The sequence below is a fragment of the Onychostoma macrolepis genome, chromosome 10 (assembly GCF_012432095.1).
Source record: "Onychostoma macrolepis isolate SWU-2019 chromosome 10, ASM1243209v1, whole genome shotgun sequence".
Classification (NCBI taxonomy): Eukaryota; Metazoa; Chordata; class Actinopteri; order Cypriniformes; family Cyprinidae; genus Onychostoma; species Onychostoma macrolepis.
In genome coordinates this window covers 18,314,688-18,386,776 of record NC_081164.1, presented here as the reverse complement: position 1 = coordinate 18,386,776, position 72,089 = coordinate 18,314,688, and the positions used below count along the sequence as shown (strand labels likewise).

At 38.8% G+C, this 72,089-nt stretch overlaps 6 protein-coding genes, 1 long non-coding RNA gene and 2 pseudogenes across 8 annotated transcripts; 8 read left to right on the top strand and 1 right to left on the bottom strand.

Moving 5' to 3' along the window:
* Window positions 1–12,649: 12,649 nt before the first annotated feature.
* Window positions 12,650–13,623, top strand: LOC131547922 (olfactory receptor 52B2-like; annotated as a pseudogene).
* Window positions 13,624–14,629: 1,006 nt separating this feature from the next.
* On the top strand, window positions 14,630–15,727 carry LOC131547921 (olfactory receptor 51E2-like). Its single transcript, XM_058788709.1, has 2 exons — window positions 14,630–15,614; window positions 15,720–15,727. The coding sequence occupies exons 1-2, from the start codon at window positions 14,630–14,632 to the stop codon at window positions 15,725–15,727; spliced, it is 993 nt and encodes a 330-aa protein (XP_058644692.1).
* A 2,983-nt stretch (window positions 15,728–18,710) lies between these two features.
* LOC131547920 (olfactory receptor 1500-like) lies at window positions 18,711–19,310 on the top strand (annotated as a pseudogene).
* A 2,856-nt stretch (window positions 19,311–22,166) lies between these two features.
* Window positions 22,167–24,369, bottom strand: LOC131548578 (uncharacterized). Of its 2 annotated transcripts, XR_009273194.1 has the most exons (5): window positions 23,958–24,369; window positions 23,789–23,857; window positions 23,423–23,506; window positions 23,095–23,157; window positions 22,167–22,481 (listed from the first exon to the last, which is right to left on the bottom strand). It is a non-coding gene; the product is annotated as an uncharacterized LOC131548578 (long non-coding RNA). The 2 variants fall into 2 exon arrangements; XR_009273193.1 differs by having other exon boundaries at window positions 23,789–24,369.
* Window positions 24,370–27,160: 2,791 nt separating this feature from the next.
* On the top strand, window positions 27,161–28,174 carry LOC131547919 (olfactory receptor 51E2-like). The gene has a single exon (XM_058788708.1). The coding sequence runs from the start codon at window positions 27,161–27,163 to the stop codon at window positions 28,172–28,174; it is 1,014 nt and encodes a 337-aa protein (XP_058644691.1).
* A 9,044-nt stretch (window positions 28,175–37,218) lies between these two features.
* On the top strand, window positions 37,219–40,003 carry LOC131548220 (olfactory receptor Olfr180-like). The gene is made up of 2 exons (XM_058789348.1): window positions 37,219–38,130; window positions 39,965–40,003. Exons 1-2 carry the CDS (start codon window positions 37,219–37,221, stop codon window positions 40,001–40,003), a joined length of 951 nt encoding a protein of 316 aa, XP_058645331.1.
* A 3,567-nt stretch (window positions 40,004–43,570) lies between these two features.
* Window positions 43,571–44,572, top strand: LOC131547918 (olfactory receptor 1M1-like). The gene has a single exon (XM_058788707.1). The coding sequence runs from the start codon at window positions 43,571–43,573 to the stop codon at window positions 44,570–44,572; it is 1,002 nt and encodes a 333-aa protein (XP_058644690.1).
* A 2,224-nt stretch (window positions 44,573–46,796) lies between these two features.
* On the top strand, window positions 46,797–47,796 carry LOC131548268 (olfactory receptor 1E16-like). The gene is given in 2 exon segments (XM_058789436.1): window positions 46,797–47,642; window positions 47,644–47,796. Coding segments are annotated over 2 exon segments (999 nt in total).
* An 18,157-nt stretch (window positions 47,797–65,953) lies between these two features.
* Window positions 65,954–66,952, top strand: LOC131547714 (olfactory receptor 1M1-like). The gene has a single exon (XM_058788326.1). The coding sequence runs from the start codon at window positions 65,954–65,956 to the stop codon at window positions 66,950–66,952; it is 999 nt and encodes a 332-aa protein (XP_058644309.1).
* Window positions 66,953–72,089: the final 5,137 nt, after the last annotated feature.

Below are 72,089 nucleotides of genomic sequence, written 5' to 3'. Positions count from 1 at the left end.
AGAATTCCCTGCATGACATTATATGTAAATATTTAAAAGCTGCTTGTGATAGGCTTTGGTTCATCATGTGACTTTCTCATCATCACCTGCTTTTGGTGGTTATCAGTATATTACAAAGGTACAAAACAGATTTCAGTACGGTATTTAACTGTAAATTTAAGTTAAAACTGTAAAACCTAAAACATTGCTTTAGGTTTGCCAAACATTGCCATATTTTTACGGTAAAATTCTGGCAACCACAGCTGCCATTTCTTTTACCGTAAATTTTACGGAATTATTTTTACAGTGCATCTGGGCATCTCAGGACAGTGCCAGAGTCTGCTGGGCCAAACTCTAGGCATGATTTGCTAACAGGGCTTGTAGTTCCCCCAGCCTCTTGATGGAGATGAGCCCAATCAGGAGGGCCATCTTCATCCATCTTCACCTTTATGAAACCTAATAATTAGGTTGTACTTTCCAAAAGACCTGACGCCCACAGTGCTGTGGTTTGCTGCTATTGCGTCCAAGTAGAAGTCTGCGTGGGACTGTTTTTATTCCTACTCCCACCCGCTTAGAATAATTTTCCTCCCGACCCCGATTTAGATCTGGTTGCCGAAATAACACTCTCCCCAGAACACGAAGAGAGAGGGACACAGTTATTATAACACAGTTAAGTTATCTGAATTGCAATAAAGATGCTAAAGAACGCTTTTGGGGTGACGCGGATTTTCCTTCAATTTGCGGGAGTGAGAATGGGTTTCACCTATGAATGGTATATAGTCCCATAAGTATTATGCAATATACAATGCTTGGTAAAACTGGTGGCTTGTTGAAAGGGGAACTATTGCTAATATTACCTGGAGGAAAACACATAATACAACTCATCAAAATGAGTTTCTGTAGTTATTTGTCTTTATCAATGTGTAGCAGAGTTGGGCAATCGAGTTAGTGACTCGGACTCGAGTCGCACTTGAGTTGCATTTTTATAGACTTCAGACTTGACTCAGACTCGACCTGAAATGACTCCAGGCTTGACTCCAATTGAGGAAAAGGACTTGAGCAACTTGAGTCTTTTATCCTTAAATACTTGTATAACTGATATTCAAAAGGCGGACTGCATCCGCACTCCGGCATCCATCCGGACCGATAAGTTAAACACAGTGAACTACCATTTTCATCGGTAACACTTTAGAATACTGTTCTGTCGTTAATGAATAACTACACAGGAACAAATGACTAATGCACTATTAACATTGTAGTAACTAATATTAACTAACAAGAAACTCTTATTAACGATTTATAAAGTAATAGCTCTACGTTGAAACTGGTAGTTCACTATTAGCTAACCAATAACTACTATTTTATTTTTTTTTCATATATCCTGAGAACTCCTAAGAACTACTTTATACAGGTTCATAATTAATGTGAATTATGCATAATGAATAATTAATTCTAAAATGAAGATCATGGTAACCCACTAGTAATGACTCAAGTATAACCAAATCCTTCTAAATGAACTACTAATTACTTGGATCAGTATTCTAAAGTGAAGATCACGGTAACCCACTAGTAATGATTTAAGTGTTACCAAATCTAGCTAAATGAATTACTAAGAGAACCTTACAAAAACCTCAAAAGTTTACAAGGACTTCAGTAATTACTAAGGAGATATCACGATCTTCACTTTAGAATACTGATCCAAAAAATTACTAATTCCTTTAGAAGGATGTAGTAACACCTGAATAATTACTATTCAATACTTTACAAAAACCTCAAAAGCTTACAATGATTTCAGTTATTACTAGGGAGTTATCATGATCTTCACTTTAGAATAATTCCTTCTGAAGAATTTGGTGATACTTGAGTCATTGCTAGTGGGTTACCATGACCTTTACATTAGAATTAATTATACATTATGTATTATTCATATTAATTATCAACCTGTATACAGTAGTTCGGTAACACTTTACAATAACAGTACATGAATTATCATGTACTAATACCTTAATTAATAATTACTTGACTATGAACTAATGAAGAGTTAAGACATGTATTAATCAAGAACTAATGAAGAACTAACTTAACTACGACATGAGTCATATGAATTACCGCATGAATAACACCACCTTAATTACATTTTAGTTAATGTATTAATTAACACTTTGGGGTAAACTAAATCAAACGTGCTCTAGAAGAAAGATTCATGAAAATGGCACACTGCAAAATTGTTTATAAATTTTCCACCTGCAGCTATGTCACAAACATCAGTGAATGACAGTGGATTTCTTGCAATATTTACGTTTAACCTAACTCATCCAACGCACAATGATGCATTCATAATTAAAAACAACTTAATCTCATCCTGTTTTGAGTGATTCCACTGCTGCCCTCCTACAATAATGTATTCATTAAGCAGATGCAATTTTCCAAATTAAAATCAGTGTTAGCAGAGTTTATGGTTATGTTATGGATTGGTTTACTGTCTTTATATCATAATAATGCACTGAAATCAGACGTTTGTCTTGTGTTCTTGCTCTTCTTTTGGGCCACTATTGCCCCTTCAAAATGTTAACCTTCCTCCTACCGTTCAGTTCCTTCTCCATCCAAATGCAGCCACAGGACCTCTGCTCTTCCACTTTTTTACAAACCACCAAAGAACACCAAATATCTGATTTAGATGAGCTGAATATGTATAAAACGTGTAATTGATAACTTTTTAAAGATGTGCCTCTCCAAGACAAGTCATGACATGATACATTGACAACTCATGAATTCATGTTAAGCTATAAGTAATTAATGATGAGTTAATAATATTGTGCCCCCCCAAGTAAAGTCATGACATTATGATACATTAACAAGTCATGAATTAATGTTAAGTTAATGATGAGTTAATAATATTGTGTCCCCCCAAGTAAAGTCATGGCATAATGATACATTAACAAGGCATGAGTTTGTTAGTTAATCTATGAGTTGTTAATGATTTATTAATAATGTGTACAGTCAAGTAGTCCAATGTGATCTCATGATAATTCATATGTATTTTACGTAAAATGTGGTTCTATATAACGTATTTACTTACGTTTTTACAGGCACTAAAACGTACAATACTAACGTATTTTCAGCATCTAAATGTACAAATACTTACATATTGACAAAAATGAATCCTTATGAATATTGAAATCGCGGAATTAATTTTATTATTAGTTGTCATATCAATTACCTTTTCAATTGCATCATTAAATTGTTTACTCGTTTACTTAATATGAAATAATAACATTTCGTTTTATTGTGTGATTTCTGCTGCCGGCTCGTTTCCAATAATAGGCCTACAAGTTAAACAAGACTTAACTTTAAACCTTAAAATAAATAACATTTGAAATCGTTTAACCTTTACTTGCCATGAAATGTTTACTTTGTTTGCCATGGGCCACAAAAGGCGTTTTCTCACATGCTGTTACTGACAATAGAACTATAAAAACAAAAAAACCCCACCAAAACCGCAACATAATTACGAAATGAAACAATTTTATTCGTGCGCTGTAATCCAGATCTTCAGAATCCACACGACTGCGAGGAACAGACCCAAATCCAAGCCTTTATTCGACGATCTTCATCCCGAGCAGCGAGTCCAGCGACCGTAAACAGCAAAGCCCGCGCTGACTGACGCGTTCGTTACAAATTCAAATGTTGCCGTTTCAAACGTCAGGTTTTACAGCAGGATAATCGAACACTCATTGGCTCTCGCCTGCCTTCGTCACAGATTGCGACATGCCGTGTTTCTGGTGAGGTGTGTATTTATCAGGAACGAGACCGGGATCCAATGGCAGGTGAATAAAACGAGTTTATTGAAACAACAAAAAAACAAAACAAAAAAGCTCAGTCCCAAAAATAAGCCGAATGGCTTAACCCGCAAGTAAATAGTCCAATTGAACAGCGCGAAGATCCTACCGGCTTCACCAAATCCAGCAGGGCAGAGCGGCGGGGAGGTCATAGACAGCGGCCGCTGAAATCCAGAGGAGGCGCCGAGCGCGAGCAAAGGAGGATCGGAAGGGGTGATCGTGAAGGTGCATGGGCAGAGAAAAGCCACGGCGGAGAGCCAACCAGAGTCCTAGAGCAGCCGGCAACAAAAACAAAACAAACGGAGGAGCAAAACAGGAGCGCCAGACCGACAGGACTAGAAAAATAAACAGAACGAGAACGGGTCAGAAAACACAACTGGCAGCGAGATAAACTGAACATCAGTATAATGCTTACGGACTGACACCAGACAGCAAACATGAGGGGTTTATAAAGGGGAGAAAATGAGGACAAAATAGGGTGCAGGTGAGGAGGGAGAATTCGAACCCGGATAACAAGAGGGGCGGAGAAAACACCATATGACAGCGGAGCACATGGCCAGCTGTCAAAACAAAAGGCCATGTGCTCCAGGACAACAAAAGCAAGGCAGCCCCCACCGAAATCGTGACAGTATTTGAATGATGCTAGCAGCACGCACGCGCCTTCACGGAGAGCGAGAGGATCAGGAAAATAATCTGGATAATATTTTCAGCGATTAACAACATAAATTCTGCTCAAATTAAGATATCAATCTTTCATTTGAAAGCCATGTTTCTAGCATCTGTAAAACTGCGTTTTTCCATCTCAAAAACATATCTAAATTGCGACCTATGCTCTCAACGTCAAATGCAGAAATACTAATTCATGCGTTTATGACCTCAAGGTTAGACTATTGTAAATAAATGATTGTAATTGCATTTATCTGTCTGTCATGTTTTTCTTCTACTGTACAGAAATAGCTATGTTTAGGTGTAGATGTAGGAGTGGGATTAGCGATTATAAAAACTTTTTTAATGCTTATTGTTACTAAAATGGTTATTTGCTTGCATGTTTATAAAATGGGTAGGTTTAGGTTTGGAGGTAGGTTAAGAGGTCTAAATGTCTTTCCTGTAGCTCAAATAGTAGAGCATGGCGCTAGCAACGCCAAGCTCATGGGTTCGATTCCCAGGGAAAGCAAGAGCTGATAAAATGTAAAAACTGTAACTTGAATGCAATGTAAGTCGCTTTGGATAAAAGCGTCTGCTAAATGCATAAATGTCTAAATCACTTATTGATAAAATGATAAAAATGCATTGATAAGAATATCTTGATATAAAAGATACGTAAATATTTTAAGTTTTGTCATGACTTTACTTGGGGGGGGGGGGGCACAATATTACTAACTCATCATTAACTTAACATTAATTCATGACTTGTTAATGTGTCATAATGTCATGACTTTACTTGGGGGGGGGGGGGCACAATATTACTAACTCATCATTAACTTAACATTAATTTATGACTTGTCAATGTATCATGTCATGACTTGTCTTGGAGGGGCACATCTTTAAAAAGTTATCAATTACACGTTTTATACATATTCAGCTCATCTAAATCAGATATTTGGTGTTCTTTGGTGGTTTGTAAAAAAGTGGAAGAGCAGAGGTCCTGTGGCTGCATTTGGATGGAGAAGGAACTGAACGGTAGAGGAAGGTTAACATTTTGAAGGGGCAATAGTGGCCCAAAAGAAGAGCAAGAACACAAGACAAACATCTGATTTCAGTGCATTATTATGATATAAAGACAGTAAACCAATCCATAACATAACCATCAACTCTGCTAACACTGATTTTAATTTGGAAAATTGCATCTGCTTAATGAATACATTATTGTAGGAGGGCAGCAGTGGAATCACTCAAAACAGGATGAGATGAAGTTGTTTTTAATTATGAATACATCATTGTGCGTTGGATGAGTTAGGTTAAACGTAAATATTGCAAGAAATCCACTGTCATTCACTGATGTTTGTGACATAGCTGCAGGTGGAAAATTTATAAACAATTTTGCAGTGTGCCATTTTCATGAATCTTTCTTCTAGAGCATGTTTGATTTAGTTTACCCCAAAGTGTTAATTAATACATTAAGGTATTAGTACATGATAATTCATGTACTGTTATTGTATAGTGTTACCAGTAGTTCTTAGTAGTTTTTGGGGAGGTATGAAAAAAATAATAGTAAAAGATTAGCTAATAGTGAACTACCACATTTGACTAAGCACTATTACTTACTAATTCATTAATCAGAGTTGCTTGTTAGTTACTAGTATACTATACTATTATACTAGTATAGTATATTATACTAAACTATATTTACTAGTGCTAATATTGCATTACTCATGTGTTCTTGTGTAGTTATTCATTAATGATGAAACAGTATTCTAAAGTGTTACCAATTAAATCAATATCGTTCTGCCGTTAAGTGATTCACGCAATCTACATTATGCAGCGGCAGGTGTCAGTCACTACCGAAGGTGCGACACGCACCGCGACGTCAGTGACACAAGACGCAGTCCATTGACATGTGGCACAGGTTTTAGCGACACATGCCACTGAAAACCGGTAGTGTCACTGAGCATAGCGGCATGTGCCAGTGGCATCCGTGCGTCAGATGTCATGTCACTTAATGTTAAAACGGCCTCTCCTCATTTGTTAACATGCATGCCGAAAAAAATACGCGCTGCTCACGCGCCGCTCGAGCGTGCTGAAACGGGCGTTTCTCTCTCTCTCTCCGGACTCCAAGTTTAGAGCTGCGGATGAAGCGGTTACTTTAACAACAACAGAAACAGCAGAAAACAACAATGCTGCTAATATAGTCATTCTACAGAAACGTCCACTTTTCTGTCCCTAGACTTTACAGAAATATTACAGTTGAAATACACATTAGCGTTATAATTTTTTACAAATATTTTAAAACAATATGTTATTTGAACAATTACACCTACCTGAGCCATCAATGTGGCATTTTTATTTGTATTTTTATTAATTATATAGTACCACAAAACTGCTTGTCCCCACAGCCATGTACAGAGGCAAAGTACTTTATTTTGAGGTCAAAGACAGGATTTTCTACCATTTAAAATACAAAATTCTATTCATAACTATCAAATGATGTAAATGGCATAAAAAAAAAAAAAAAAGAAGCCAAATAAATATTATAAAATATATAATGAAAATAGTGGTCTCCTGGAGTTGTGTCACTGGTGTTATCGCTTAACAAAAGTCTTTTATTTTGGGATAAAAAAAATCACACTGATGACACTCGACTTGCTCCTTCCTATTTTCTAAAGATCTAGGGAAAAGGGCCCATGTTTAATCCACTGTTTCTATCCAGTTATCAGAAATTTTCTCATTTATCTCTTGATTTCATATGAAGCTTTTAGTTGACGTCACTGGTGTGACCTATTTATTGTTAGGGAAATGTAAAAAAAAACAATGGTTTAAACTAATTAATTTAGTGAGTATACCATGATTGACAACATGTGGTTTGATACCTTGCAGCAGACATTTTGTAAAATGCATTTTTCATGAAAATTGTCACTGGTGTTACTGTCACTGGTGTGTGCTGTGTTACTGTGTTACTGTACTGTTTTTGTCTGTCACACTAAATAAATAAAACACAGTCTACTTATTTCTTGCATTTTCATTATTTTTCTGTAACTCTGACTACATGTGCTGAAAAAAAAACAAAAACGAGAAATAATATTTCATAAAAACTTTTAATATTGCTAAAGAAGGTAACACCAGTGACAAAAAAATGATACAATGTGGTCTTGAAATAATTGCACAAAAAAGCTATAAAAAATAAAATAAAAAATTACGCTGTCATTTATATGTATTCATAAAGTCAAAAGGTAATCTAATAATGTGGTCTAAGTTTAAATGTTAAAAAAAGAAATACATTTTAAGACATCTTGCCATACCAAAAATGTACCAAGACGTTTCTGTAGAATGACCCCTTATGACTCTGACTGTTCAAACCAGATGTGACGTTTCTGATTTACATTTAGCATTATTAATCTGTAGGCTAAGAACATTTCAAAAGAATAATTTAATTATAATTGGGAAAATTGTTGTTAGATGGCTAGGATAGAACTTAAACTTTGAAATTGCTATTTATCTTTCTTTTCTGCTCAAGATGAGAATGTTCTGATTATTGTAGCTACATTGTTTTTAGATAATGCTTTTAAGTAGGCTATAATATGAAAATAGTATGGGTTTCAGAAGGAAAACTCTAAACAGAAACAGTATTTTTTCTGTCACATGGCCTCGCGTGTATCTAAATGTAAAAATGCAATAGGCCTATATGTTTGTTTTTTTCCCCCTTGGACTTCTGCTTGGAAGAACTTAGACTTATATAATAAAGAAATACTTTGTTTGTATGGTTTGGAAGAAAATATAGAGGCCGTGCCTCTTGGAATTTTAATTGAATACCCCTGACTTATTTAATAAATAAATATTTGTATGGTTTTGTAATATCTGTGTCACATATTTCCTTTTGTGTCATGGTAGATCGGACTCTTTTTTATTGAATTTCATTACAGAAAACATTTTGAACATTGTAATGGATTAAAACATAGCCTAAATAACATAAATAACAGGCTGGATGTACATTAACCTTACATCTCAACACCTTTTTTTTTTTACAAAGCAGATCATAGAATATATATTTTGTCTATAGCCTATAAAACAGCTTCGTAAATAGGAAGATTTAAATTAATGAGGATTCTGAATGAAATTTTTTTAGGAAGCCATTAAATGACTTGAGACTCGATTCGGACTCGTGACCAAAGACTCGAGACTAGACTCAGACTCCAACGATAAAGACTTCAGACTTGACTCGGACTCCAGGTTAAAGACGTCAGACTTGACTCGGACTCCAGGTTAAAGACTTGTGAACATCTCTGATGTGTAGTCTATGTAAATATAACTTTATAAACTTAACAATTTTTCCACTCTATAGTTGCAGAGTCCAAAGATTTTGTAACATTTTCGTAGATTCATAACTTGCTTAGATTTACACCTGTCCCCTCATCTTCAAGTCTATAGGGAGAAGGGTTGATCCATGAATTAAAGTCCGAAGATCAAGAGAATGATCTAATATAAATATGCCATTCTGGCAGCCTTGGAGAAGGCAAAGTATGAACCATGTATTTCCTCTGTTTTCTGCTAATGATTTCACTACAATGATTATAAACCATTTTATTATTAGTTTCATATTAATGTCAAAGAACATCTAAGAATTTTTATTTAACCCTTGTGCACTGTTCGTTTGGGAGTTACACTCATTCTGTTTGGAGTCTCCAGAGACCCCAGGCAACAAAATGTAATTTTGTAACAGAATTTTTTATTATTATTATTTTTTAACAAATGTATTTTTACTCAGTTTATTAATGTTTTTACTCCACATTTGTGCAGTTTTTGGAGAATTTATCATATATTATTTTTTAAAAATTATGTAAATAAATTAAAAAGATTTTTATGTAAAATTCACTTTATAAAAGACCCACATTCCTAATTTTAATTCATGAGGATAACATGGCCAACGTGCCATAGTTTAATGTCAAATTTTTCTGTACTTGTAGATTTGGTGAATAGAATCTTTTTTTGTAGGTCTAATGTACTTAATAGTTATTTTTGTGATTATGTCCCAATCTGTGGACTAGCTTGAAATGATATTCCCATAAATATTTATGGATATTGCACAGATATTGCAAGATATATTAGAGTGGTAACGTTATTGTTTTTTTGTTTTTTTTGGCTAAATCACGTTTAATTGAATAATTATGTATGTAAATATGTATGTTACAATTATGAAAACGTTTTTATAAATTGATAACAGAACAATACTGGAGAATTATGTAATCTGCAGAATTTACACTTCAATTATGAGACTACAGTGTTTCCCATACATAGCTAATTTTTACCTTTCATTACAACTGTGAGGGGGGTACATTTTTTTTTATAACTCATCCGTTTAAATTATATTAAGCCTTAAAGTTCTGCATAATTAAGGGTGTGGCCACTTAAGTGACAATTGGATTACTGCTGCTGTCGCCACCGTCGCGCTAGGTGGGCGTGGTTTCAGCAACCAGCTCCACCCACATCCCGCCTTTTTGCCCATTTTCGATTATCCGGGAGTAGTGACGCGCAGCCAAGATGGCGACGGCTGTTTCCGCATACTTTGGTCACTTGAAAGAACATTTACATTAGCTGTCAATATAACAAATGTTTTAAAAATGCTTCTGCATCATTACTGTTATCCTTATCAACAGACATCTTGAATGAATCAGTAGCTGGTATTTGTTTGAGTTCCGCTGATTCTCAGACAGTTTGTGAATTTTATACTGACTTCCAGGCTGTCATTTTTTCTTTCTTTCTTGGGACCCTGGATCATGTAATGCAGAAATATGTTTCTGTGAACGAATGCCATATAACAGCTTTCTGCATCTATAAACCCACACAGTACGGCAAGACAGTGTTTTAGAACTGAAACAACTAATCCACAAAACAGATAAAAAAAATTGGCATGTAAATACTCTATGAATTACTATGAATTCCATTATAAACTACCCTGGTCTGTTTGACAACACTGCTCAAAAAGTGCACGGCCTAAGCTGTCAACAAAATTAAAGATATTTATTTAAAACTTCAGAGACGCTTACATGGTTTTATATGGGTTAGCCTGCTTTTCCTGAGCCCATAACTTACATTTGACTGTGATATAATTATTTTTGAATAATATACATTCACAGAAGTATTTATATTTTACAACCTTCACAAAGTAAGCATGTGCACATGCACCTTAGTTTGCACGTGACAAGGAAAAGAGCGCAGTAATGTTGACTGAAATATAGTTTTTATGAAATATTTGTTGTTGAATGTTAGAGTTAGTTTTGAGTCACATTTAATTAAGACATGTAACACTATTTTATGACATATTTGTGAGAAGTGGGAACAGCAATGAAACTTTTTTTTTGCTAGAGCTCAAGCTTTAATTGGAAACATCAGACCTGGTTAATCCCCCTAAATGAACAACCATACGTTGCTGCTTGGTAAGAAGCAAAATAAAAAAAATCATTTAAAAAAACCTTGACACAGTAGCATTTCTCATGCTTGCACTTATTTACTTCATCCATTCATCCGCCTGTCCATCTATCTATCTATATCTGTATTATAGATAGAATATATATATTAAAAAAATTATAGATTATATTTATATAAATTATATATAATGGTGAGTTTTGAGTTTTTGCCTTCCAGACCCCTCCTTTTTTTTTTTTTTTTTTACCACTGAATGAGTTTGCATCCTGACCCTTAACCTAAGCACTTCTTAGATGACTGACAATTAGCATACAGCTTGGATTGTGTTTATATGTGCAGACATATAAAACTCCCTGCTCAAAAACTCCCTGCCCATCCATGCAGCCAGCATGGGAGAGCAGTGATAACCCCCTTAGGGTAAATAGAACAGAACCAAATGAAGCAGATATAATTAATTTGGTTACAATGGCATGATACCGTAGAGGTAAAGAAATAGCAACCAGTCTGTCATGAGCCAAGGCGAGTAGTGTCAAAGACTGCAGATTCATGAAATGATATACAAAAAACGTATTTGTTAAACACACTTCATAAGAAATGTCTTGGTGATCTAATAAAAACATGTGATTCAATGAGAAATATCAAGTCCTGACTGTGGAAGAGAGGAGCTGGGGATGGAGAAGGGTAATTAGCTCCTAAGCAAAGTGATAAAGCTGCTGAATAATACTGAATAGACCTTATGTGGGGATGCTGTGTCATATTCCTATAGGTAGATGTGGATCAGCTGAGAGTCAGCTGATGCAAGCTTGACTGGCATAAACTGTGAGAAATAATGCTACGCTTGATTAGTCTAGCTACTGTTAACTACTTGGCTAATGTTTTAATTCTTCAAGTGATCAAAAATATCTACATAATATGGTGTAACTACAAAATTTTTGTTGCTGTTCAATTAAAAATCCTACCCCAACATAATCATGCATTGGTTGTCTATATACTTTCACGACAATAAAATCCCCTTGCCCTTTGCATCTGTCTTTTGACGCCGGATGTTTCTCTTTGACAGCAATGGGGTAGCCTACTAGCCGTGTCACAATAAAGATGTTAAAAGGTGCTTTTGGTGCGACACAAATCTTGGATTTGGGACATTATTGGGTGCCCAGTGAGAACAGGTGTTTCACAATATTACACAACTACACAAAACATTAATGCTTGCTAAAGCTGGTGATTTGTGGAAACGGGGACTATTGCTAATATTAACTAGAGCAATACTCACAAACCAACTCATCAAAATGAGTTTCTCTGGTTATGTGTCTGTATCAATGTATTGCCTATGTAAAAAATTCAAAGCTTAAATTTTCTATTCTAAAACTGCAGAGTCCAGAGATTTTGCTATGTTTTCATATGCATGCCCCTGCTTCTTCATGTCTATAGGGAGAAGGGTTGATCCATGAACTAAAGTCCCAAAGCTCATGATTTAATATAAATATGTCTGATGACTGTTAGCATAATGTCATTCTGGCAGCTTTGGAGAAGGTAAAGTATAAACTATGTGTTCTCTCTGTTTATCTCTAATGATTTTACTGCAATTACTGTAAAAATATGATTAGTTTAATGTTAATGTAAAAGAACTTCTAAGACTTTTTATTTATTAATCTTTGAGATTGGAATCGAAATCAGTGTAGGAATATTCTGTTATTTTGTGTGTTTGTATAACAGTTCTTTATCACAGGTGAAACAAAAGCCAGACAACAGGTATCATGAGCTCCATGGAGGCAGACTCCTCTACAAATGTGACCTTTGTTCGTCCTGCTACATTTTTTATCAGTGACTTTTCAAATATCCCACATGCAAAATACTACTATGTGTTCTTGTCTTTAGTGTATGTTGTGACTGTTTTAGGGAATTCATTTATCATGTGTATCATTTATTTGGCCCGCAGGCTTCACACAGCCAAATACATTGCTGTTTTTCATCTGGCCCTTTCTGATCTGTGTGGAAGCTCGGCTTTGATTCCAAAAATCATAGACATGTTTTTATTTGATCATCAAGACATTTCTTATGAAGCGTGTTTAACAAATATGTTTTTTGTATATCATTTCATGAATCTGCAGTCTTTGACACTACTCGCTTTGGCTTATGACAGACTGGTTGCTATTTGTTTTCCTCTACAGTATCATGCCATTGTAACCAAACCAGCCATGTTTCTGATCATAGGGGTGATGTGGATTGTGTCTGTGACATTTTTTCTGTACTTGTAGGTTTCGTGAATAGAATGTCTTTTGTAGGTCTAATGTACTTAATAGTTATTTTTGTGATTATGCCCCAATCTGTAGACTAGCCTGTAATGATATTTCCATAAATATTTTGATGGGTAAAATTTCCTACGGTCTCCTGATTTGCACACCACTCATACTGATAATCATCACATATTTCTGCATTGCTCTGGCTCTGCTTAAGATTGCTCATGGTGCTGACCGGATCAAGGCCATAAAACCTGCACTTCACATCTCATATTGGTGGCAATTTTTATCTCCCAGTTTTATGCAATGTCCTTGCATCTGCAACAACACCTTTGCATCCAAATGCCCAGATAATTAACAATTCCCTGACACAGACAATACCACCTATGCTGAATCCCATCATATACACTCTAAAGACAGAGGAGGTCATGCAATCCATAAAAGAACTGTACAAACGCAGCAGGATGAATACAACGAGAGAAATAAAATGAAATGCAGTAGGATAAAGTGAAAATAATTATAGGTTTAATCTCATGTCTTCTGATCAGTGTGTTATTGGTGTGACTTTCATTACCTGCTTGAAAGAAACTCTTTGACTACAGATATGTGATTAGTTGTTTCTTCAACTGTGATCATTAAACATATATCTTATTTAAAATATTTATTTTGTACAGTATGTAGATGTTCAATTAAAAATCCTACCCCAACATAATCATGCATTGGTTGTCTATATACTTTCACGACAATAAAATCCCCTTGCCCTTTGCATCTGTCTTTTGACGCCGGATGTTTCTCTTTGACAGCAATGGGGTAGCCTACTAGCCGTGTCACAATAAAGATGTTAAAAGGTGCTTTTGGTGCGACACAAATCTTGGATTTGGGACATTATTGGGTGCCCAGTGAGAACAGGTGTTTCACAATATTACACAACTACACAAAACATTAATGCTTGCTAAAGCTGGTGATTTGTGGAAACGGGGACTATTGCTAATATTAACTAGAGCAATACTCACAAACCAACTCATCAAAATGAGTTTCTCTGGTTATGTGTCTGTATCAATGTATTGCCTATGTAAAAAATTCAAAGCTTAAATTTTCTATTCTAAAACTGCAGAGTCCAGAGATTTTGCTATGTTTTCATATGCATGCCCCTGCTTCTTCATGTCTATAGGGAGAAGGGTTGATCCATGAACTAAAGTCCCAAAGCTCATGATTTAATATAAATATGTCTGATGACTGTTAGCATAATGTCATTCTGGCAGCTTTGGAGAAGGTAAAGTATAAACTATGTGTTCTCTCTGTTTATCTCTAATGATTTTACTGCAATTACTGTAAAAATATGATTAGTTTAATGTTAATGTAAAAGAACTTCTAAGACTTTTTATTTATTAATCTTTGAGATTGGAATCGAAATCAGTGTAGGAATATTCTGTTATTTTGTGTGTTTGTATAACAGTTCTTTATCACAGGTGAAACAAAAGCCAGACAACAGGTATCATGAGCTCCATGGAGGCAGACTCCTCTACAAATGTGACCTTTGTTCGTCCTGCTACATTTTTTATCAGTGACTTTTCAAATATCCCACATGCAAAATACTACTATGTGTTCTTGTCTTTAGTGTATGTTGTGACTGTTTTAGGGAATTCATTTATCATGTGTATCATTTATTTGGCCCGCAGGCTTCACACAGCCAAATACATTGCTGTTTTTCATCTGGCCCTTTCTGATCTGTGTGGAAGCTCGGCTTTGATTCCAAAAATCATAGACATGTTTTTATTTGATCATCAAGACATTTCTTATGAAGCGTGTTTAACAAATATGTTTTTTGTATATCATTTCATGAATCTGCAGTCTTTGACACTACTCGCTTTGGCTTATGACAGACTGGTTGCTATTTGTTTTCCTCTACAGTATCATGCCATTGTAACCAAACCAGCCATGTTTCTGATCATAGGGGTGATGTGGATTGTGTCTGTGACATTTTTTTCTGTACTTGTAGGTTTCGTGAATAGAATGTCTTTTTGTAGGTCTAATGTACTTAATAGTTATTTTTGTGATTATGCCCCAATCTGTAGACTAGCCTGTAATGATATTTCCATAAATATTTTGATGGGTAAAATTTCCTACGGTCTCCTGATTTGCACACCACTAATACTGATAATCATCACATATTTCTGCATTGCTCTGGCTCTGCTCAAGATTGCTCATGGTGCTGACCGGATCAAGGCCATAAAAACCTGCACTTCACATCTCATATTGGTGGCAATTTTTTATCTCCCAGTTTTATGCAATGTCCTTGCATCTGCAACAACACCTTTGCATCCAAATGCCCAGATAATTAACAATTCCCTGACACAGACAATACCACCTATGCTGAATCCCATCATATACACTCTAAAGACAGAGGAGGTCATGCAATCCATAAAAGAACTGTACAAACGCAGCAGGATGAATACAACGAGAGAAATAAAAATGAAATGCAGTAGGATAAAGTGAAAATAATTATAGGTTTAATCTCATGTCTTCTGATCAGTGTGTTATTGGTGTGACTTTCATTACCTGCTTGAAAGAAACTCTTTGACTACAGATATGTGATTAGTTGTTTCTTCAACTGTGATCATTAAACATATATCTTATTTAAAATATTTATTTTGTACAGTATGTAGATGTTGTAGCAGCAATGGTATTATAAATAGACAAAAAACTGTATGTTTAAAAATGAAATGTAGTAAAGTTTCTTTGTTATTGCTTGTTTTATTCAAAACAGTGTACATAAAAACAATTTAAGTCCAGAGCCTAATAAATAAATAAAAATAAAGCTTTTAAAATAGTCACATTCTCTGTCATTGCTTTAAGTTTAACAAGTCAATTGAAACAACATTTACGTTTGCTGCCAACAGAGGTGGGTAGAGTACCCGAAAACTGTACTCAAGTAAAAGTAAAAGTACTTGAAGAAATATTTACTCAAGTAAAAGTAAAAGTAATAGTCTGAATAGTTACTTGAGTAAGAGTAAAAAAGTATCGGATAAAAAAACTACTCAAGTAGTTAGTTACTAGTTACTTTGGATATACTGAATATAGTCTATTTTTATTTAGATATATAGATATTTAGATACATTGTTTTATATACACACACACTGCTGTTCAAAATACGTTTTTAAATTTTTTTTATTTAATGTAATTTATTTCAGTGATGCAAATCAAAATTTTTATCAGCCTGATTTATTATCAATGCTGTTTTGTTTTTTTAATAGCTTTCTATTCATAAAAGAATCCTGAACAAACTGTCACAGGTTCCAAAAAATATTAAGCACCAAAACTGTTCCCTGTTGAAAAAACCAGCATATGCTGGTATGGTATGTTTTGAAGCATGGGATGCTGGTTTGAGCACCAGCTCAAGACCAGCACATGACCAGCACAAACCAGCATTCCAGCTTCAAAACATACCATACCAGCATATGCTGTTTTTTTCTTTCCTCAACAACACTGGTAATAAATCAGTATATTAGAATGATTTCTGAAGGATAATATTACTCTGAAAACTGGAGTAACAGCTGATACAAATTCTGATTTGCATCACGGAGTTAAATTAAATTATATTTTAAAGTTTAATTATGTATTAGAAATGTATATAACCTCTGACACAGAGAAGAGTGAAAACTCTACAGAACATCTGAACATAACGAAACAAATGCACATTGACGGATCTTCTTCCGTCTGTTCTGCAAAATGTAAACAAATGTAGCCTTTATTTCTGCAAGCCTAAATATTGTGAAAATATCAATATTAATTGTGTCATGGCAAGGCATTCCTCCTGGAACTAACGCGGGTTTGGCGGGTGTTTATTTCATACTCTGTGACAGCTTATTTAATGAATAAATTATACAATGCATTTAATGTGTAAGGTACATGTACAACAAACTGGTAATGTCATGGTATCGTGTACTGTAATCGGATCTATACCTGTGGAACCGACAGCACACGCGGTGCTCATCTAATAAAGATCAGATCTTCATAGCTAGCAATAGCCTTTGCAGATTTGCTTTCAGCTGACTGTAGATCCAAAGCCACGTCTTCAACGCTCCTGATGTTACAACTCTGAGTGAGAACTGCTTCAGACGACTCAGCGCGTGCGGCAGGGAACTGAACGAATCATTCAAACTGATTCGCGAACCGATTCACTGGTCTGCCAACTGATTTGATCAAGCCTTCGAACAGAATTGACTCAAAAGAATGAATCATTCGCGAACGGGCATCGCTCATTGCCCAGAAAAAAAAAAAGTAGACGGCGCGCTTGGAATAAATTTAAGGATTTTTAATGCATTAAGATAAAGTAACGAGAGGAGCGTCGCCCACAGTAACGAAGTAAAAGTACCGTTTTTTCCACTAAAAATGTACTTGAGTAAGAGTAAAAGTACCCATTTTTAAATATACTCTAAAAGTATTAGTTACACAAAAAATGTACTCGAGTAAATGTAACGAAGTAAATGTAACTCGTTACTACCCACCTCTGGCTGCCAATATAACACATGTTTTAAAAAATGCTTCTGCATCATTACTGTTATCCTTATCGACAGAGATCTTGAAAGAATCATTAGCTGGTATTTGTTTGAGTTTGGTTGACCGTGACCCTCAGACAGTTTGTGAATTCAATAGCAACTTCCAGGGTATCACTTTTTTTTCTTGAGACCCCAGATCATGTAATGCAGCAGGCATATGCTTCTGCAAACTAATGCCATATAACAACGTTCTGCATCTATAAACTCACACAGTGAACAACACAAGACGGCAAGACAATATTTTAGTACTGCAACAACTAATCCATAAAACTAATCCATAAAACTTCAGAGACTCACATGATTCTATATGGGTTAGTCTGCTTTTCCTGAGCCCATAACTTACATTTGACTGAGATATCATTGTTTTTGAATAATATACATTCACAGAAATAAGTATAATTAGCATAAAGGCCCTTCCTGAAAGTGAGGTAATCTCCACACAACCTTCACAACCTTCACAAAGTAAACATGTGCACATGCACCTTAGTTTGCACTTGACAAGGAAAAGAGTGCTATATGACTGAAATATAGTTTTTATGAAATTGTTGTTGTTGAATGTTTAAATTAGTTTAGGGTCACATTTAATTAAAACATTTAACACTATTTTATGACATTTTATGATGTTTTATTAACGTTCAAATAATTAACCTAATTAACATGAGAGGAGCACAATCAGTAATGGGCTCGGGAGTAAGTACCGAGCTCGGAGCCCTCTCCCTGGACAGCACGCCAAATACGCATAACCTTTACTCAGTTTATTATATGTAAGTGTGAACTCTTGAATTGCACTGTGGCATCTTTGGAGAAGGTAGAGTTTAAGCCGTATGTTTCTTTTCTTTCTCTTATCCTTTTACTGCAATGACTTATTTTATTACTTTAGTATCATTGTAATTTGCATTCATAAATGCACTGTGAGTGGAAATGAAATGAGATCATTTTTTTTATATACTCTGTAATTAAGTGTATTTCTACAATAGTTCTTCATCACAGGTGACACCAAAAGCCAGACAACAGGTATCATGAGCTCCAAGCAGTCAAACTCCTCTGCAAATGTGACCTTTGTTTGTCCTGCAACATTTTTTATCAATGGTTTATTTAATATCCCACATACAAAATATTACTATGTGTTCTTGTCTTTAGTGCATGTTTTGATTGTTTTAGGGAATTCATTTATCATGTCTATCATTTATTTGGTCTGCAGACTTCACACAGCCAAATGCATTGCTGTTTTTCCATCTGGCCCTTTCTGATATGTGTGGAAGCTTGGCTTTGATTCCAAACGTCATTAACACATTTTTATTCGAGCACTAGGATATTTCATATGAAGTGTGCTTAACAAATGTTGTTTTTTTTTTGTATGTCATTTTATGAATCTGCGGTCTTTGCCAATACTTGTCTTGGCTTATGACCGACTGGTTGCTCTTTGTTTTCCTCTACGGTATCATTCTGTTGTAACCAAACCTTCCATGTTTCTGATCATAGGGGTGATGTGGCTCGTGTCTGTGACATTTCTTTCTGTGTGTGTAAGTTTGCTGAACAGATTCTCTGGGCCCTATCATGCACCCGGCTCAATGTGGTGCCAGGTGCGAAGCAAGTGTTTTTTGCTAGTTTCAGCCTGACACAGTTATCACACACCCTGCACCACATTGTTTAAATAGCAAATGCATTTGCACCCATTTGTGCGCTCATGGGCGTGCTGGTCTGAAAATGAGGTGTGTTCAGGCGCATTGTTGGCGCCATTGCCATATTTATTATTATAAAAGCTATTGTTTAGTTGCAGATCCCTTGCGCACAATCACAGCAGTGAGTCTGTGACCCATAGACATCACCAGACTCTTGGTCTCATCCTTTGAAATACTTTCCCCAGCCTTTAATGCAGCCAATTCCAATTGTTGCTTGTTTTGGGGAGTTTCTGCCTTTATTCTCCTCTTCTGCTGGTGAAATTCATGTTCAATCGGATTTAAAGCTGGAGATTGACTTGGGCAATCTAAGACTTTCCATTTCTTTGCCCTTATAAATTCCTTGACTGAACTGGCAGGGTGTTTTGGGTCATTGTCCTGATGCAATATGAAGCACTTCCCAATGAATCTGGTGGCATTTTCTTGAATATTGGTAGGCAAGATGGTTTTGTACCCTTCCAAATTCATTCTGCTACTGTCATTATACATTAAGTCATCAGTAAAGTTGAGAGGGCCAGTTTCAGAGGCAGCCATGCATGCCATGACATGACACCACCTCCACCATGCTTTACAGATGAGGCTGTATGCTTGGGATCATTGCAGTTCCCTTTTTTTGTTCTCCACATTTTTGCTTTCCTATCACTTCGATAAAGGTTCATCTTTGTCTCATCAGTCCATAAACACAGTTCCAAAACTGTTCTGGTTCACCTTTGTGCTTTTTTGCAAACTCTAATCTTGCCTTTCTATTTTTGGTGCTGGTCAGAGGTTTGCGTCTTGCTATGTAGCATCTGTAATTCTGTGTCAAAGTTTCCTGAGGACAGTAGATTGTCAGAGCATCATCCCAGCTTTCTGGAAGTTATGTCATCATCGAATGCAAGATTCAGAATGCAGAAGTAATGGATATAACTGATACGACACATTCCCTGCTTTTAATATCTGAAGAATTAATGCAACAGGACACAGCTGCTCACTTAGAAAGACCTGTGAGGCAACTGTTCCAATACTTATGCTCACATCAGAAAGGGGAATGAAACTCTAAAAGTGCTGAACTTCTTAGTTGGTAAAACATCTATGTGTTGAATCACCCAATAATAAAATGTGACATTCTGTAGTTTTGTCTCATATTTATCTTTTAATCATATTTGTAAGTGCCTTTCCACAGCCAACAGAGTAATTTGTGTCTTTACTGTTCCAATACTTTTGAAGGGCACTGTATATACAGGTGCTCCTGATATTAACATGCTCAGAAATGTTTTTTTTTTTTTTTGGTTGTTTGTATTTTATTGAATCAGATACCTGCACCACAGATGAATCCTGATGACTTTCACTTGAGTCTCTTCAAACTGTTTTCCTCTGAGAGCGCTGTACCAACGTCAGATGTTCAACTACACTGATATTCTATGGTAAAACAAGCTTCTTGACTACTGATTATGTTTTTCTTCTTCTTCTTGAATCCATGTAAAGAAGCAGAAACACTTAAATATCAGGTATGTTTCACTTGTTGGACAGAATCTGTTGCAGGAATGACTCAAAGTCTGTTCACATCTCTGTGGTTAGATCAGTGTGCACAATAATGTGTCTTTGACCTTCATTATGTATGTTTTGATTATACTGTGTTGTAAATAAAATACAAATAATTTAAAAAAATATTATATTAAAAAAAATATATTATATTCTAATATTTTGAGATACTGGATTTTTGACTTTCATGAGCATTAAGCTCTAATTATCAAAATAAAAAAACTACTTTTTAAATGTTTTACTTAACATGTAATGAATCTAGAATATGTGAAAGTTTCACTTTTTGAAATGTTACCAAAAAAAAAAACAAACAAACTTTTTCAATATTGAAAGACTAGACATGTTTCAAAGGTCATAGATGTTTTTCAAAGAAGTTGTTCATGTCTATTAGACACATTAAAAAAGAAATACCAGGTTCCCATTACTTCTCTTTCTTTGCACTGAGCAATTTACTTACACAAACTTGTTTACATTTTTGCACGACAGGGCAGCTCACTTCTGAACATGCAAAATCTACATTTATTATTTTTTTTAAATGTGCGTTAACGCGTAACGTAACATAAATGTTTAAACTGAGAAATCTTACAATTTTATGCACAAAATGAGCTCATTTCAAATTTGATGCCTGCTACAGGTCTCAAAATAGTTGAGACAGGGGCATGCTTACCATGGTGTACCCACATAGCAATTTTTCTCTGGCCCAGCTCCGGCCCACACAATCAGCTTTTGCTTGGCCCACATACCGCAATGACTTACGGTCCTAGTGTGTACCAGGTCTGGATTCCAGATAAGGGCCACACATGGGCCATAACTGGCCCAAGTCTCAGCCAAGTTAATTACCCATAACTGGCCCATGTGTGGCCCTTGACTGGAATCCAGACCTGGTACACACTAGGACCGTAAGTCATTGCGGTATGTGGGCCAAGCAAAAGCTGATTGTGTGGGCCAGAGAAAAATTGCTATGTGGGCCGGAGCTGGGCCAGAGAAAAATTGCTATGTGGGATCCGAGGTCCTGTATGACCATAGCTGGCCCTGTTCTGGTCCTAGTCGCTGGACCAGATGGGTTCCACATGTCAGCCTCAACAAAACCATAACCAAGCCACTTGATACACACCCCTCCCAGATGAATAGTCACAACAACAACAATATTCTGAACAAATATTTAATCATGTTTAATCAGCAAATCAAGTTGAATGAATCTCACACCTAACATACAGTATTGTCAGTTCACACTTTCACAAAAACTATAAAAACATGCTTATTTGTTTTGCTTGGTCAGTGTGTTCACCCTGTTGGTGTATGGCAGTGTGAATTGGCTTTTAGGTGCTTTGGAATACAAAACAAAAAAACAGTAAAATAAATATATATTTGTTTAATGTTCACGCAATTAACACAAAGTTCTCTATTTCTCTGTTTCTCTATTTTTGCAGTATTCAAGTGTTCATGTCCCTGAATAATATCTGCATGAACCTAAGTCTGAAGAGTACACATAATATCTAGTAGACAGCAATCCTTGTGAGTGAGAAGTCTGGTGTGGAGGCTGGATCTGGAACCGACTTCTGTCCAGGTTATCCGTCTTCACGAACTGCCCTGAAATACAATTCAAACAAACAATGTAGTGTGAGGCTCTTACATTCACAATGCTCATTTTTGGCTTCGGTGGTGAAGTGTGCAGAAAATTCTGCTGGACTGAAATTTAGTATTTGGTGAACAGTCTTCAAGAGTGCAAATAATATTTTAAGTTTTAAGTATCTTTCAGGCTCGCGTGAGGTTTCCACGAGCAACAAAGTCTGCTTGAACAAAAATTTCACTACATTTTAAGTTTAGAAAATAATATACAGACCGTTACAGTTTGAAGTGAGGTGTGTTCACAGTACTGGTTCTGTCTTACCGTTATTCATTTTAATTTCAAATAACTTTATTATCAGCTGTGTCTTTTTTTGAATTACGATTGACTCCTCTGTAGGTTGTTGTGTATGAAGTGTCCTCAGAGCAGAGTTAAACAAGATGGCCTTGTAGGACATACAGGAACCCAGACAGCAACATAGTGTCGGCCCAGATCCAGCCCACGTGAAATCCATGCGGGCCAGATGTGGGCCGGATCTGGGCCGACACTGCTTGCTGTCTGGGAAATATTTTATATTTATTTGATATATTTTTTTAAATATTCAACAAACTTTTGAATGTTTGAGGTTTTACTTACTAGTCAGATGGTTCATGGCGCTTTGGAGATGTTCTTCGACAGGAGATCTGTTCTGCTCCAGCTCTGCAGCACAGCCATCAGCATGGAAGAATAGGAACAATATGTCACATAGCCAACAAAATGTAGTATATAATGTCAGGATTATTGGAAATAAACAAACTACAGCAGAGGTGAAATGCAATAATAATAATAATATACAAAACATACAAAAAATCTTAAGATACCAGAATTCATATTTTTAGGTTTTACAGATGCATGATGATATAGTTGAAATATATTGTGAAAAATTCATATAAAGTTATTTAATAAGATTTCTCAGCTTTATCACCTGTGTTTCCTGTATCTCTGTCAGCAGCTCTCATTACAAATTTTCTTGTAACTTCCCCTGCTTTAAGTATTTTTTCTGACGCTCCTGAAATCACAGTACAATTTATCAATATTTGTTTGCAATGAAAGTTCAAAACGTGTTTGAAATAGTTTCAGCCCATTAGTTCATGTAAGTGACGTCACCGATTGACCCCCACAGTGCAGACTTTTAGGTTCAATTAATTAGCTTATAGTGACTTCCATTTATCTATTGACAAAGTATCAGCAAAACATTTACAAAACTATCAAAGCCCCTCATCTACACATAAAAGGTGCTTAAAAGCTCAAACGTTCATTAATAAGAGCTTAAATGTATAAGTTAGCTTACCTCTAATTGTTAGCCTCTATAGTTAACGGTTGTGATGCTAACGGTCTTTTTGAAGACACTATACCACTCCTGTAAAGTAAAGATTCAACAGAAACGTGTCAGTAACATGTAAGAAAGTGTCAGGAACAGTTGTATGTATTATTTGTGTAACTTTAGGGACTAAACGTACCTGAAAGCAGTGAAGACAGCAGAGAGACAGCTTCTCGTTAATTGTCAGCTGAGTGAGTTGACGCCCTGTTGCCATGGTAACCTCCTCCGCTTCAGTTTAAATACGATTTGAATGCTCAACGCGCGCGCTCATTGGCCGTCCACACGAACGCGGTTATTTTCAATACAGCAGCTTTTTCTCTGCGGTTTGGCCGTTCGTCCTCACGCAAACACTGCACCAGGTCACTGAAACCGAACATTTTGAAAACTCCTGCCAGGGTGAAGATTTTAAAAAACTCCGGTTGCAGTGTTATCATGTAACGTTAGACAGCAAAACCAGAGTTTTTGGCTTGTGACGTCGGAGCCTGCGCTGTTTTCTCCGCCTACTTGAAACTTTGTCAGGCTTCTGATTGGCCAACATGGCCTAAAACACATCAAAGTTATGCATTTACATAAATAGTACAAAAGTCAAATAAAATGTCCTGAAATTTCATCATGTATTGTTTAGTAGGCCTACATCAAACTGTAAATTGAATGAGAATATAAAAGCAGTGAATGCAAAACATTGTTTGAAGTCAGTTGTATATAAATAAAACAACAGGATATACTATTCTATAATATAACAATATCATATGAGGCATGAATATAATTTCACATGTAAACACAGTTAAACACAATATGAGCTTTATGTTATGCATTTTAAAAATATATTTTCAAAATGTATTTCAATATATTTAACAGTGTTTCACATATATGTGAATATATTACCTTTCTGTATGGGAAAACATTGGGATTTTAGTCAAAAATATTTCAAATGGATTTTAAATGTGGGTCAAGATCGACAATACTTATGTGGCCCACATATCTACATTTGACATCTGGCCCATGTCTTGTGTGCCGTCTTAAACCCGGTACCACCTCTGCCAAACTCGGGCCATGTTTGGCCCACATGCTGTATGCCAGTGCCGGATGAATGGCAGATGAATATATATATATAAAACAACAGAATATATTATTCTATAAAATACTATATAACATCATATATTATATAATATCATATGAGGCATGAATATAATTTTGCATACAAGTAAACACATAATAACACACAACATGAGCTTCATGTTATGCATTTTAAAATATATATTTTCAAAATATATTTAACAGTTTCACATTTATGTGAATATATTACCTTACTGTATGGGAAAATATTGGCATTTTACTCAAAAATATTTGAAATGGATTTTAAATATGAGTCAAGATCGGCAATACTTATGTGGCCCACATATCTGTATTTGACATCTGGGCCAAATACTGCATCTGACATCTGGCCCATGTCTTGTGTGCCGTCTTAAACCTGGTACCACCTCTGCCAAACCCGGGCCATGTTTGGCCCACATGCTGTATGCCAGTGCCGGATGAATGCCAGCTGTGCCAGATGCATGCCAAATCTGGGCCAAATTTGTTTGCTGACTGGGTAGCATCTCCTCTTCTTTTCAAAACAGTTTGAAGACGTCTGGGCATCGAGGTTTGAGTTTCTGGAGTTTTGGTGTTGGAATTTGGTCCCATTCTTGCCTGATATAGGTTTCCAGCTGCTGAAGAGTTTGTGGTTGTCTTTGACGTATTTTTTGTTTAATGATGCGTCAAATGTTCTCTATAGGTGAAAAATCTGGACTGCAGGCAGGCCAATTCAGCACCCGGACTCTTCTACTGCAAAGCCATGCTGTTGTAATAGCTGCAGTATGTGGTTTTGCATTGTTCTGCTGAAATACACAAGGCCTTCCCTGAAATAGACATCATCTGGAGGGGAGCATGTGTTGCTCTAAAACCTTTATATACCTTTAAGCATTCATAGTGCCTTCCAAAACATGCAAGCTGCCCATACCGTATGCACTTATGCACCCCCATACCATCAGAGATGCTAGCTTTTGAACTGAACGCTGATAACACACTGGAAGGTCTCCCTCCTCTTTAGCCCGGAGTACACGGCGTCTGTGATTTCCAACAAGAATGTCAAATTTGGACTCGTCTGACCATAGAACACTTTTCCACTTTGAAACCGTCCATTTTAAATGAGCCTTGGCCCACAGGACACGACGGCGCTTCTGGACCATGTTCACGTATGGCTTCCTTTTTGCATGATAGAGCTTTAGTTGGCATCTGCAGATGGCACAGCGGATTGTGTTTACCGACAGTGGTTTCTGGAAGTATTCCTGGGCCCAAGTATTCCTGAATGATGCAGTGTCGTCTGAGGGCCCAAAGACCACGGGCATTCAACAAAGGTCTTCGGCCTGGTCCCTTACGCACTGAGATTTCTCCTGTTTCTCTGAATCTTTTAATGATGTTATGCACTGTAGATGATGAGATTTGCAAAGCCTTTGCAATTTGACGTTGAGGAACGTTGTTTTTAAAGTATTCCACAATCTTTTTATGCACTCTTTCACAGATTGGAGAGCCTCTGCCCATCTTTACTTCTGAGAGACTCTGCCTCTCTAAGACATCCCTTTTATAGCTAATCATGTTACAAGACCTGATGTCAATTAACTTAATTAGTTGTTAGATGTTTTCCCAGCTGAATCTTTTTAAAATTTCTTGCTTTTTCGTGCCAACTTTTTTGAGACCTGTAGGTGGCATCAAATTTGAAATGAGCTCATTTAGTGGATAAAAGTGTAAAGTTCTATGCTCTATTGTGAATAAAATATTGGCTCATGTAATCTGAAAGTCTTTTAGTTTTCATTTCATTCAAATAAAAATAAAAAAACGTCCCAACATTTCCAGAATTCGGGTTGTATGTATGTATGTATAATCCGAAGTTGTGTATGCATACATTAAAAAAATATTTTCTAGATAATGGCTTACATTCTTACGTTGATTTACTCCTGCCCCTTTTTGTGCAAGTCTATAGGGAGAAGCGTTGCTCCATCAACTAAAGTCCCAAGCCCAAGCTATGATCTAATATAAGTCTGTCTCATGGCTTGTATAGTAGTGTCATTCTGGCAGCTTTGGAGAAGGTAGAGTATGTGTTTCCTTTGTTTGTAATGATTTTACTGCAGTGACAGTTTTATTATTTGGTAAAAAATATTATATCAAAGATATTCCAAGCATTTTGTCTATAAAGCACTATGACTGGAAATGAAATGATTACTTGAATATTCTCTGTTAGTGTTAGTGTATTTCTATAACAGTTCTTCACCAAAGGTGACACGAAAAACCCAGACAACAGGCATCATGAGCTCCATGCAGTCAAACTCTTCTGCAAATGTGACATTTGTTCGTCCTGCTACATTTTTCATCAGTGGCTTTTCTAATGTTCCACATGTGAAATACTACTATATGTTCTTGTCTTTAGTGTATGTTGTGACTGTTTTGGGGAATTCATTTATCATGTGTATCATTTATTTGGCCCGCAGACTTCACACGGCCAAATACATTGCTGTTTTTCATCTGGCCCTTTCTGATCTATGTGGAAGCTCAGCTTTGATTCCAAAAGTCATTGACACATTTTTATTTGGGCACCAGGTTGTTTCATACGAAGCATGTTTGGCAAATATGTTTTTTGTATATCATTTCATGAATCTCCAGTCTTTGACACTACTTGTTTTGGCTTACGACAGACTGGTTGCTATTTGTTTTCCTCTACGGTATCATGCCATTGTAACCAAACCAGCCATGTTTCTGATCATAGGGGTGATATGGATTTTTTCTGTGACATATTTTTCTGTACTTGTAGGTTTGGTGAATAGACTCTCGTTTTGTGGATCTAATGTGATTGATAGTCATTTTTGTGATCAAGGCCTTATCTATAAACTAGCTTGTAATGATAATTCTATAAATATTATGATGGGAAAAATTAGTTTTGGTCTCCTCATGTGCACACCACTCATACTGATCATCATCACATATTTCTGCATTGCTCTGGCTCTGCTTAAGATTGCTCACGGTGCTGATCGGATCAAGGCCATGAAAACCTGCACCTCTCATCTCATGTTGGTGGCAATCGGATATCTCCCACTTATAAGCAATAATATTGCAGCCTTAACAACATCTATTGATCCAAACACCCGGATAATTAACAATTCTTTGAGACAGGTAATACCATCTATGCTAAATCCCATAATATACACTCTAAAGACAGACGAGGTCATGCAATCCATAAAAGAACTGTACAAACGCAGTAAGGTGAATACAATTCAAGAAAGAGGAATGAAATGCAGTTGGAAAAAAAAAAAACAATTACAATAACAATGATAAACTTACTGCTTATCAACTGTGATCATTGAACAAGTATCTATATAACAAACTTCACTGATATTGCTTGTTTGATGTTGTAACCGATACTGTGTTGTAAACACGCCGAATGTGTTTAAACCTCTGGGCTGAAACCTAGTAACCTGAACCTGACACCTAAGCTGTGTTTCCTTCCTTTGTTCAAGGCAATATACAAATAATTTTAGTCAAGATTCTATTAAAAAATGTCTCAGCACATAATTCTCTTTAGAATGTAATGAAATTTAGATAAATGGTCAAAAAATTATAACAAAGGTTTTTAGGAATGCTTCTGCATCATGTTTTTTTACCATCATGAACTGAAAACTTCACACTCCATATATAAATGTTTTGAATTAATAATTAACTGGCATTTGTTTGAGTTCTGCTGGCTGTGACCCTCAGACAGATTTTGAATTAAACAGTGACTTTCAGGGGATCACCTTTTTTTCTCGACAGTGATCCCAGACCTTGTAATGGCTTGTGCTTCAGTGAACTAAATCAGTTTATTGGATCTTGTTAATTTAACAAAATAAATATAGTCAATAATTATGACAAGCGACTACATAGAGTAAGCCCAGCACAATATACACAGTACTCAGAATAACGACACACAACAGCTTTCTGCATCTGTAATCCCACCTAGTAAATAATAACAGAAAGAAAGAAACTATACAAAAGATGGATACAGTAAACTGGCCTGCTTATATGTGACAACAACACTTTCTTGAAGACATATGTATCTTAAGAATGTTTTTAAAAATAAAATACATTAAATGTTTTCTGTACAAAGGAGTTTGTCAGTAAAATCATAATAAATGTACACTTTTTGGACCTCCCGCATACAATGTTCATATTTTTCACATAGTAAGAGTAGTACTGTATGCTATTATGTGGGGCTATTAGGTGGGGGCTTAGGAGGTGGACATGGAGCTGGAGAGAGGCATGACCAAGGGGGAGGCTGATTGAGGGAACCACCACAGAGGAGATAACAGAAGGAAAAGCCAAGGAGAAGATGTTGGTGGGAGAAGCCAGGGTAGATGCAAAGGGAGGAGGAGCTAGGGCAGAGATGAAGGCGAGGAAGCCAGGGTGAAACGTACTCGGTTACTAACGTAACCTCGGTTCCCTGAGATATGGGAACGAGTACTGCATCTGCTAAGACGCTATGTGAAAAAGTCCTTTTTTCTCCTAACCTGAAGCCCTTTTTTAATCACACGTTCTGCGTCTGCTAAGATGCTATGCTATACCAGTACAATCACGCCATGCTATGGTGGAGGAATGACTGCACATATACAGTATATAACTTCCTTAAGCACCCAATGCCCATAGGGAAGTATAACAATAATCTCCAAGGTGAAAACAGGCTAAACTCACAGAGGTCATGCCTGGCCTGGGTGATCATTCCAGAGGACTCGTACAGCCTTGGCACTCCACGGGCCGAGAGCGCACAAGTAAACTGACCTGACGAGTTTGAGCGTGTTACGGTCAAAACTCTCGCTAAGAGCTGGTTCTGCATAAAGCAAGTGTATGCCCACTTAAGCAGAAAGGACCCTGGCCTGCAAGGCAGGAATGTCCAGGTTATAAAACCTAGCAAATATGGATGGCAAGGCCCAGCCGGCCCCTGCACAAATCTCTGTGATGGACACACCGCTAGACCATGCCAAAGACGAGGCGACACCTGTGGTGGAATGGGCTCGTAGTCCAATGGGGCATTGCAGGCTCAAGGAAGAGTAAGCTAGCGTAATAGCGTCAACTATCCACCTAGAAAGCCTCTGCTTCGTGCCCGGGTGCCCTTTGGTGCGGTTATTGAAGCTAACAAAGAGTTGTTCTCACTCAATGTAAATCTTTAGAGCCCTGACAGGGCAGAGCAAAAATGACTTCTGGTCCTCCTCTGAAGGAGGAAGCGCAGAGAGTGCAATGACCTGTACTCTGAATGGAGTGGAGAGCACCTTAGGTGTATAACCATGCCTCGATTTCAGGACGACCTTGGAGTCATTGGGCTCGAATTCCAGGCAGGTGGGGCTTACAGAGAGTGCCTGCAGGTCTCCTATTTGCTTGACCGATGCTAATGCTAGAAGCAGAGTAGTCTTTAGTGACAGGGACTGAAGGTTAGCAGATTATAGTGGCTCAAAGGGAGGGCCCTTCAGGGCCCTTAGCACAGTGGGCAGATCCCATATAGGGAAAGTGAGGGGGCGAGTCAGAGTCTCCTGGCCCCCCTCAAGGAACGGAGAACTAAGTTGTTCCTGCCCACAGATTGGCCCGCTATAGGGGCATGGGAGGCCGCTATAGCTGCTACATAGACTTTGAGTGTGGATGGGGAACGTCTCTTATCCAGCAGCTCTCGTAGGAAGGACAAAACCACTCATAAGTCAGAGGTAGACGGGTCTTCTCCACGGTTTAGGCACCAAGCAGAGAAAACAGACCACTTATGGGCATAGAGCTGTCTTGTAGACGGGGCTCTAGCCTCCAAAATAGTGTTTAACACACACTCTGGGGGCTTGCAGGCTGTGCTGGCAGTGCCATATTGTCCTGTTTGCTTGAGAGAGGAGATCCCTTCTAAGGGGAATGGGCCAAGGGACTGTTACAAGCAGCTGAGTCAGCTCTGACAACCAATGCTGGTTCTTCCAGAGGGGGGTCACCAAGAGAACCTTGTGCCCTTGTTCCCTGATTCACCTGATTACCTGTGGGATCAGGACGATTGGGGGAAATGCATAAAGGAGGAGGTTGGGCCAGTCGTGCCCACCAACACGTCCCTGTCATTCGAATAACAAATTGGGCAATGAGAGTTTTCTTCTGAGGTGAAAGAGGTCTACCTTTCCCATGCCAAAGATCTTCCAGATTTTCTGAACCGTCTGTGGATGGAGCATCCAGTCCTCTGAGGGGACCTTGCTCCTTGATAGCATGTCTGCTCCTCAGTTCAATCTGCCCGGTACATTAGTGTTCTTAGTGAACGCAAGTTGAGTTGAGCCCATTCCAGAAGGCGCTCTACCAGAATGAAGAAGTGCTTCGAGGAGAGACCTCACTGGCGATTTATGTAGGACACCACAGACATGTTGTCTGAGCGGACCAACACGTGGTGTCTCTTTAGGTCTGGCAGGAAGAACTGACAGGCCCGACACACTGCTAGCATGTCCAGGCAGTTGATGTGAAGCCCTTCCTCCACTTTCGACCGATGGCCGAAAGTCGGTTTGCCGTCGCACAGAGCTCCCCAACCCGTGTTGGAAGCATCTGTCGATACGAACTTTCTCCTGCAAACCATTCCCAGGGCCATGCCCTTTTCCATCCACTGAGAGTTCTTCCATGGGGCCAGGGCTGCTGCATGGCCAGAGCACGTTCTTGTGTGACTACCGCTCTCATCTGAGCTGAGTCTAGAACTGTCCCCAGGAACGATATTCGCTGGCTGGGGGACAGTGCGCTCTTGGCAAAATTTACACTGAGTCCCAGGCGCTCTAAGTGGCTGAGGAGGAGGGTCCTGTGAGATATCAATTCTGCCTCCAACTCGGTCAAAATGAGTCAGTCGTCGAGGTAGTTGAGAATGCGGATTCCCATCTGCCTCAGAGGGGAAAGAGCTGCATCCATACACTTCGTAAAAGTGCAGGGAGCCAGAGACAGTCCGAAAGGAAGGATCGTATATTGATAAGCCACTCCCTTGAAGGCGAATGTCAAGAATTTCCTGTGATGGGGGGCTATCTGGATGTAAAAGTACGTGTCTTTCAGATCCAGAGAAAAGAACCAGTCCCCTGTGTGAATCTGCGAGATGATCTGTTCAGCGTAGTCATCCTGAACAGCCTTTTCATGAGGACACGGTTCAGGCGTCTGAGATCAAGAATGGGCCGGAGGCCGCCATCCTTTTTGGGGACGAGGAAGGATTCTAACACTCCGGGGATGGCCTGCCAAGCCTCGACCCGCGTGGCAAGGGGTTGGATTGGTTCAAGTGGCTGGACACTGCACGGGGGCAGGGCACTCGTGAGAAATGGAAGAGGAAATTTGCTGTCTTTTTGAAAATGTTTGTGCTTTATTTTTCCCACTATAACAGCGGGTGATTGCTTGGGCGCTTGAACGGACCCAGAATTTGCAACAGACACACTGTCCTCTGCACCCGGAACTAAAGTTGTCCCAGGCCATGCGACACTTCCTGCCAAAACACTCTGCAAAACCTTCAACCACACGTCCGAAGAGACCAGTGGGGGAGATCGGTGTGTCAAGGAAGGGGACCTTGTCCGTATCCTTGATCTCTGTCAAGGTGAGCCATAAGTGGCGTTCGTGCACCACAAGGCTGGCCATGGATCTCCCAATTGCCTGAGCGGTGGTCTTAGTGGCGCGCAAGGCCAGATCCGTTGCATTTCTCAGCTACCTGAGCGTTGTGGGGTCTGGGCCAGACTCATCCATGCAGGAAAGGATTTTGGCCTGATAGACCTGAAGGAACACCATGGAATGGAGCGCCGAGGCCACCTGTCCAACCGAGGAGTAGGCGTGTCCAGTGAGAGCTGAAGTAGTCCAACTTGGACGGATGGACGACCTTTGCCTTCCAGCCGATGGCAGTGGGCGGGCAGAGATGCGCGGCCACTGACTCATCCAGGGGAGGCAGCTTCTTTACCCTTTTCTTTAGCGCCATCCTCCAGGAAGAACAGAGAGGAACGCTGGAGAGAGGGGCCTGACAGCGCCGCGGCAGGAACCAATCGTCCAGACAGCTGTGAGAGGGTTCCAGCTCTTCGACTGCTCTTCGACTCTAATACCAGCTCTTCGACCGCTTTCGAGAGGAAGCGGAAAAGTTCAGCATCCATCCCGACCTTAGCGGTGCTGGGCTCTGACAACGGACTCTTTTAGAATGTCGCCGGAAGGGGAAGCGGGACCGCTGCTACTGCGACGAGGAAGAAGCAGCGGATCAGCCGAGCAGAGAGAGGTCGCTGGTTCCACTGCAAGGCGTGTCAACAGCGAGCGGGCTTCTGAGATCAGCAGAAAGCATAGTTGTCATCACTGAAGGGGAAGAAATCTGAAGATCCTGTAGCGAAGCACCTGCTTATATAGCCAGATCACCCCGCCCGTTCTGGCGGGCTCTGGCGGGCTTCATCACCATAGGCTCGTGCAGCTCCGCCGCCGAGCCAATGGTTCTTTTCTTTAACTTACTGCACAAACCAATGGCCATGCAGTTACACTGCATGATTGAAAAAAGGCTTTAGGTTAGGAGAAAAAAATTACTTTTTCCCATAGTGTCTTAGCAGGCGCAGTATGAGTGAAGTGTCGACAGGGAACTCCCATCATAATAGATAGGACATAGACCCATGACACGCACCACCACAATGCATATCTGTCCATCTTTCCATGCTCTTCAGGGGACACAAGCTTTTAGCCATACCTGAAGTGGCCTCATTTGCAGCAGACATAAGTGGCAAAGCTGTTGCCATCAACCCTAGCAGCCTCAGAAATGATTTCAGGGCAACAGCTCTTCCTAGCTTGAACGTGGCTAGAGCATTGAGTATGGTGCACCCGTTCCTGAGATTGCATGCTATCATCGATTGCAAGTCCAAAATCTTACCCAGGATGCAATGGACTGAGAAGGCTGAAGCATGCTCTTCTGCACATTGACAAACAGGCCAAGGAACTTCAAGTGATCGAGAAGTTTGTGCTTGTGGCTTTCCAACATATCCTAAGACTGAACTATGGTGAGCCAGAATGGTGATGAGTTCAGAATGTGCATCCCACTTAGCCTTAAGGGAGAAAGTGCTGCATTCACACACTTCATGAACGTACATGGAGGCAGGGCCAGCATGAATGGCAGGACCTTGAACTGGTATGCCACTCCTTTAAATGCAAACCTTGGAAAGTGCCTGTGGTGAGGGGCTATTTGGAAATAAGCACCCTTTAGATCCACCACTATAAACTAATCCCTTGGTTGAATATGTGTGAGGATATGTTTGACGGTGGTCATTTTGAACGGTGGTCGTTTTTTCCAGGGTACGATTTAATGGTCTTTAGGTCCAAAATCAGACAAAGACTGCCATCCCTCTTTGGTTCAAGAATATAGAAACTGTTTAGACTGCATTTTCTCTGCATGGGGGACACCACTTCTAATGCCTGTTTGGCCAGAAGAGTGTGGATCTCTGCTTGAACCACCAGAGCGTCCTACTCTGCCATTTCCGATGTGATCACGCCACTGAATAGCCATTGCTTAATGTATTGATTACCCAATCCGAGACAGCTGGATGCATGGCCCACATGTTCAGGTAGTGTGAGAGGGGCTGCAATGCCCCCTGCTGAGGGAAGAGCTGGCAGGGCATGGCTGATCACTGGCGGGACAGGAGACCAATCGCTGTCACATGGCAGGCTGCCAGCATGTGACATGGGGACGCTTGTGACCCTTACATGGGTTTGCATGGGGTATACAGAGAGCAGAACGCAGTTGAGGGGCTTTGCTTATACTGTGACAGCGATCATGAGGAGGAAAAGAGCTCTGATGTTGACATATGTTTGGTTTTGCCTTTATTACAACTTTTGCAAGCGGTAACTCAGAATTCAAACAATTCTTTCCACTCGCTGCAACCTGCTGGGGGGCCGGAGTGCAACAACTCAACAATCAAACTCTATTTAGTGGTGCTTCGCCTTGATGAACGAGTCTTTTTTTACTCGGGACTCAGACATCAAGAACTCTGCTTCTATTCCAGTGTGTGTCTGGACAGACAAGGAACTTGCTTGTCAGTTAAACGGACCCACGCTAGGCTCAAGTCATTAACAGCCTTGGTGAGGATATTCGGAAGCTCCTCATCCAAGGGGGTTACCGGAGGAGAGCCTACCACATCCATAAGGGCTTCTGACCAAGCGCCTGGGTCTGAAGCAGTAGTGGACATTGCATCATTTTCTCCAGAAACAAATAAGACCAGCTCCCATGCTTTCAGCATTTTCAGAGAAAAGGACTTTCCTCATTGCATCAGCTTGCAATGTCGAGTGAACAATCTCGAAAGGGTGCTAGAACCGGCAATATTTAGTTAAACATTAAGTTACTCAACATTAACTTATTTAATTGGCTTTTCAAGCATTATCATGCAGTTGTTGTGTTCTAAGTATCAGTGGTATGTAATTACCAGTGGCATGAGGCTGTGCTCTGATAACTGGTAAGCAGAGCTGGGTAGTAACTGATTACATGTAATCGGGATTACGTAATCAGATTCCAAAAATTAAGTACTTGTAATCAGAGTAAATTACATTTTAAAATACTCATAATCAGACTACAGTTACTTTTTTATGGATTACATGATTACATATTATTCACACAATAGCAAGAAATTATTCATAAATCATTGATTCTCCCTAATTTCTCTTTTTCATCTTTTAAAATTTCCTTTCTAAAATAGCCTACCTATTATATACATATTATATAACAGTTTTTTGGACATTCACACAAAGATCAGTCATTTAGTCAGGTGGCGACTGCATTTGACCACTGGATTTTTCAGGTTTAAGAATTGTTTCAACATTGAATTAACTAGGCTACTAACGCATTCATTTTTATTTGAATTATTACTCTGTAGGTTTTTTAACCATGTATTATTAATTATAACTAATTAAAATGCACATATTCACGTTATTTCTTAGTTCCAAAACTTTTTGTCATCTAAACCTTATTCACCAAATATATTTGCTTTAAATACCCCTGTGATTTTAAAATAAATACTTCAATAATTAAGTAACACATTTGCATGCTCACGGTTTCTTTGATTTTGATTAATTATCACATTTCATGCAGGTAAATCAAAATATTTCATCTTTTTTTAGAAGACTATAGAAATGCAAATACGGTTCTCTCTATACTTATGAATGGGAGAAACTGCAACACGCAATATGGAGGAATACTCCCACCTTCTAAATGAAAGAGCCAAATTTCCCATAGAAACCTGACTAGACCAGCGAATGCATATGTGCAGTCAAAAGCACGTTATGACTCCGCATGCACATTGCCAGGTCTAGCCTGAAAAATAAGCTTTTTAAATGCTATTTGAGCATAAGAAACAACATTTATGGGGCAATTAATTTCAGATTTTTTTTGCTGATTTGACATATGTAATTTAATTGTGAGTTCAGCGAGCAGTTTTTGAGATTTCAGGATTCCCCCATTCATTAAGATAGGTCTTGTACGAGCTGCCTGGAGGCGTTGCAAATTAAATATGGCCGCCAAGTGAAGAGACTTTCCTCGAAAGGGAGTTCAAATTAAAAAAAAGAAAAAATTAAAAAAAAAAAAAAAGAAAAAAAAGGAAAGGGAGTTTGTTTTAAAATGATTTATTTTAATTAAAAAAATGTTATGATTCAATTAATTGTCAGCTTTTCATTAAACTCACAACCCCCCTGCAGTTCCTTTACGAACCCTAGTTTGGGAAACCTTGATATAATATAATGTTTAATGCACTTCATGTTGTAAATTACAATGAATGGAACACGTTTTCTTACTCTTTGTATTTTTTACATCATTATGGTACAAGATAATACAATTTAAATCAATGTGATAAACGAGTTAAATCAAAAGTAATCTAAAAGTAATCTAAAAGTAATCTGATTATATTACCTAAAATGTGTAATGTAACGGATTACAATTTGTAAGTAATCTACCCAGCCTCTGCTGGTAGGCAACTCTTGTTCTGTCATTGCACCTTATAAATGGATATACAAACAAACAAACAAACTTCTGTCCCCTTATCCTCAAGTCTGTAGGGAGAAGGGTTGATCCATTAACCAAAGGCCCTAGCTCAAGAGAATCATATAAATTTGTCTGATGGCTGGTTGAATGATGAGATGAGCTTGTTTGGAGAAGGTGGAGCACAAACCCTGTTTTTATCTTTCTCACTAATGCTTTTACTACAATAACTTATTTTATTATTACAATGAGTGATATATTATTGAACATCCAAATATTTTTGCTTGTTTATTCACTATGACTGGAAATTAAATCTTAATTTGAATATTTTCTGTTATTGAGCGCATTTCTATAACTGTTTTTCATCACAGGTGATAAAATCCAGACAACAGGTATCATGAGCTCCATGCAGTCAAACTCCTCTGCAAATGTGACCTTTGTTCGTCCTGCAACATTTTTCATCAATGGCTTTTTTAATGTCCCGCATGCAAAGTACTACTATGTGTTCCTGTCTTTAGTGTATGTTGTAACCGTTTTAGGGAATTTATTTATCATGTGTATCATTTATTTGGCCCGCAGACTTCACACAGCCAGATACATTGCTGTTTTCCATCTGGCGCTTTCTGATCTGTGTGGAAGCTCAGCTTTGATTCCAAAAGTCATGGACACATTTTTATTTGAGCACCAGGACATTTCATATGAAGCATGTTTGGCAAATATGTTTTTTGTATTTCATTTCATGAATCTGCAGTCTTTGACACTACTTGTATTGGCTTATGACAGACTGGTTGCTATTTGTTTTCCTCTACGGTATCATGTCATTGTAACCAAACCTGCCATGTTTCTGATCATAGGGGTGATGTGGAGTTTTTCTATGATATTTTTTTCTGTATTTGTAGGTTCGGTGAATAGTCTCTCCTTTTGTGGATCTAATGTGCTTGATAGTTATTTTTGTGATTATCGCCCTGTCTATAGACTAGCCTGTAATGACAATTCTGTGAATATTTTGATGGGAAAAATAGGCAATAGTCTCCTTATTTTCATGCCACTGATATTGATCTTCATTTCATATTTCTGCATTGCTCTGGCTCTGCTTAAGATTGCTCATGGTGTTGACCGGATCAAAGCCATAAAAACCTGCACATCACATCTCATGTTGGTGGCAATTTTTTATATCCCAATTTCGAGCAATAATATTGCATCTCTAATAACACCTTTTGATCCGGACACTCGGATAATTAACAATTCCCTGACACAGACAATACCCCCTATGCTGAATCCCATCATATACACTCTAAAGACAGAAGAGGTCATGCAATCCATAAAAGAAATGTATAAACGATGCAAAGTGAGCACAACTAGAGAAAGAAAAATAAAATGTAGAAGAAGAAATAAATTACAAACCTTCAAATAACAGGTTTAATCTGACTGCTTATCAACATTCAACAAATATCTAATTTAATCAACTTGATTGATTGTGTATATGTAACAAATTGTTCAAATAGAAAACCTCTGGGCTGAAAACCATTAAAGCTGTCTTGTAATTATGTCCTTTGTTTAAAACAATATAGGTTATAATAAATGATTCCAGACACAATCTAAATAATAAAGTTGTAAACACATCCAACCTAACATGAATTGATATTAAGTTCAGAAAGTGAAAAGTGGGAGGAGAAAAACTTTTCAGTAGGCCTATCTTTGCTTTCAATATAACAAAGGTTTTAGAAATGCTTCATCATATGTGTTATCCTCATGAACTGAAATTGTCACACCTGCATATACTGTTGTCTCTAATGAATCATTAGTTGGCATTTGTGAGTTCAGCAGATTGTCACCATCGAACAGTTGTGAATTAAATAGTTAGGCTACTTTCAGGAGATCATCTTTTTTTTCTTGATAGTGATCCCAGATCCTTGAGAGTGAACACATTACCTGCATTCTTAAAGTACTTGTTCAGCAGAACAGCCTAAGTAATTTATTAGGGCCTGCCTAATCTTGAAATAGTTAATCCTGGGTCATTCTAAACCCCAGTTAAACAGAATCCTGGGTTGTCTTGCTTCATGTTTCACACTGCTCATAATTTATTAGGGATTAACAATTTGTCAACCCTGGTTTAATGTTATCATTTACATATCTCCTATGCCAGTGTCATTTATGTGAGTGATTATGCAAGTGATTGTCCTAATGAGTGAGTCCTCCTTCACTCAACCTATTCGTTCAATGACACTGATTCATTCAATAGCAAAACACCTCAAATGCCTTATTTTTAACATAAGATCGGGTGCATTCATTTGTAAACTTGAATGAACGAGGCTTCTGGTGTCATCTGCTTCGAGTTACTTTAGCCATACAAAAACAGTCCGTTATGCTGCTTGATATCACAAAGTGGTCATGTTCGTATTATTTTAATTTATTGTAGTAATCATAAACACATCGATTTGTAGCACAAATAGTTCTACCATTTACAACACTTGTTATTCTTTTAGTTATTTACTATAGCAGCAGAAGTCTTGCACATTCTTTGAAAATAGCTTACACACACGTTGTGGATGTTTTGAGGCATGGTACAATGGACTTGCTTCAATCCACCCATAATTAGCATCTTACCATTGATGGATGCTAACAGTCATGATCTGTGGACAGTTCTGTAGATTTACTCCTGCCGTATCATCCTATAGGGAGAAGAGCTGATCCATTAACAACAGTCCCAAACTCAAGAGAATTATTTCATATAAATTTGTCTGATGGATAATGAGATGATTCCAGTTTGGAGAAGGTAGAGTATAAACTTTGGGTTTCTGTAATGATTTTACTGAAAATATTATTTTATTATCAGTTCAATAAGATTAAATCAAATAATATCCAAATAGTTTTGTTCATAAAAGCATTGATCTTCATTTCACATTTCTGCATTGCTCTAGGTTTGTTTAAGATTCCCCATGGTGTTGACCGGATCAAAGCCATAAAAACCTGCACCTCACACCTTATGTTGGTGGCATTTTTTAACATCCCAATTTTAAGCAATAATATTGCATCTACAATAACACCTTTGCATCCAAACGCCCGGATAATTAACAAATTCCCTGACACAGACAATACCCCCTATGCTGAATCCAATCATATACACTCAAAAGACAGAGGAGGTCATGCAATCCATAAAAGAACTGTATAAACACCGCTAAGTGAACACTAGGACAGAAGGAAGAGTGAAATGTAGCAGGAGATTTTAAAAATAATAATTACAGGTTTAATCTCACTGCTTATCTGCAAGTTTATTTTTGTTTGTACTGGTAACACCTATTATGTTGTATACAAGCCAAATATATGCAAACTTTTGCACTTGAAACCTAGTAAAGCTTTTGGTCACACTTTATATTAGGTGGCATTTACTACTATCTGTAACGGGGCTGACGAGACGTGAGACGTGCGGATCCATGTGCAAGCTTTTATTTAAAGGCATGGTCATAAATACAGGCAGGGTCGAAACAATGGCAAACAGGTATGGCAGGGACAAGACAAAGAGTAATCCTAGGACAAGCGTGGGTCGACGATCGGCGAACAGTATCCAATGGGCAAGGCAGAGAGATAATCCAGGGAACACGGGCTAGAATCCAAGAGAGGTGCAAAACAGTGTCCAAACGGCAAGGCAAGGGTTAATCCAGGGAACACGGGCTACAGGCAAAGCAAGGCAAAGCAAGGCAAAGCAAGGCAAGGCAAAGCAAGGCAAGGCAAAGCAAGGCAAGGCAAAGCAAGGCAAGGCAAAGCAAGGCAAGGCAAAGCAAGGCAAGGCAAGGCAAAGCAAGGCAAGGCAAGGCAAGGCAAGGCAAGGCAAGGCAAAGCAAAGCAAGGCAAAGAAAACTACGTGGGCTCCGTAGAGTAGCTATCGCTGGGAGCGTGATAAACGCTATACAATACTCAGCAGTGAGGGAAAGAAAGTCCAGGGTATATATATGGCATGTAATCAGTGTGTGCATAGGATCAGGTGTGCCTGTGATTAGTGCAATCAGCTGTGTGTGTCGTCAGTGCAATGGGTGATGGGAATTGCAGTCCAGTGTTATGTATGGTGTGAGAGTCAATGTGGTGAGCGAGTGACCTCTGGTGGTGAATGAACGGAAGTGCAGGGACAGGATTCGTGAGACTATGTACTTGCATCAAAAAATAAGCACAATGTACTTATTGTGTTCATATTTTATTGCAAAACACTTTTGCTGCTATTGATGTGGGATACGGGTAAGGTTAGAGACAGGTTTGGTGGTATGGGTAGGTTTAAGGGTGGGTTAAGGGATAGGTCAACAGTGTAATTATAAATGTAATTACAGAAATGAATTACAGTTGTAATTACATATAGGTATTTTTAAAAATATAAGTACAATGCAAAAACATGTATGTATACAATAAGTGCATTGTACCAAATTATTAATTTAAATGTAAGTACACCGTAGTTAAGGCCACCTGATATAAAGTGGGACCAAGCTTTTTTGTGATTACTTCCTTTTGTTAAAAAAATAAATAAATAAAAAAAATAAAAAAAATAATAATATATGCAGCATTCACCTTTAAAAAAAAAAACTTTGCATTTCATTTTGCTTTTAATCTAACAAATGTAAATGTTTCTGAATATTTTTAGTCGTATTTGTCAGTACTCTTGGACAGCTGACACTTTTTTCTTCCTGTATGGATTGTGTATATGTAATATGTTTATTGTTTTATGCAGTTACTAATTCTCACTATTCTATGCTATATGACACTATGCCACAGACTGCCGCAGACTGCATCATATCATGATCCATGTAATGCAGGCATATACTTCAGTGAGCTAAATTTATTAAAAGCAATCCTTAAATTAGATCTTGTTTATTTAACAAAATGAATTCAATATACATCTAGGATAAACGGTTACATAAAGCCAAAAGACAAAAATGCAGGATACAGCACTGTGACAGCTTTTTAAAGTTATAAACAATTACTGAGATAAAAATTTAATTTTAGTAATTTCTTTGTTAACCTATTACATGTAGTATGAATTTCTGTGTAGTTTTTGCCTATCATATCTCACTTAAGAAAAGCAACCATTACATTCCAAAGAAATTACGCCACATGAGGATTAATAATCAGTTTTATAATAGTGGCTATCTAGCTCCTGCAAACAAGCCAGAGTCAGTACAGAACAGCATGATTCAGCAACAGTAAGCAGTCGGCAGTGGTGAAACAGAGCTACAACAGCTACGAGTGGATATGATGCTTGTGTAAGAATGGGCCACTTTACACTTGTCACTTAAAGCTTTTTCTGATTTATTAATACTTTTGCATTTACACTTGGCTACATGAAAGCGGCTCTGCAAAACGAATGAGTCTGATCTTCAGTTCCCGCGCTATATGCATCACCGAAAAAACCCCCCCAGAAGTGTGCTGAATTTTATTTATCATCAGCTGATTTCAAAATCAAAGACTGCAACAGTGCTGAACATGTGAAGATATGACAGACTGATTATGCAATGCTGCCATATCTTCGCATGTTCAGCACTGTTTCTGATTTGCATCAGTTTCTGATTTCAATTAATTTGTTTCTTCTGCTGAACACAAAATAAGATATTTTGAAGAATGTGGGTAACCAAACAGTTTCTGGTCCCTAATTTATTTTATTTTTCCATACTATGGAAGTCAAGGGCCACCAGCTACTGTTTCGTTCTTTAAAATATCATCTTTTATGTTCAACAGAAGAAAGAAACTCATACAGGTTTGGAACAACTAGAGGTTGTTTAAATGACAGAATTTTCACTTGGGTGAACTATATCTTTAAGAGGCTTCTAGAATGAGCGAGGCCTCTTGTGTCATCAGTAAGCATACTTTGCATGGCAATAAAGCTTTTCATGCTTCTAATATCACAAAGTGGTATTTATTAACATATTGTTTTAATTTGATATAAACACACTGATTTGTATCACTAATAGTTTTACCATTTACTCATTATTCTTCTAGTTTTTTACCTCTTTATAATTTACTTATGAAGTCACACATGTTCGCAGAAAATAGCTTCTGGATGGCAAAATTAGGTGAATTATGTGTTGCTCAGAAAAAAAATGGTTTGCTGTGCTTTGGTTTCATATCGAACCACTTTCATTGGCAAATCTAGTCAAAGTAACTGTGTCTGAAATGTAAGTTATTCAATAGTATTTAAAAATGTTTTTGTTTATTCAAGCATTATACAAATATGCTGTTATTCTGATTATCAAAATATGTTTGGAACAATAATGCTCTTGCTATGTGTTGCACCCTTCTATATTTATTCTATACCAAAACACATTGTTTCATGATACTATGGATTTACTCCAATCCACCCATGATTAGCATACCATTAGTTTGATGGGTGCTAACAGTGACAGTGGCACTACAGATTTTCAATGCTTGAATAGATATTCCTGCCCCTTTATCCTCAAGTCTATAGAGAAAAAGCTCCCAAACTCAAGAGAATAATCTAACTATATATTTGCTGATGGCTGGTAAATTAATGAGATGGTTCCAGTTTAGAAAAGGTAGAGTATAAACCATTTGTATCTAATGATTTTACTGAAACAAAAAATATTTTATTATTAGTTCAATAAGGTTATATCAAAGAACATTCAAACATGTTTGTTCATAAATGCACTATGACTGGAAATGAAATAATTATTTGAATATTCTGTATTTTTGAGTGTATTTCTACAACAGTTCTTCATCACAGGTGACAAAAAAACCAGACAACAGGCATCATGAGCTCCATGCAGTCAAACTCCTCTGCAAATGTGACCTTTGTTCGTCCTGCTACATTTTTCCTCAGTGGCTTTTCTAATATCCCATATGTGAAATACTACTATGTCTTCTTGTCCTTAGTGTATGTTGTGACTGTTTTAGGGAATTCATTTATCATGTGTATCATTTATTTGGTCCGTAGGCTTCACTCAGCCAAATACATTGCTGTTTTTCATCTGGCCCTTTCTGATCTGTGTGGAAGCTCGGCTTTGATTCCAAAAGTCATGGACACATTTTTATTTGACCACCAGGTTGTTTCATATGAAGCATGTTTGGCAAATATGTTTTTTGTATTTCATTTCATGAATCTGCAGTCTTTGACACTACTTGTATTGGCTTATGACAGACTGGTTGCTATTTGTTTTCCTCTACGGTATCATGTCATTGTAACCAAACCAGCTATGTTTCTGATCATAGGGGTGATGTGGATTTTTTCTATGATATTTTTTTCTGTATTTGTAGGTTTGGTGAATAGACTCTCCTTTTGTGGATCTAATGTGCTTAATAGTTATTTTTGTGATCATCGCCCTGTCTATAGACTAGCATGTAATGATAATTCTATGAATATTTTGATGGGAACAATTAGCTTTGGTCTCCTGATTTGCACACCACTCATACTGATAATCATCACATATTTCTGCATTGCTCTGGCTTTGCTTAAGATTGCTCATGGTGCTGACCGAATCAAAGCCATGAAAACCTGCACCTCACATCTCATGTTGGTGGCAATCATTTATCTCCCATTAATAAGCAATAATATTGCATCTATAACAACATATTCTTATCTGAACACCGGGATGATTAACACTTCCCTGACACAGACAATACCTCCTATGCTGAATCCAATCATTTACACTCTAAAGACAGAGGAGGTCATGCAATCCATAAAAGAACTGTACAAGCGACGCACAGTGAACACTATAATAGAAAAAGGAATGAAATGCAGGTGTAATAAAAAATAATAATTACACGTTTAATGTCACTGTTTATCAGCTGTGATCAAGTTTGATTTTGTTTGTAATTGTAACAGATATTGTCCTGTAAACAGGCCGAACATTTTAAAAATCTCTGGGCTGAAACCTAGTAAAGCTTCTTTGTGATTAATTACTTTTTTTTATTTTTTGAACAAAGTTGTAAAGATTCTAAATAATTTTTGAATAAAGTGCTCAGCTTTATATTTAATCATTTTAGATTAACAGTAAGTTAAAATAAATAATATTTTGCATTACACTTGCTTTAAATCTAACAAATGTAAATGTTTCTGAATATTTTTCAGATGTATTTGTCAGTACTGCAGTGCTATTGGACAGTTGACAATTTTTTGTTGTGTATGTGTAATATGTTTATTGTTTTATACAGTTACTAATTCTCACCATTCTGTGCTATATGACATTGTGCCACAGACTGCATCATATCATGATCCAAGTAATGCAGGTATGTGCTTCAGTTAACTAAATTCATTAAAAGTAATCCTTAAATTAGACCTTGTTTATTCAACAAAATTAATTCAATATAGGATAAACAGTTACATAAAGCCAGCACACAGTACTGAGCACTCAGCACAATGCCATAAAACAGCTTCTGCATATAAACCATCCTATTAAATAACGCAGTAACATACCAGACATTATTTACATGACAAAACTGCACCTATATGTAAAAACATTTTTAATGCAAAACTATACTTTAAAAAGGTATTTTAAACAAAACACAAAGTTTTCCATAATATACAAACACTGTGTTAAAATATAATTTTAGTAACTCATGTTTTTTAACCTTATTCATGCAGTGTGAATTTCTGTGTAGTTTTTGCCTGTGTCATGTCTCACTTAAGAAAAGCAACCAAGCACATTTCAAAGAAATAAAGAGGATTTGACAGTACAGAACTGCATGATTCAGCAACAGTTAGCAGTCGGCCCAGTGGTGAAAAGTTAACTACAGGTATAGCTGTGATGCTTGTGTAAGAATGGTCCAATTTACAATTGTCACTTCATGCTTTTTCTCGGATCAAATAGCTATCCGATTTTTTAAGACTTTTGTATTTACACTTGGTCACATAAATGCGTTTACACAAAACAAATGTAAGTGTGATCTTTTGTTCCCACGCTATATGCAAATTCATTGGAGTTCATGTCACCGAAAACAACAGGAATGAGCTGATTTATTTATCATCAGGTGATTTCAAAATCAAAGACTGCAACAGTGCTGAACATGCCAAGATATGACAAAAGATGCAAAGCCGAACTTTTTCATTTTCATCAGTTTCTGATTTCAATGAATTTCTTTCTTCTACTGAACACAAAATAGGATATTTTGAAGAATGTGGGTAACCAGTTTCTGGTCCCTAATTTATTTTATTTTATTTTTCCATATTATGGTAGTCAAGGGCCACCAGCAACTGTTTGGTTACTCACATTCTTCAAAATATCTTCTTTAATGTTCAACAAAAGAAGGAAACTCATACAAGTTTGGAACAACTAGAGGGTGATTAAATGACAGAATTTTCATTTGGGGTGAACTATTGCTTTAAGAAGCTTCTAGAATGAGCAAGGCTTCTTGTGTCATCTGTTTGCTGCTTGTTTTCTATGTATGTGATTCCTATGTACTTTCATCAGCAAGACAACATTTTTTTTGTGTGTGTGTAAGCATACTTGGCAACAAAGCTTTTTCTGATTCTCATATCGCAAAATAGTATTTGTTAACAAATTGTTATAATTTATTATCGTAATCATAAACACACTGATTTGCAGCACAAATAATTTTACCAATTATGAGACTTGTTATTCTTCCAGTTTTTTACCTATTTATCATTTACTTATGAAGTCACGCATGTTTGCAGAAAATAGCTTACTTCTGGGTTGCAAAATTAGGTGGATTATGTGTTGCTCAGAAAATTTTTTTTACTCTGCTTTGGTTTCATATCAAACTATTTTCATTGGCAAATATAGACAAAGTAACTTTGTCTGAAATAGAAGTTATTCAATAATAATTACATTTTTGTTTATTTAGGCATTACACAAATATGCTGTTGTTCTGATTATCAAATATATTTGGAACAATGATGAATAGATCCATAAATGCACTGTGACTGAAAATTAAATAATTATTTGAATATTGTGTATTTTTGAGTGTATTTCGAAAACAGTTCTTCATCACAGGTGATAAAAAAACCAGACAACAGGCATCATGAGCTCCATGCAGTCAAACTCCTCTGCAAATGTGACCTTTGTTCGTCCTGCTACATTTTTCCTCATTGGCTTTTCTAATATCCCATATGTGAAATACTACTATGTGTTCTTGTTTTTTGTGTATGTTGTGACTGTTTTAGGGAATTCATTTATCATTTGTATCATATATTTGGCTTGCAGGCTTCACTCAGCCAAATACATTGCTGTTTTTCATCTGGCACTTTCTGATCTGTGTGGAAGCTCAGCTGTAATTCCCAAAGTCATTGACACATTTTTATTTGAGCACCAGGACATTTCATATGAAGCGTGTTTTGCAAATATGTTTTTTGTATATCATTTCATGAATCTGCAGTCTTTGACACTACTCGCTTTGGCTTATGACAGACTGATAGCTATTTGTTTTCCTCTACAATATCGTGCCATTGTAACCAAACCAGCCATGTTTCTGATCATAGGGCTGATGTGGATTTTATCTGTGACATTTTTTTCTGTATTTGAAGGTTCTATGAACAGACTTTCTTTTTGTGGATCCAATGTGCTTGATACTTATTTTTGTGATTATGGCCCTATCTATAGACTAACCTGTAATGATACTTCTCTAATTATTTTGTTGGTTAAAATTTGCTATAGTCTCCTGATTTTTCCGCCACTGATATTGATCTTCATTTCATATTTCTGCATTGCTCTGGTTTTATTTAAGATTCCCAATGGTGTTGACCGGATCAAAGCCATAAAAACCTGTAACTCACATCTCATGTTGGTGGTAATTTTTTATATGCCAATTTTAAGTAATACTATTGCATCTACAATAGCACCTTTGCATCCAAATGCCTGGATAATTAACAAATTCCCTAACACAGACAATACCACCTATGCTGAATCCAATCATATACACTCTGAAGACAGAGGAGGTCATGCAATCCATAAAAGAACTGTACAAACGATGCAAAGTGAACACAACCATAGAAATAAGAGTGAAATGCAGAAGGAGAAATTAAAAATAATAATTACAGGTTTAATCTCACTGTTTATCAGCTGTGAGCAAGTTTGGTTTTGTTTGTATTTGTAACATATACTGTGTTGTAAACAGGCCAAATATGTTTAAAACCTTCGTGCTTGAAAGCTAGACAAGCTTTTTTGTGATTCCTTTCTTTCCGTCAAAACAAAAAATTCTAAATAGATTCTAAATATTCATTTTTATTTCAAATATATGTATATTTTTTTAATTATGTATTTTTGAGAGTATTTCTAAAACAGTTCTTCATCACAGGTGACACAAAACCAGAGAACAGGTATCATAGCTCCATGCAGGCAGACTCCTCTGCAAATGTGACCTTTTTTCGTCCTGCTACATTTTTCCTCATTGGCTTTTCTAATATCCCACATGTGAAATACCACTATGTGCTCTTGTCTTTAGTGTATGTTGTTAGTGTTTCGGGGAATTCATTTATTATGTGTTATCATGTCATTTATTCAGTCCGCAGGCTACACACAGCCAAATACATTGCTGTTTTTCATCTGGCCCTTTCTGATCTGTGTGGAAGCGCAGCTTTGATTCCAAAAGTCATGGACACATTTTTATTTGAGCACCAGATTGTTTCATGTGAAGCATGTTTAGCAGATATGTTTTTTTGTTTATTTTCATTCCATGAATCTGCAATCTTTGACACCACTTGTCTTGGCTTATGAAAGACTGGTTGCCAGGGACGATTCTAGGATTTTCATTTTAGGGGGCTCAACCCCCAATGAGGGTATAATAATAAAAAGAAATAAATATTTACAAAAATATTGATTGAAAATTTGTACAAAAAAAAAATTGTAGAACCGTTCAACATAAATTCAATTCAAACAATAAAAAATATATATTTTTAAATTAATACAAAACACACACACAATGTTTCAATCTCTGTCAATCACTCTGATATGCAATTAAAATGAGTGCACTGACTGAGTGCTTTAATCATTTCTATACATAACTGTATGGTAGTTAATGCCACATGCACTGTAATATTGTGTGCTATATTGAAAGCTAAATTTTCAAATGAAAATAGCAATAACGTGATCGTTATATGCGTTCATATGTGTTAAGGGATTTCGCTGAAGGAAACAGCTGTGGTGTGATGAGTGGTGAATGCAGCGAAAACTTTACAGTAGATTGGAAACCGATTGCTCTCCCATGACTTTTGTAAACTGTATTTATGACAAAGAACTGCATAGATGTAGATATTATAACAATCTATCGATAAACACACACCTTGTCTTCTCCTCTGCGCCACCGCAGTCTGTGGATTGAAGAACGCGCAGAAAGATGGGGAGGAGCCGAAGTCTGCTGCTGTTTTCATTTGAAATTTAAAGGGAATTTGCATACCACTCATACTGATCATCATCATCATCATCACCTGACCTGACCTGACATCATCTGACTGAATCAAAGCCATGAAAACCTGCACTTCACATCTCAAGATAGTGCCAGTCAGTTATCTCCCTATTATAAGCAATAATATTTAATCTATAACAGCATATTCTGATCTGAACACCGGGATAATTAACACTTCCCTGACACAGACAATACCTCCTATGCTGAATCCCTTCATTTACACTCTAAAGACAGAGGAGGTCATGCAATCCATAAAAGAACTGTACAAATGCAGCAAGGTGAACACTATAATAGAAAGAAGAATGAAATGCAGGAGGAGTAATGTAAAATTCTAATTACAGGTTTATTTGTAGCTGTAATAAATATTGTGTTGTAAACAGGCCAAACATGTTTAAAACCTCTAGACTGAAACCTAGTAAAGCTTATTTGTGATTCCTTCCTTCCTATAATTTTATTTATTTATTTATTCTATTTCCAATCTTTTTTATTGCCATTTTATCAGGACAGCATGAAATACACTTACATCAAACTGATCAACATACAACAAAATGTCCTTGCCGCATCAAACCCCAAACCTTAACCATCCCTTCCCAGGGAGGGAAAACAAAACAAAACAAAACATAACAGAAAAAACCAAACAAAAAAAACACACGGATGTATAATATTTTCTGATAATTAGCATTATGAGTGTCATGAATCTGGTCTGCACTCCTGTTCATTTACCACTAGAGGACACCACACATCACATGGACTGCATTTCCCATCAGCCATCTCACCAATCACACGCACACAGCTGTCACCAATCACTTATTGTTCTAATCACATGCACACCTGATCACACAGCATCACTAATCACACACACTATTTCAACCCTGGACATTCTCTCCCTCGTTGCAGAGTATTGTATGCATTGTCGCTGCCCTACAGAGCCCCGTTAGTTTTCCTTGCCTTTGTTGTTTTATCGTGTTTTCCCCTGCCTGGACTATCGCTGACGTTTTGGACTACCTCTCCTGTCTCGCCCCTTTGGATACTGTTCGCTGATCATTGACCCACGCTTGTCTCTGTTTACTCTTTGTCTCGCCCCTGTTATACCTGTTTGCCACTGTTTGACCCTGCCTGTTATGACCACGTCTCTGCTTAATAAAAGTCTGCAAATGGATCCGCACGCCTCTCGTCTCGTCAGCCCCGTAACAGAATACTCGGAGGCACAAGGATCCAGCGGCTTTTCATATGGACATTGGCCAGGTATGGACACTGCGAGACTGTTGTTAACCCTCGAGCAGGGCTTGCGATCACTCAAGGATTACATACAGGAGTATTTAGATTTAGCCTATTTTTCTGATCTGCCGGACTGTGTACTGATAGACTTTTTTTGCGAGTGCATTAACCAGCCGCTCAAATCGCGACTAATTCGCGAGGGTCCCCGTTTGTCTTTAAGTGATCTTATAGACTATGCTCTGTTATGTTGGCTCTTCATTTACTGTGAGTGTTGCGGAGGAGGAAAATAACACCGCGTTTGTGACTAAAATGGCAGCGACACCGGAGCCCGTTCACAAAATGGCAGCCACAACAACACTCCGTCATGTCATTGCTGCCAGTAAAGAGCTAAGTCCAGTCACAGTTGCTGTTAAAGAGCCCAGTCAAGCTACCGTTGATCGTCATGAGTCAGGCCAATTCACAGCTTCTCTTCACGAATCAAGCCAAGACACAGCTGATCTTCACAAGCTAAGTCAAGTCACCGTTGATCATCATGAATCAAGCCAGGTCAAAGCTGATCTTCACGAGTCAAGCCCAGTCAAAGCTGATCTTCACCAGTCGAGACAAGTCACCGCTGATCTTCAAGAACCAAGTCAAGTCACGGTTGATGTCAGTGAGTCACAGCAGCACGTCACAGCTGTCCGTCCAGAGTCACAGCAGCATGTCACAGCTGTCCGTCCAGAGTCACAGCAGCACGACACAGCTGCTCGTCCAGAGTCACTTCACGTCTCAGCTGATCTCCTAAAGTCAAGTCGCGTCACAGCTGCTCGTCCAGAGTCGCAGCACCACGACACAGCTGCTCGTCCAGAGTCACTTCACGTCTCAGCTGATCTCCTAAAGTCAAGTCGCGTCTCCGCTGCTCGTCCAGAGTCACAGCAACACGTCTCCGCTGACCTTCCAGAGTCGGGTCACGTCTCCGCTGACCTACCCAGATCATCAAGGTCAGTCCTTCATTATCCCAGTCTGATGTCTAGTCTGAGGGATGTACCGCTGGTGTCTACACGCGCAGCTGGTATCCCCAAACTCACTCACTCTAACCCTCCTGTTTCTGAACTGATTCCCCTGTCTGAAACGCTTCCCCTGATGGGGATCGCATTTTGGTGTGTTTGGGCTGCATACACCACCACAGAACTCCCAGAGGTGGCGGCGTCCACTATGATGTCTCTAGAGGTGGCGGCTGACGCTGCAGAACCTCCTGAGGTAGTGGCGCTCCCTGCCGTGTTCCCTGAAGTGATGGTGCCCGCTGCAGTTTCTCCAGAGGTGGCGGTACATGCTGCAGAACCTCCCGAAGCGGAGTTGCTCACTTCAGCTCCTCGTATGGTGGTGGCGCCCAGCAATGAACTCTCATTCTGTTGTGTTACGGTCGAAGAGACCATTACTGAACTCTCCCTGTGTCCTGTGTTTAACACTGTAGAACCTCCAGAGGTGGCGGCAACCGCCGCAGAACCTCCAGAGGTGTCCGCGGTATCAGTCAATGAACTCTCGTGCTGTCCTGTCACGGCTATGGAGGCCGTCAATGAACTCTCGTTCTGTCCTGTCACGGCTAGGGAGGCCGTCAACGAACTCTCGTTCTGTCCTGTCACGGCTATGAAGGCCGTCAATGAACTCTCGTTCTGTCCTGTCCCTGCTATGGAAACTAACCATGAACTTTCTGTGTTCCCTACCTTAGTCCTTGTGTCTGTGCATGTTCTGTCTCCTCCTTATGTCTCCATTCTCCCTAGGTCCCAGGCTCTGCTGTGGGTTCCTGATCCGTCGTGGGGGGCTCCCGCGCTATCTGCTCCACCATGGTGGTCTTCTGCTCCACCTGTTCGATCTGTGCCGCCGTGGTGGTCTGCTGTCTGGTTCTGGTGGGCTCAAGTCCCGTCTGGTCCGCCCTGGTGGGCTCAAGTCCCGTCCACTCTGCCCTGGCTTCCTGCTCTGCCAGCTCCACCTCGGTCCCAGATCACTCCACTTCCACAAGGACCTGGCCCTCCATCCCTCCCCCTGTTCCGCCTCCGCTCCACCTCCCTCCTGATTATAGACTGTGTGGAGCGTCTGGAAGCCGCTCTTTGGGGGGGGGCTCTGTCACGAATCTGGTCTGCACTCCCGTTCATTTACCATTAGAGGACACCACACATCACATGGACTACATTTCCCATCAGCCATCTCACCAATCACACGCACACAGCTGTCACCAATCACTCATTGCTCTAATCACATGCACACCTGATCACACACACTATTTCAACCCTGGACATTCTCTCCCTCGTTGCCGAGTATTGTATGCATTGTCGCTGCCCTACAGAGCCCCGTTAGTTTTCCTTGCCTTGCCTTTGTTTTATCGTGTTTTCCCCTGCCTGGACTATCGCTGACGTTTTGGACTACCTCTCCTGTCTCGCCCCTTTGGATACTGTTCGCTGATCATCGACCCACGCTTGTCTGTTTACTCTTTCTCGCCCCTGTTTGCCACTGTTTGACCCTGCCTGTTATGACCACGTCTCTGCCTAATAAAAGTCTGCAAATGGATCCGCACGCCTCTCGTCTCGTCAGCCCCGTAACAATGAGGTGTACTAAGAAAGGCATTTCTTAAGTATTATCTGTATCTGTATCAGCGGTACAAAGCAAGCCTTTAATGAAATTCAAGAAGGGATTCCAGGTGCTACTGAAGGTTTTAAGCTTAATTTCTCCAATTTAATGTAAAAAAATGTCTTGTATCCATATATTGGGAGTAGGGGAAGTGGCACACCTCCATTTAAGGAGAATGTTGCCTCTAGCTAATAGAGTAGTAAAAGCAACTACTTGAGCAATAGGACTAGAATAAGTGGTGTATGGTAGAACACCAAAAACAGCTGTCAATGGATTGGGACTCAGTTCAACATTAAGTGCTTTTCCCAGTGTGTCAAACATGTTGGACCAAAAGGTTATTAATCGAGGGCATGACCAGAACATGTGCACATGATCTGCTGGAGCTTGTTGACAACGGTTGCAAGCATCATTCTTGTCTGGAAAAAATTTAGATAATTGTGCATTTGTCAGGTGAGCTCTGTAAAGTACCTTGCATTGTATCAAACCATGCCTGGTGCAGATTGATGACAAGTGCACCCGATATAAGGTGTATGGCCACTGTTCATCTGAAATAGGAACAGAGAGGTCTTGTTCCCAAATCTCTTTGAAACACTTTGAAAGATCAGGTATCAAAGTATTAAGTTATAAATGACTGAGATAAGATGTTTAACATTAGGTTTAAGATCGAAAAAAACTGTCTAGTGCATATCCTGGGGGACAATTTGGGAAGTGAGGGAACAGTTTTTGCACAAAATGTCTTGTCTGAAAAAAACTAAATAGGTGATTATTGGGTAGGTTAAACCTGGCAGATAGGGAAGAAAAGGATGTAAACACACTCTCTTCATACAGGTCCTTAACTGAGTGTATACCATTACATGCCCATATACAGTCCAAACAAGATGGTGAGAAAGCATGGTTTTTCAAAATAGGCATATGTATAGACGTTCCATGTAATCCAAAACATTTTCTAAACTGAATCCAAATTCAGTAATTTTGGAAGTAATTTTGCTGATTACTAATGGAAGCTGAGAAGTGATAACAGAACGTAAATCATATTTAGTTGAAGTTTCGGCATGAACCCAGGGTGTGTAATCTTTGGGTAAGTGGGGGTTATTTATTGACTGATTGTGTGAACAAATTTGTAAAGATTCTCAATTTTTTTTTTTTTAAATGCATGCACTCACCTTTTCATTTAATCATTTTAGATTAACAGTAAGTTAAAAACCTTTTGCATTACACTTGCTTTAAATCTAACAAATGTAAATGTTTCTGAATAATGTTTAGTTGTATTTGTCAGTGCTGCAGTGCTCTTGTACAGTTGACACTTTTTTGTTACTGTATGGGTTACTGTATGTGTAATACGTTTATTGTTTCATGCAGTTACTAATTCTCACCATTCTGTGCTATATTAGAAAGTATTGGTTTACCACAGACTACATCACATCATGATTTTAGGCAATGTAATGCAGGCATGGGCTTCTGTGAACTAATCTCATTAAAGTAATTCTTAAAGTTGACCTTATTGACAAAATAAAATCAATATACATCTATGATAATGTCACGAATCCTGTCCGTGGTCTTTGGGCCACCTTTGGGCTGCGTACACCACCACAGAACTGCCTGAGATGGCAGCGTCCACGGGGATGTCTCCAGAGGTGACGGCTGATGCTGCAGAACCTCTTGGGGTAGTGACACTCACTGCTGTGTTCTCCGAGGTGATGGCACCCGCTGCAGCTTCTCTGAATCTGATTTGGAACTGTCTGTCTATCCAGCTTCAATACCTGAACTGTCTGCCAATCCAGTGTTAGTTAATGCATCCAATTGACCTATCGGTAAGCACCTCCCCTCGAACGCAGACTAGCCAATGGCAGTCGAGAATCAGTTCCATGGGGAGCAGAACTCGGACATCTTTAGGTTTCAGCGCCATAGAGAAACATTGGAAGATCTGAAGCTCGCATCGGTTTTATGGGGTTTATGCTTCAAAAATGGAAAAACGATGTGCCTGGGGTACTTGTAACACTGATTCAGGGTATCCTGAGAGGATGGGCAATATAATTTATTTTATTAAATTATGAATCCAAACAAAACAGAGCAAAATGTCCCTAAGTATTCACCCCAATACAAATGAAGACAAAAATGTTAATTTTCTGGTTGTCATACACTCATTAAGTTACAGTTTTCATCTGCTCAAGCAGAACGTTAATGTTATCTTGTGCTTTAGCAAGGTATCTCTGGCTAAAACTAGCTAACGTTAAAGTTAGTGAGTCCATGCTGATGTACAAACCTAAATAGCATACTGTTCTCGCGTCTTGTACAGTGTAGGTCAAAAACACACAAACGTAGGTCTACATTTAAGTGCCTCTCCATATTAAACTGGTTAAATGTACATTCATTTAATCGTACCCTGCGATACATGAACAGTGTTGATCCTGCATGTTGTCATCCGCGATCGTGATGACCAACTGTAATATGAGACTTCTCCCGCTTACATTATGATCTGTAAACCCTCGCTTCGAGTTACCCACCGTATTTATTTTTAAATATTTCATAAATCCCTCCATGGAATATTTAATTCCCATTTGGTGGCCTTCTGTGTCCAAAATTGTGCAAAAACATTGTGGGACAAGGTTTTCACACTGCAGCTGTCATTGTAAGACAGTGAGCAACTCCGTTTGTTTGTCCGAGGGAGCAACAGTAACTAAGGGGGGCGGGGCTTTTGTCAATTGTGAATTGTCTGTTGGTTTAAATTCTGCAGTTTTGAATTGTCTGTTTGTCCAGTCTCAACTAATGAGCCTGATTCTGAATCATCTGCCTGTTTAATGTCACTTACTGAAATGTCTACCAGTCCAGTTTCAGTCAATGCAATTTGTTTTGATCTGTCTGCTGCCAAGGGTGTCTAATTCTGAACCACCTGTATTACCAGTCTAAGTCCATGGATCTAATTCTGAATTCTCTGTATGTCCTGTTTCAGTCCATGAGTCTGATTGTGAACTGTCCAGCCACTCTCAAGGAAACCCACATTGAGTTCGCAGCCTTGTCTATCACAACCCAAAAACCCGCCTTTGAACCATTAAACCAGCCTGTCATGAGCCCAGAAACTACAAATACACTTCATGTCTGTTCCATTAACCCTGTCACTGCCATAGAGACTATTCATGAACTGTCTTGTTCTGTTTTCCCAAATGTGTCTGGTGAACCGTCTACTTTGCCAGTCCCAGTCAGTAAGCCTGTTTATGAACTCTCTGCATGCTCAGTTTCAGTCAATGAGCCAGATATTGAATGGTCAGCCTGTCAAGTTTCAGTCAGTGAGCCTGCTTATGAACTGTCTGCCCATTCTGTTGTCACCAGGGAAACTACTGATGAACTTTTTGTGTTCCCTGCCTCGGTCCATGAGGCCGTATATGCACTGTTTGTCTCTTGTGTCTCACTTCTCCCTAGGTCCCAGTCTCTGCCATGGGTCCCTGATTCGTCTGGTCTGCCGTGGTCGTCTTCGGTCTCACTTTTGTGGTCATCCGTCTTGTCTGCCCTACTCTGGTGGGCTTCTGCCCTGCTCTGGTGGTCTTCTGCTCGGCCGTGGAGGTCTCCCACTCCGTCTGCTCCGCCCTGGTGGGCTCTTGCTATGTCTGCTCCACCCTGGTGGGGTCCTGCTCTGTCTGCTCCTCTTTGTTGGGCTTGTGCTCTGCTGTGGGGATCTTCAGACCTGCCCGCTCTGCTGTGGTGGTCCTCAACACCACTAGTACTGCCGGCTCCATCCTGGTTCCCTGCTCTGCCGGTCCTGCCTCAGTCCCAAGGTCCTACAGCTCCACATGGACCTGGCCCTCCATCCCTCCCTCTGTTCTGCCTCTGCTGCACCACCCTCCTGGATTATAGACTGTTTGGAGCATCTGGAAGGGGCTCAAGTGATAGCTGCTTTACGGAGCCCTTTCCCTGTCTTTTCTAGTTCCTAGTCTTAGTCTAGTCTCGTTGTGTTCCCTGATTTCCTAGTTTCTGATTCTTGCCCGCGTATCTTGGATTAACCCTTTGCTTGCTGTTTCGAACTGTGTTTGCTCCTCGCCTGGACTTTTTCAAGCCCGTTTAGGATTGCTCTTTTGTCTTGCCTGTGCCATACCCGTTTGCTGTTGTTCAACCCTGCCTGTGTTTTTGACTATGTTTACTGATAAAAGTTTGCACATGGATCCACACGCCTCTCGTCTCATCAGCTCCAGTACAGATAAACAGTAACATAAAGCCACATAGTACTCAGCACAAAGCCATACAACTGCTTTTGCATATTGACTATATTAATAACACAATGATATACCAGACATTATTTACATGATAAAAATGCAGGATATAGCAATCATGATATATTTACACTGTTAAAAATATAATACACCTAGCTTTAACCAATTACATGCAGTGTGGATTTATATGTAGTTTTAGCTTTGGTCAGATTTTTGTCTTCATAAAAATAATTTTACCTCAGCTTTGTTTTAAGGCGACAAGAACATTAAATGTTAAAGATAATATTAAAAAACAAATGTCACGCATATGTTTTCCATATTTAGTCTGAATGGTTCTGAGCGTGGTGTGTCAGTATCAGTAGCAGTTCTATTAGAGCACTGTTAGATATGTTACAGTTTCAAACGTTCCAACACAATCTCATGGCAGTTACATTTGGCAAATTTGGTGGTTAATTCGTATAAATTTGTACTGCTTGATTTGTATGTTTTCAGCAACAGTAGCTGTTTGAACTGATGGTAGAAAAGCACTACGAAGTTTACCAAAGATTTTAGTGTAAGAATTAGGGATGTGTGGGTCTAGTCGACTAAACGGTACAGCTCCTGCTAGTCAACACTGAAAACAATAGTCTATTATACGAGAGAAAAAACAAAGAAACATGATTTATCATTCAAATTACCATCGTTTTAATGTTACATTTAAAACATATTAAATATGTTAAAATAAAACTTTTGAAAAAGAATACATATCAAAATATTTAAATATACTGTATATAAATATTTAAAAAATTAAAATGTATCTGGGCGGAAACTACATTTTTACCTCAGACATCGCATGTGTTTTTTTCATGTCAGTTGCGGCGAGCTTGAAATGACCACGCGAAGAACCAGCAATTTGTGGGATTATTTTGAATTAGAAGGAAATGGAAAAGTTTTGTGTAAACTGTGTAATGTCAAATTGGCTTACAATAACTCTACTGGAGCGATGCGTAATCATATTCAATACAGGCACGTATGCGTTAGCTTGGAGGCTAGCCAAAACCAGAAAATTACAATCATACCATACACTAAAACCCATCTGCACCGTCTATTCCTCTAAATGAAGTTTTTTGTCTTTTGCCATTTTTGGGGGGTTTTTAGCTTTTAGACTAGTCGGATACAAAACTTCAGTTTAATCGACAGTCAAATTAGTTGTTGCACACGTCCCTAGTAAGAATATTTATGTTATGTACTGGAGCATGATTTGTTTTTGGCACAAACATGTGATCTATGACGTCCACAGCTTCATGTGGCTGCTTGGATATCGGGTTCAAAGAAGCGACCCCAGCCCGATTTCCCTTAGTCTAATAATACAGTATGTCATATGTTGTTAGTGGTTTTTTAAAATATCATCAGGGGTGTCCAGTTGTAACGGGGCTGACAAGACGTGAGACGTGCGGATCCATGTGCAAGCTTTATTTCAAAGACAGACGAGGTAATAACAGGCAGGGTCAAATAATGGCAAACAGGTATATAGAGGGCAAGGCAAGAGAAGTATCCAAAACAGGCGTGTTCGATCGTGGGCTAACAATATCCAGAGGGCAAAGACAAAAGAGGTAATCAGTAAACAAAGCAATGGTCCGGGCTGGGGCAAACAGTATCCAAATGGCAGGGCAAGGGTTAATCCAGGGAACACGGGCTAGAATTAGAACACAGGAAAACAGGCAAGGCAAGACTAGGAAAACTAACAAGGGCTCTGTAGAGTAGCTAAAGCCATGGGAGCGATAAGCGCATACAATACTCGGCAGGAAGGAAGAGGAAGTCCAGGGTTTACAGTATATAAGGCATGTAATCAGTGTGTGCATAGGATCAGGTGTGCGTGTGATTAGTGCAATCAGCTGTGTGTGTCATCAGTGCAATGGGTGATGGGAAATGCAGTCCAGTGTGATGTATGGTGTGAGAGTCAATGTGGTAAGTGAGTGACCTCTGGTGGTGAGTGAATGGAAGTTCGTAGACCGGATTCATGACACCAGTCCTGCTCCTGGAGGTTCCACTGTCCTGCAGAGTTTAGCTCCAACCCCAATTAAACACATCTTTCCTGGCAGTGTGACAGACGTTGGCCCTCGAAACATTTTGGTTACATTTGTAACCTTTGTTCTCTGAATAGGGTAACAAGACGCTGCGTAGCCATCGCTATGGGAACAATATACAATTACACCTTAACATACCTGAAGATAGCTGGAGAGTAGGGAAAGAGACTGCTCATGCAGATAAAACCTGAGATCTGGGAGTCGATTCTTTTAAGAGAAGACAGAGCCACCAAAAGTATCATCTTTAGTGCTTGTTTAGAGGGCACAAACCCCCATCTTTCTTTGGAATTAGAAAATAACGGGAGTAATAGCCCCTCTGAGTTTCCCCCACTGGAACACGCCTTATAGCTCTTTTCTCCAAGAGGGAGGATATTTCTGCTTCCAGCACCAGAGCCGAATCCCCTGTTGCTACAGATGCTATAACCCCGTTGAAAGGAGGGGATTTTACAGTGAACTGAAGCCTGTAACCCTTGGTTACTGTCGTGAGGACCCACGGATGTGCAGAACACTCTCTCCAAGTCTCCTGATGAAGACCCAGAGGGTTCTGTTGAACCGATTCCATAGATGGAGTGCTGGTGCCATCTAGTGGACAGAGAAAAAAAACCGTCCAGGATCTGTGTGGCCCAGAGACTGATTTATCTCTTGGCTCTTTGATATTATTATATTTTTGTCTCCCTGCGCCCTCGGCATTGAGCCTGGATGCGACAGAGGATTTTTTATTTGTTGTGAACCCAGGGGCTGAAGTGCTTTGTAACAATACACTTGGGAACTTGTGCTTGGACTCGTCAGACCACATTCTTTTGGTGGCTGTGTTCTCAGCACTCGAACTTGCGGAATTGCTGTCAGCAATCCACGGAACTGTGTGTGTTGAGGGAAAGCTGAACTGTCCTGAACACACCCTAGGTGCTGCCTGTCCCTCCCATGCGGAGATTGCGTCCTAGGCAGAGGCGGACAGTGGTGAAGTATTTTTACTTTACTCAAGTAAATTTAAAAAGTATCTGTAGTTTATCAGAGTGTTTTTCTTTGGAAAACTTTACTTCACTACATTCAAAAGCATACTGTCATACTTTTTACTGCACTACATTTCATAAATAAAAGTTGTTGTTTGTTTTACCTTTAATAAGTAAGAACATTAAAAATTTAGTTATTTCTTGTACTCAAGTAAATCTTTGAATTTTACTTGAGTAAAAGTAAGAAAGTAATAGATTTCTAATGTAATTACAGTGGGGCAAAAAAGTATTTAGTAAGCCACCAATTGTGCAAGTTCTCCCACTTAAAAAGATGAGAGAGGCCTGCAATTTTCATCATAGGTATACCTCAACTATGAGAGACAAAATGAGAAAAAAAAATCCAGAAAATCACATTGTAGGATTTTTAAAAAATTTATTTGTAAATTATGGTGGAAAATAAGTATTTGGTCAATAACAAAATTTCATCTCAATACTTTGTTATATACCCTTTGTTGGCAATGACAGAGGTCAAACGTTTTCTGTAAGTCTTCACAAGGTTTTCACACACTGTTGCTGGTATTTTGGCCCATTCCTCCATGCAGATCTCCTCTAGAGCAGTAATGTTTTGGGGCTGTCGCTGGTCAACACGCACTTTCAACTCCCTCCAAAGATTTTCGATGGGGTTGAGATCTGGAGACTGGCTAGACCACTCCAGGACCTTGAAATGCTTCTTACGAAGCCACTCCTTCGTTGACCGGGCGGTGTGTTTGGGATCATTGTCATGCTGAAAGACCCAGCCACGTTTCATCTTCAATGCCCTTGCTGATGGAAGGAGGTTTTCACTCAAAATCTCACGATACATGGCCCCATTCATTCTTTCGTTTACGGATCAGTCGTCCTGGTCCCTTTGCAGAAAAACAGCCCCAAAGCATGATGTTTCCACCCCATGCTTCACAGTAGGTATGGTGTTCTTTGGATGCAACTCAGCATTCTTTCTCCTCCAAACACGACAAGTTGAGTTTTTACCAAAAGTTCTATTTTGGTTTCATCTGACCATATGACATTCTCCCAATCCTCTTCTGGATCATCCAAATGCTCTCTAGCAAACTTGTACTGGCTTAAGCATGTACTGGCTTAAGCAGGGGGGCACGTCTGGCACTGCAGGATTTGAGGCCTTTGTTACTTTGGTCCCAGCTCTCTGCAGGTCATTCACTAGTCCCCCAGTGTGGTTCTGGGATTTTTGCTCACAGTTCTTGTGATCATTTTGACCCCACGGGGTGAGATCTTGCGTGGAGCCCCAGATCGAGGGAGATTATCAGTGGTCTTGTATGTCTTCCATTTTCTAATAATTGCTCCCACAGTTGATTTCTTCACACCAAGCTGCTTACCTATTGCAGATTCAGTCTTCCCAGCCTGGTGCAGGTCTACAATTTTGTTTCTGGTGTCCTTTGACAGCTCTTTGGTCTTGGCCATGGTGGAGTTTGGAGTTGGACTGTTTGAGGTTGTGGACAGGTGTCTTTTATACTGATAACAAGTTCAAACAGATGCCATTAATACAGGTAACGAGTGGAGGACAGAGGAGCCTCTTAAAGAAGTTGTTACAGGTCTGTGAGAGCCAGAAATCTTGCTTGTTTGTAGGTGACCAAATACTTATTTTACCAAGGAATTTACCAATTAATTCTTTAAAAATCCTACAATGTGATTTTCTGGATTCTTTTTCTCATTTTGTCTCTCATAGTTGAGGTATACCTATGATGAAAATTACAGGCCTCTCTCATCTTTTTAAGTGGGAGAACTTGCACAATTGGTGGCTGACTAAATACTTTTTTGCCCCACTGTAAGTATTAAATTATATTTAATATGAAATGTAGTGCAATAAAAAGTACAATATTATGCTTTGGAATGTTGTGAAGTAAAGTTTTCTAAATGAAAAACACTCTGACAACACTTGAAAAGTACTTTTACAGCAGAGTAAAAATACTTCACTACTGAAAGGTCCTCTGGTCCTAGGTATCCCTCTTGTTTTTGTTGGAAGGGTTAGCGGACCTGGACATTGCAGTCACAGCCATGAATGACTGCTTTCCCCATGGCTTAGCGTTCGGAGCAGTGGGGGGACGAGTCACCTGCTCTGTGCTCTGGGGTTTATCAGTTCTGGACACATTCAAAAACCTCTGTGTAGGAGGAACAGGCCACAGAGGAACTGGAGGACAGGATGCTCTTTTACGGGCAGACAGATGTGAAACGCCTCTCCTTCCTTCTTCTGGAGGTCACACCTCTGTCTCAATGCTGCAACAGCCGGGCTGAACAGCCCACTCGAATCTAGCGGAGTAAAATCCAATTTCTCCCTGTCACCAATGCTCAAGAGATTTAGCCACAGCGACCTCTCACCTGCGAGGGCCATGGTACAGCCGCAGCTTTGCACCTGCAAGTCGCAGATCTTCTCCCAGACCACCAGGTTTGGATTACCGGCATCCAGCTGTGTGCCCACCTCCTCTAGTAATTCAGCTTGGTAGGCCATCAACAGTGAAGTGACGTTAAGTGCCCTCACTGCTAGTGCCAAAGACTTATACATTTTCGGTTACACTTTATTTTGATAGTCCACTTTAGATATTCTACTAACTATAAGTAACTTTGTAACTACATGTCAACTACATGTCAACTAATTCTCATTAATTTGCAGCTACATGTCTACTAACTCTCAGAGTAGACTGTTAGGTTAGGTTTAGGGTTATGAACTGTTATACTTGCAAAGTTTCTCATACTCAGTATGTAGTATGTTGTGGACCCATCAAAATAAAGTGTTAGAAAATATTAAGCAGATAGTCTACTAATACTCTAATGACTGCTAGTTGACATGTAGTTGCAAAGTTACTTGTTGTTAGTAGAATGTCTAAAGTGGACTATCAAAATAAAGTGTTACCATTTTCTGGTAAAAAAAAGCCCAAGCCCCTCCATTTCACTCACATCGAGAGACGAGTAACCCTTGATGGGCACGCGATGAGAAAAGGGTTTATCCTGTGAACATTTCATCTCTGCAATGCACGCCGGCAAAGCGGGAAGCAGTTGCTTCGCCTGGGGAAGGCGGGAAGGGAGCCTTTTCCCGTCATAGATATCCTGTTTAACTCCTGGATCCCCAGGAGTAACAGGCCAAGCGATGCCAATACACACAGCTAATAACAGTGAAGCAAAGAAGCTCAGCAACGAGCAGAGAATCCACAACAGATTCTTTCTTTTGACTGTACTGCGTTTGTCAACATCAACCTTGACGGTACGTTTACGAACTGAGAGCAGCACAGCCTAGGTGCTGAAGGAAAGTCTTCACGGGGAAGAGAACAGAGAAAGCTTCGGGGATCACAGTTGTATATAAAGGGAGGGGGTGGGCTCCTTGTCAAGAGCTCTGATTGGTGCTTCCATAGTCTATCACGCCTGGGACATTTCCCATAGTGAGATACCAAGCGATTGTTTGAAAGAGAACTCCAATATTGGAGATACAGTCCTATGAATTGGGTCTAGGTTGCACAGCTTGCACCAAGAAGTGAAACCCTTTAAATTAAGGGTGTATAGGCACCTCGTAGTAGGGGCCCTGGAGCTCAAGATAGTTTCGGTAATCTCAGCTGAGAGACCAGAACACATCAATGCACTCTGCTCAGGGGACACACCCACAGCCTCCATAAGTCCAGGCGAGGGTGCCAAATCATACCCTCGGCCTGAGTTAATAGGTTGGGCCTGAGAGGAACCTCCCAAGGAGGGCTGACGAAGGAGCAACAGACTGATCAAGTCGAAGAACGCTGCTGCCATAAGACCCATCAGTCTGTGACATAAGCCTACATTGACTAAACGACCACATTAGAGGACTACCCACATTAATCACATGATTATACAGCTCATTCGGGCCCAGACCAACTTTTGTATCCTTTGGGCCCATACAGGTTTTGTGTAGGAAGCCCTGTAATGCAACTAGGAGAATACAAACAATATTGACTGGCCATTCTTTAGCCACTCAATTGAACTGGAATGGCTCAAACCAAACGAGACCTTTTCAGAACCTGTTGTTTCATATAGGCCAGGGATCCTCAAATATGGCTCACGAGATTAATTTTCGAGTTTAGTTCTATTCTTAATCAAACACACCTGAGCATGTCTTCAGGATCTTTAGAAAATCACAGGTGGGTGAGTTTGATCAAAGTTGGAGCTAAATTCTGTAGAAAAGTGGATCTCATGAGCCATATTTGAGATGTAACAGACATGAGCTTGTTAATAAGAATTTTGTAGGCAGTTTTCTTCCTTACCATTAGGGGTACTAGGGTGTTTTAGGTTTCCTTAAGTAAAGCGATGTGGTAGAGGGAGTTAGCAATAGCAAGCAGCAGTAGTCATCATGGCTCACCTGCTAAACACATTGTACTGGTTAGGAAATGTATAATTTCAAGCCCAGTCTAAAAGCCAAAGTATACTTTGGCCATTCGCGTCCGTGCACCGTCCGCATTACGTAATTTTCGTCATCAGAAGGGCTCGCGAACAGCTGTGCACCCTGTCCGTGTGCAGGCAAGGTCAGGTATTAAGAAAAATGCACTTAATTTATTCCCCCCAGTTAAAACAGTTAAAAGACTGTTAACCTTCATCTCCGTGCCTGTTCTCCAATGCAGTATCGTGACAGAATACCTGACCAAACAAAGAAATATTCTCCGGCTTCACCTCATCCCTCCATCCTTCTGGCTCCATGGGCTCCTCCCTCCCTCCAGCTCCACCTTGGTCCTCTGTCGCTCTGGCTCCACTGCAGCCTTCCGGATCCACACCTGCGCCCCGGTCACCCTGGCTCCTACCTCCATCATCGCCGCCCTGGTTGTCTGCCTGCCAGACTTTCTGCCAGCCCTTCGCCATCCCTTGTCGCCATCCCGTGTCGCCATCCCTCGGCTGTCTTTCTTCTCTGCAGCTCGAGGTCGCACCTTCCGGGAGAGGGGGTGATCTGTCACAATATCAATTTGTTTTGACTTTGGTTGCCTCTCTAGTATTGTTCTTTGACCTAGTTTCTGTTTCCCCTTTGATTATGTTAGTTCACCTATGTCTTGTGAAAGAAATTTACATCTCTGTCCTTTCAGTTTGAGTTTGTCGGTTATTATTGTTGGATACATTTGCTTTGCTGTTTTGAACTTTTTCTGGATTTTATATGTTCGTTTCCCTGTGGATATACTAAAGACTGTGGTATTAGATTTCCTCTGTGTCGCGCTCTTGATCTAAGCAAAGCACCCTGTGACAATTTACCCATTACCATAATAAATTCTGATAACATACAATAGGCTACCTTCAATTCACCCATAATTAACATGGTACCATTAGCTTGATGGCTAACAGTGATTCTCTGTGTACAGTAGCACTCTGAATTTTCCAAGCTTGAGGATAAAGGGGCAGGAGTATCTATGCAGGTCTATAGAGAGAGTCCTAAACTCAAGAGTAATCTAACTATAAATTTGTCTGATGGCTGGTAAATTAATGAGATGGTTCCAGTTTGGAGAAGGTAGAGTATAGACCATGTGTTCCTTCTGATTCTTTCTAATGATTTTTCTGAAAGATTATTTTATTATTAGTTCAATAAGATTATATAAAATAACATTCAAACATGTTTGTCCATAAAAGCACTGTGACTGGTAATTAAATAATTACTTGAATATTCTTTGCTATTGAACGCTTTTCTGTAATGTCTTTTAATCACAGGTGATATAAAATATCAGACAACAGGTATCATGAGCTCCATACACTCAAACTCCTCTGCAAAAGTGGCCTTTGTTCGTCCTGCAACATTTTTCATCAATGGCTTTTTTAATATCCCACAGGCAAAATACTACTATGTGTTCCTGTCTTTAGTGTATGTTGTGACTGTTTTAGGGAATTCATTTATCATGTGTATTATATATTTGGCCCACAGACTCCACACAGCCAAATACATTGCTGTTTTTCATTTGGCCCTTTCTGATCTGTGTGGAAGCTCAGCTTTAATTCCAAAAGTCATTGACACATTTTTATTTGAGCACCAGGACATTTCATATGAAGCATGCTTGATATATATGTTTTTTGTATATCATTTCATGAATCTGCAGTCTTTAACAATACTTGTCTTGGCTTATGATAGACTGGTTGCTATTTGTTTTCCTCTACGGTATCATGCCATTGTAACCAAACCAGCCATGTTTCTGATCATAGGGGTGATATGGATTTTTTCTGTGACATTTTTTTCTGTACTTGTAAGTTCTGTGAATAGACTTTGTTTTTGTGGATCTAATGTGCTCGATAGTTATTTTTGTGATTATGGCCCTATCTATAGAATAGCTTGTAATGATAATTCTCTAAATATTTTGTTGGGTAAAATTTGCTATAGTCTTCTGATTTTTACGCCACTGATTTTGATCTTCATTTCATATTTCTGCATTGCTCTGGTTTTGTTTAAGATTCCCCATGGTGTTGACCGTATCAAGGCCATAAAAACCTGTACGTCACATCTCATGTTGGTGGCAATTTTTTATATCCCGATTTTGAGCAATAATATTGCATCGATAATAACACCTTTGCATCCAAACGCCCGGATAATTAACAATTCCCTGACGCAGACAATACCACCTATGCTGAATCCCATTATATACACTCTAAAGACAGAGGAGGTCATGCAATCAATAAAAGAACTGTACAAACGCAGCAAGGTGAACGCAACCACAGAAAGAAGAGTAAAATGCAGCAGGAGAATTTAAAAAATAAAAAGTATAGCTTTAATCTCACTGTTTATCAGCTGTGATCAAGTTTGATTTTGTCTGTACTTGTAAGAGAAATTGTGTTGTAAACAGGCCAAAACTTTTAAAACCTTTGGTCCGAAACCTAGTAGAGCTGATTTGTGATTAAGAATAACAATTTCAGTGAAGATTCTAAATATAAATTTTGAATTCAGTGTTCACCTTTCCATTGTAATATTTTAGGTTAACAGCAAATCAAAAGAAAAGAAAAAACAACAACATTTGAATTACATTTGCTTTCAATATAACATCTTTTATAAATGCTTTTCTGAATAATGATTAGCTGTATTTGTGAGAGAACTGCACAGCTATTGAATAGTGAACACTGTTTTTTGTTCTTATATGTATTGTGAATGTATATATATCTTTATTATTTTGTGCAGTCAATAATTCTCACCATTCTGTGCTAAAGGTCACATAGGTGTTTTATGATGATCACAGACCATGTAAGCATGTGCCACAGTGAACTAAATTAATTAAAAATAATGATTAAATTATGCCTCGTTAATTTAACAAAATTAATGCAATATACAAATATTATAAACGGCTGTGTAAACCCTGCACACAGTACTCAATACAGTGCCTTACAACAGCTTTTACATATTCTGTTAAATAACATTATATAAAAAATGCAGGATACAGCACACAGGCCTATATGTAACAACTTCTATGCATAACCTAATGTATTTTGAGTGTATATTTTTAAACAAAAATGCTAAAGGTTTTCTATGATAGAGTAACATACACTTACTTTTTCAACCTACTGCATCCAATGTGAATGTGCATGTAGTTTTTAGCTTTGGTCCGAGTGTTTTCTCTTGACAAAAATGTCTCTTAAATATTGTAAATGTTGTACCTGGTTACATCATGCCTTGTAACAGAGAATTTAAGCCAAGAAGAACAATAACTGTTCAAGATCCCAAAAAAAAAAAAAAATATATCAATCTCAAACTCATCTTCTCATGTGAATTAAGTGCTTTTCCATTTCTAGCCCAAATGGTTCTGAAATTAGTCAGTCAGTAGTATCAGCAACACTATTTGGTTAGGTAGGGCTACAATTTCAAACAGTTCCATACATGGCCTGTGTCTGATTTTGAAGGCTGCAATGGCTGCATAAGTCATAGAGATTGTCTAATTTCAAAAAAGCATCCATTACATTCAAAAGTAAGAAAGAAATTACAGTAATTAGGCTTTACAAGGAATAACAGTCATATTTATAATGATGACTTTTATTTAACGAGACATCCTCAATGATGTACTGTATGCAACTGACAAATACAGTGGGGAAAACAAATTATTTGATCCCCTGCTGATTTTGTACGTTTGCCCACTGACGAAGAGATGACCAGTCTATAATTTTAAATGGTAGGTTTATTTGAACAGTAAGAAACAAATCCAGAAAAATGCAATTCAAAAAAGTTGTAATTTGATTTGCATTTTAATGAGTCAAATAAGTATTTGACCACTTCACAAAACATGACTTAGTACTTGGTGGCAAAACCCTGGTTGGCAATCATAGAGGTCAGAAGTTTCTTGTAGTTGGCCAACAGGTTTGCACAGATCTCAGGAGGGATTTTGTCCTACTCCTCTTTGCAGATCCTTTCCAATTCATTAAGGTTTCGAGGGTAACGTTTGGCAACTCGAACCTTCAGCTCCCTCCACAGATTTTCTATGGGATTAAGGTCTGGAGACTGACTAGGCCACTCCAGGACCTTAATGTGCTTCTTCTTGAGCCACTTCTTTGTTGCCTTGGCCGTGTGTTTTGGGTCATTGTCATGCTGGAATACCCATCCACGACCCATTTTCAATGCCCTGGCCCTGACGGTACATGGCCCCATCCATCGTCCCTTTGATGGGGTGCAGTTGTCCTGTCCCCTTACAACCTGATCTCACAGAATTCCGTGTAATGTTCACAGACTTAATTAACCCCGAATCTGTGGTGGCATCACGGAAATCGCCGAAAATTCCGTGATGGGCTCACAGAAGGCATCAGCTGTGGTCCATGCACGGATTCACTGGTTCAACACCAGCTCTGCATCGGACCACGTAAAAAGAGTGACGCCGATGCAGTTATACTTTCACTAGAGTACCTGACCCCACCCCTACCCTAAACCTACCCAGTTCTGAACAATAATGATGACGATAAATTCCCCAGTATCGCGTCGGCATATTGATGCTAAGGGTTTCAGTGCGTGGAGCACGGCTGATGCCTGTCACTGACTTACATTGGTATCACTTCTGTGAGCCCATCACGGAATTTTCGGCGATTCCGTGATGCCACCACAGATTCGGAGGTTAATTAAGTCAGTGAACATTACACGGAATTCTGTGAGATCATGTTGCCCCTTAGCAGAAAAACACCCCCAAAGCATAATGTTTCCACCTCTATGTTTGACGGTGGAGATGGTGTTCTTCGGGTCATAGGTGTTAGGGAAGCAGACTGGACACAGAGGATTATAATACAACATTATGTTTATTGAATTCAGCAATGGGTAAGCAGTCGATGAAGGTGAGTAGAGTCTTGGATACTTGATGCTATGGAGAAAGGATAAGCTTGTTCTTGCCAGGAACTCGTGGATGCTGAGTAGCAGCACACACCCCAGAGTGCTGGTGGAGGAGAGAGTGGATGATCAACGGAGTGGAGCGGACGATGGGGATCCAGGGAATCAACGATGGAGATAAACAGGAGGTAAGTACACAAACAGGTTAGTATCAGGTAAGTAGTAGCGAAGAGTAAAGAACTTCAGACGGGCCTGTACATGTGCTTTTTTTTTTTTGTTATCAACATTTTTTTATTGTTCATACATAACACCCAAAATAAAAAAAAAATAAAAACAATAAAAAACAACAGACACATACTCAATATCTCAAAGTCCAGTCAAAGGGAGGGAGAGAGGGAAGGACAAGAAAAACACAAAAGTTACTCCTTTATACAGTCACGTATATCAAAGAGAAAGCACTGCCAAGCATCAATGGTAGAAGGCTTGGCCCCATTGATTCGTGCTGTTGTACATTCACAAGTCACTATTTGCAGGAGGCTACGGATCCAATATGTTTTTCCACACATGTGCGGTGTAAACCAGTTTTGTATTATTGTCTTCTTCACAGCTGTAAAACCAGCTAACAACATTCTCTTTTGCACTGAACTTATACAGAGACCAGAATCATCATTAAGAAGACACAAACTTGGATTAAGAGACCAATCAATTTGCAGTAAGGATGATAAAACCAGGTGTACATGTGTCCATAGACTGATGACGACAGGACATTCCCAAAACATATGCAGAAAAGTACCTGATGATGTAGTATTACATATATGGCAGTTGAGATTCGGTTGTAGTTTCTTTTTAAATCTTTTGTAAGGAGTTATGTATGCTCTATGAATGACTTTGAAGTGAATAAGATGATGAGTCAGATTTTTAGATGTGTTTAGATTAATGAGATTAGTTTAGATTAGTTTTAGATGTTAAACTCTCTCCCAGTCGACAGATAAATTAAGGTCAGATAATTCCCTATTCCAAATAGTTTTAATAGAAAGAGGTTTTGTAATGCAATCAATAATCTTATTATATATTAAAGAAACAGACGGCCGACCAACAGATGGTGCAATCCAATCCTGCATAGGATGAGAGGAGATGGGAGATGCCCAAGGAACACCATACGCTTTGAGAGCAGAACGAAAGACAAATTGAAGAAAGACAAAATATGTGGATGCTGGTAGACAAAATTTGGTTCTTAATGTCTGAAATGAACATAGGCCCTGGTTATCATATATATCACCGTACGTGTTTACACCTAAAGAGGACCAAGAGGGTTGGACAAATGGACGATTTTCGCATACAAAATTAAAATTGTGCCATAAAGGTGTACTGTTACAAAATTTGAAGGTTCCTCCTATCCGACGTTCCACCGTTTTCCAGATTTTAATAGAGTTGGCCACAACCGGACCAAACTTATAATTATCCCCTTTTTTTCCTGTGCCAGTAAATAACATATCTTGGAGTCTATTTGGTTTAACCTTGTCAGCTTCAATCACTCTCCAAGAAACTGTAGATTGAGGATCAACCCAATTATGAAGAGCCTTAAGCTGGAAAGACCAATAATACAATTCAAAATTTGGTACAGCCAGTCCTCCTGCGCTATTAGGATGTTGTAATGTGGTAAGTTTAATTCTGGGGCATTTATCATTCCAGATAAATTTAGAAATTATGGAGTTGATCTCCTTAAAGTAACCTGGAGGGGGAGAAAGTGGTAGCATAGAGAAAAAAAAATTAAATCGAGGTAACAAATTCATCTTAACTGTGGATATTCTTCCTTGAAGAGAGACTTTAATATTCTTCCATCTTTGAATGTCATTTTTGACCTTAACTAAAATATTATTTAAATTGTCTCTGGCAATCTTATGAATATTTTTATATATGGTAATGCCCAAATAGATTCCTTAATAGGGATAAATGAGGGAATAGAAGAATTAACTTTAACATTGTTAATTGGCATTAAAGCAGATTTGCTCCAGATTTTATTTTATATCCTGATAAACTACTAAAATGATCAAATTCCTTAATTACACTAGAGACTGAAACATCAAAGTGGTCTAAATATAGAATAATATCATCAGCATAGAACGAAATACTATGATTATGATCATGAATCTTAATCGATACTTCAGATTTCCTGATGGCTTGTGCTAAGGGTTCAAGAGATAGACAAAACAATAAAGGGGAAAGTGGACATCCCTGCCTTGTTCCCCGCTGCAAAGGGAACGGGGGGGGGGGAGATAATATTACCAGTTATGACTGATGCTGCAGGTGTGTGGTATAATGTCTTAATCATAGAAATGAAGTGTTCACCGAAGCCGAAACATTGCAGAACTGCCCACATATAATTCCACTCTAGCCTGTCAAAGGCTTTTTCTGCATCAAGTGAAAAGACCGCACAAGGGGTCGGGTGGGAGTCTGCAAAGTCAAGAATATGAAGGAGTCGACGCATATTGTCAGATGCATTGCGCCCCTTGATAAAACCGGTTTGGTCCTCCTTGATCAGACTATGAATTACCTTCTCCATACGAAAAGCAAAAACTTTAGCATAGATTTTAAGA

What these genes read in the sequence shown, in the direction of transcription:
- LOC131547918 (XM_058788707.1), top strand. Translation starts at nt 43,571, where the DNA reads ATGAGCTCCATGCAGTCAAACTCCTCTGCAAATGTGACCTTTGTTCGT.
- LOC131547714 (XM_058788326.1), top strand. Translation starts at nt 65,954, where the DNA reads ATGAGCTCCATACACTCAAACTCCTCTGCAAAAGTGGCCTTTGTTCGT.
- LOC131548220 (XM_058789348.1), top strand. Translation starts at nt 37,219, where the DNA reads ATGAGCTCCATGCAGTCAAACTCCTCTGCAAATGTGACCTTTGTTCGT. An exon ending in ACACTCTAAAGACAGAAGAG is followed by an intron (nt 38,131 to 39,964) that starts GTCATGCAATCC and finishes AAGACAGAGGAG; the next exon opens with GTCATGCAATCCATAAAAGA.
- LOC131547919 (XM_058788708.1), top strand. Translation starts at nt 27,161, where the DNA reads ATGAGCTCCATGCAGTCAAACTCTTCTGCAAATGTGACATTTGTTCGT.
- LOC131547921 (XM_058788709.1), top strand. Translation starts at nt 14,630, where the DNA reads ATGAGCTCCATGGAGGCAGACTCCTCTACAAATGTGACCTTTGTTCGT.